Source organism: Metopolophium dirhodum, chromosome 2, assembly GCF_019925205.1.
Source record: "Metopolophium dirhodum isolate CAU chromosome 2, ASM1992520v1, whole genome shotgun sequence".
Classification (NCBI taxonomy): Eukaryota; Metazoa; Arthropoda; class Insecta; order Hemiptera; family Aphididae; genus Metopolophium; species Metopolophium dirhodum.
This window is the reverse complement of record NC_083561.1, coordinates 7,375,644-7,447,732: the sequence shown is the minus strand read 5'-3', so window position 1 is coordinate 7,447,732 and position 72,089 is coordinate 7,375,644. Positions and strand designations below refer to the sequence as shown.

General features: G+C 28.6%; 6 protein-coding genes across 7 annotated transcripts; 5 read left to right on the top strand and 1 right to left on the bottom strand.

The window, feature by feature from the left end:
• The first annotated feature begins 8,388 nt into the window (after positions 1–8,388).
• On the top strand, positions 8,389–11,011 carry LOC132939729 (uncharacterized). Of its 2 annotated transcripts, none has more exons than XM_061007060.1 (2): positions 8,389–10,477; positions 10,760–11,011. In XM_061007060.1, exon 1 carries the CDS (start codon positions 8,614–8,616, stop codon positions 9,595–9,597), a length of 984 nt encoding a protein of 327 aa, XP_060863043.1. In that variant the 5' UTR covers positions 8,389–8,613; the 3' UTR covers positions 9,598–10,477; positions 10,760–11,011. The 2 variants fall into 2 exon arrangements, with proteins under 2 accessions (XP_060863043.1, XP_060863042.1); XM_061007059.1 differs by having other exon boundaries at positions 10,741–11,011.
• Positions 11,012–15,643: 4,632 nt separating this feature from the next.
• On the top strand, positions 15,644–17,000 carry LOC132938592 (MYG1 exonuclease). The gene has a single exon (XM_061005508.1). The coding sequence runs from the start codon at positions 15,925–15,927 to the stop codon at positions 16,921–16,923; it is 999 nt and encodes a 332-aa protein (XP_060861491.1). The 5' UTR covers positions 15,644–15,924; the 3' UTR covers positions 16,924–17,000.
• A 1,291-nt stretch (positions 17,001–18,291) lies between these two features.
• LOC132938619 (general transcription factor IIF subunit 2) lies at positions 18,292–20,016 on the bottom strand. The gene is made up of 3 exons (XM_061005554.1): positions 19,495–20,016; positions 19,024–19,410; positions 18,292–18,958 (listed from the first exon to the last, which is right to left on the bottom strand). Exons 2-3 carry the CDS (start codon positions 19,408–19,410, stop codon positions 18,572–18,574), a joined length of 774 nt encoding a protein of 257 aa, XP_060861537.1. The 5' UTR covers positions 19,495–20,016; the 3' UTR covers positions 18,292–18,571.
• Positions 20,017–27,282: 7,266 nt separating this feature from the next.
• On the top strand, positions 27,283–32,827 carry LOC132938283 (probable cytochrome P450 6a14). The gene is made up of 4 exons (XM_061005029.1): positions 27,283–28,262; positions 28,356–28,580; positions 31,175–31,426; positions 32,547–32,827. The coding sequence occupies exons 1-4, from the start codon at positions 27,386–27,388 to the stop codon at positions 32,717–32,719; spliced, it is 1,527 nt and encodes a 508-aa protein (XP_060861012.1). The 5' UTR covers positions 27,283–27,385; the 3' UTR covers positions 32,720–32,827.
• Positions 32,828–40,927: 8,100 nt separating this feature from the next.
• On the top strand, positions 40,928–46,753 carry LOC132939538 (tRNA selenocysteine 1-associated protein 1-like). Its single transcript, XM_061006765.1, has 6 exons — positions 40,928–41,440; positions 41,506–41,694; positions 43,991–44,150; positions 44,271–44,436; positions 46,194–46,372; positions 46,539–46,753. The coding sequence occupies exons 1-6, from the start codon at positions 41,213–41,215 to the stop codon at positions 46,658–46,660; spliced, it is 1,044 nt and encodes a 347-aa protein (XP_060862748.1). The 5' UTR covers positions 40,928–41,212; the 3' UTR covers positions 46,661–46,753.
• A 2,642-nt stretch (positions 46,754–49,395) lies between these two features.
• Positions 49,396–56,911, top strand: LOC132939133 (S phase cyclin A-associated protein in the endoplasmic reticulum). The gene is made up of 16 exons (XM_061006160.1): positions 49,396–49,552; positions 49,754–49,964; positions 50,033–50,136; positions 50,224–50,370; positions 50,818–52,272; positions 52,361–53,005; positions 53,352–53,617; positions 53,686–53,872; positions 54,727–54,842; positions 54,985–55,108; positions 55,186–55,343; positions 55,404–55,544; positions 55,610–55,820; positions 55,928–56,080; positions 56,149–56,319; positions 56,433–56,911. Exons 2-16 carry the CDS (start codon positions 49,853–49,855, stop codon positions 56,496–56,498), a joined length of 4,056 nt encoding a protein of 1,351 aa, XP_060862143.1. The 5' UTR covers positions 49,396–49,552; positions 49,754–49,852; the 3' UTR covers positions 56,499–56,911.
• The last annotated feature ends 15,178 nt before the right edge of the window (positions 56,912–72,089 follow it).

The following is a 72,089-nucleotide window of genomic DNA, read 5'->3' as shown; positions in this document are numbered from 1 at the left end:
GGGCTAAATTTCCTTTTTTACTTTTTACTTTTTTTATCAAAGTTATACCAAGTAAAAACGACAAACTTGGTATGACTTTGATACCTTAGAGTTAATTTATACACTTACGTACAAACAGCACGGGGTCCGCGATCTACCGCAGGTAGATTGCCTACCTGATAATAACTGCTGCAAATTAGAATTTTTATCTCGGGCAGCAGAAAATTTAAGATAAATATAGAATATCAAACACCGAATATTTAATAACGCATTGAACAAAGTTTGAGTCATATAAAAGTTTGTACATTTAACGGGTAACGAAGTGCACGGTATCAGCTAGTTGTTTATAATTTTAGAAGCAATTTTACAGTATTTAAATTTTTTTTTAAATAACATCATCTAAACTATAGTTCAAATTATAGAAAAAATAGCTCTGCTTTGCAAAACTGCAAAATATATATTTAATGAATTATCATAAAGAGCATTAAAAATACTATTACTTAATATTATTATGCTTATGATGGTAAATTTTAAATTATGTGACACTGCTGTGTCTAAAAATTTAAGGTTTACCTAGGTATACAGTGATAAATCAATTTGTATTATTAACTGCTAGAATTTGGAAGTATTATCATGACAATGGCATTGCGTTCCACAATTTGATATATCCGTTTTTAATATTCAATATATTAAATGTTCTGTTTGAGAATGAATTATTTGTGAATTTTTTAGTACCTATATGTACACTTATTTATTTGCAGTTTGAAGGGTCAAAAAATTGTAGCCACACATAAGTCAGCACTTATTTTGAAACAGAGTAAAATGTTATGTAGGTACTATAAAAATAAAACGACAAAATTGAACTCCCAAATTCCAACTTAGCAACTTGCAAATGAACGTGCACATTGTTTAGGCATAATTTCATAAACAATAAAATTCTCAAACCCTAAATAGCATAACTTCTTGGTAGGACTGTGACCATGTCCACCGTGTTTTGTACATCAATTTTAATATATAATATATAAACACCATATTTGATTTCAGATACTAGTAGACAGGAGGAATAATATATTGGAATTATACAATCAGTTTGAACCAGAAAAAAAGAATTTCACTAACAAAGTGAGGGCAGTACTAAATGAGCTACCATTTGAAGTGAAGTGCATAGACTCTAAAATTGTAATTGAAATTTGCAAGAGGTTAGGACTAGTATGGAATGACGATAAATGGAAAGTACTAGCATTGAAAAATCATAATAAAGTAACTTTAACATTGCGTTATATTTTTAAACTGGACAGTAAAAAGGTAAAAACACCAATTGAAAAGGTAATGTTATATGAAAATATTGGACAGGTGTCTGTTGGTGAAGATTTTTTTGTCAAGTTCTAGGTTAATGGAGACAAGTATAACAATAAATGAGATACCTGAACATGGATCTTTATTGTTGAAACCAAATCTCGAGGAGTCGAATGTTGATGAATTTATCACTCCTACAAAACGAAATGAAGCTATTGGCATTGTGGAATGTGTTAATGATCAATTATTAACACATGATAGCAACAATGATATTAAGGGGAAAATATCACAGGTGGAAAATTTAATTACAGATGAAAATACTCCTAAGAAAAAGGTTATGTATGGTTCCAATGCCGAACAGTTATCTGTTGTTGATGAAACTTTATACAATTTTAGGTTGATACAGAGAAGTGAGGACATTTTAGAAGTTGCATCTATCTATTCGTCCAGTATAGAGAATATGTTGGACACTTCTAATGATACTGTATTGTTGGAACAAAGTCCTAAAGAGTCAAATTTTGTGTTTGTGACTCCTACTCAAAGAAATGTTACAGAAACTCCTAGAAGAAAATTATTTCATGATAATATAACTGGAAGTTCATTGTTCGAATGTAATAGTTCAATTGATTTACTCAGAAATACTGGTAAAACGAGAGACAAATTTATTAGTCCAATAAAGAGTCCGTTTAAATGATAGACATTTTAATATAAGCCCTGGGAAGCTTTTACCACCAGGTTCTAAGAATGTATCTCCTCTAAACATTAAAGGAGAATATTACGAATGTAACTTCAAAGAAGGAGAGTTTATAATTCCAAAAGATGAATGGAATCATATATTTGAAGATGGAAAACTAAATACAAAAAGGTATACAAATATTAAAATTAAAATTATTATTTAAATTTGCTTAATATGTTTATACTATTAATTTATAACTACTTACATTATATTTTATTTATTTTTTTGATTTATTATTCTATTAATTTGTCTTAAAAATAAATATATAAGTTTAATAATAGATTTTAATCGATGATGCATCTTAAATAGTTAATAATTAAAAATAATCTAAATACGATAAAGGTATACAATTAAATACCTGACGAAATATTATTCTTAAATACCTACTAAAAGAACAAAAATAATAATAAGAAAGGTGGGCAAGTGGGCGTCACTCTACTGTACTGTAGATTACAAGTGAGTCACTGTAATGGATTGTGTTCAATTTGAATCCAATGATATAATATAATATCATTGTATAAAAAAAACAATTCTGAGCGAAGATGGTCAGTCAGCCTACCTATGATATTACTAAGTATATTTGATGATATTATTGTGAATAAAGTAATTTATATATTATAACTGAAGAGCGAATCTTAAGGTTCTTAAAAGCTTAAAATATGATGCTAATATGTTCTAAAAAAATCCTAAAATATTCTCTAATTAATATTCCTTTAACTTGTAAATATGCCGATAATATGATTTATTTATAAATAACCGTTATGCACCATTCCTTTGGTAACATATAAATTATTTAAATATAAAAAATGTAAAACAATTCATATATTGGTATATAAATATAATATTTTTTATATTTAAATAATTTTAAAAATATAAATTTTAAAAATTTTTAACTGCAAAATACTTTTAAATTTTAAATTTGATAATTTTTTTAAAAATTTGAACTTTAAATGATTATAAAAAAAATTGTGTCTATGTATTTTTAATATTTTAAACTGCCATAGTGACAGTACATCAGGAGCCTTGGATTACATTTTAACGGTTTTTTACCCTACAAATAAAATTTTATTGACAATTATAAAAAATAATTATTTTGTAGTTAAAAATGTATAAAATGTTCAACTTTTATAGCTAAGGATTGAAAATTTAAAACAAGGTTCCACGTAAATGTGTTATAATATATAAATTACTTTACTCACAATAATATCATCAAATATACTTAGTAATATTACAGGTAGGCTGACTGACCGTCTTTGCTCAGAATCGTTTTTCTTATACAATGATAATACATCATAGGGTTCAAATTTAACACAATCCATTACAGTGACTCACTTGTAACCTACTGTATAGCAGAGATACCCACTTGCCAACCTTTTTTGAATTAAATTTTAAACTGTTAAACATAACTTTCTATCAATATTTGCAAATGTGTTCAATATTTCAGAAAAATGTATAAGTTTTTGAAAAATATAAAAGTTTAATAATAGATTTTAATCAATGATGCATTTTAAATAGTTAATAATTAAAAATAATCTAAATATGATACGGTACATAATTAAATACCTGACAAAATATTATTCTTAAATGCCTACTAAAAGAACAAAAATAATAATAAAAATAAGCAAATTGTGTACAACAACAAGTGGCGCAACTAGAGTTAAAATCTTGGGGGTACTACAATTATGAAACCCCCCAACACAAACATATTATAGTAATCAGTATTTATATTATACTTCAGCACCTCCTAGCACCCCTGTAGTTGTGCCACTGATAACAACAATAACATAATACTAAATAATAGATGTGTTAATAGTTAATACTATAAATTTCAGTGCTAGAATTAAGAGGTTGTTACACCGACATTTGTTGTCTCCATCTTACAAGTGCCTAACATAGCACATTTTACGCTCAGTAGATCATGTTTAGCTCTGTTAGTTTAAAAATTGGAGTGAATAGATCTCTTGTATAATTTAAAGGTAAGATTATTACTTAGGACATTTCATAGGCTTTTTGTTTTATTTTAATTTTAAAGCGAGTTTAATTATTTGAAGATGTACAAACAATTTACAATTTTAAAATACTCATAACTCGCTTTCAAATTAAAATATAACAAAAAGCCTATGGGATGTCCTATAGGTAATAATCTTACCTTTAAATTGTACAAGAGATCAATTCACTCCAATTTTTAAACTAACAGAGCTAACCTTGATCTGCTGTGCTATTTTAGGAACTTGTAAGATATAGACAACAAATGTCGGTGTAACGTCCACTTAGGTATTTACAGTATACCTTCATAAAATATTATTAAAAATCAATAATTTTTTAGTTTACTATTGATAAATTCTATTTACATATCTATTTAAATGATGTACAATTTTCATGTTTGTAATCTCTAATATTATAAATAATTCATGCATAGAATAAATTGATACTGTCAAAAGAATATGGTGTTTGATAAATTATTTTATTATTTTTATCAAACACCATATTCTTTTGACAGTATAAATTGAAATTTATTCTATGCATGAATTATTTATAATATTAGATAATACAAACATGACAATTGTACATCATTTAAGTAGATATGTAAATAGAATTTATCAATAGTAAACTAAAAAATAATTGATTTTTATTTTAGTGTAATGTAATGTAAAATTATTAGCCTTTACTCGGTAACTATACTATTGTTTTATTGTTATATTTCAGGTATCCTGGTGTCAGAGCCGCATTTAACGGGGGGCAAGGGGGGGCAATTGCCCCGGGGCGGCAATTTTAAGGTGATTTGAGGGGCGGCAGAGTTTTAGAAAATATATCATATTATAATATTATACGTTCTCCGTTACGAATTTCGTATTAAATTTTTAAAATAATTATTATTATATTAAAAATATTAATACCAATAATAATTTTATCTATCAACGATTCAATAATAACTAAATGCATCACAGTTGTGTGTCTGTGTTATTTATAGCTTTTAATTTTCGGCGAGTGACTCAATCACATCGAACAGCTGTCGCCTGTTTGCAGTTGCGGGCAATGCGGGCTGTATGATCTAATAATAATCGCAAAAATACGTATTTGACGATCATTTTAGTAATCTTATCATCGACTGTCGTCTGTCGACGACCACAGTCTCGACGCAATTTCGGTAGACAACAGGGTTGTGTTTGTTAAATTTATGTTATTGAATACTATACTATACTATGTCTGGTAAGCGAATTAAATTAAGTGGTGCAGCTTACCAAAAAGCAGCAAAAGAAAAAAAGGTGGATTAGTGGATGTCGCTCTGCTATACAGTAGGTTACAAGACACAAGTGGGTCACTGTAATGGATGGTGTTAAATTTGAATTCAATGATATAATATCATTGTATAAGAAAAACGATTCTGATCGAAAACGGTCAGTCAGCCTATGATATTACCAAGTATATTTGATGATATTATTGTGAATAAAGTAATTTATATATAACCTATTTACGTGGAGCCTTGTTTTAAATTTTCAATCCTTAGCCATAAAAGTTAAACATTTTGTACAAAATAGTTAATAAATTATAAATTTGATAAATGTTGTCAAAATTTGAACTTTAAATGCTTATAAAAAAATGTTGCCTATGTATTTTTAATATTTTTCAACTGCTATTAGAACGATATATCGGGAGCCTTATATTAAATTTTCACGCTTTTTTACCCAACAAATAAAATTTTATTGATATTTATGGAAAAAAAAACTAAAAAAATTGAAAACTGACAATGTCCGTAAACAGCTCAAAAAGAGTCAAAATATTTTCAAAATTTTATGGTGTATAGAAAATGCTAATATAAACATTCAGTGAAATTTTCAAGTATCTGCAATCATTCGTTTTTTAATTACAATAAAATAAGAAAATTGTTACATGAGAAATCGAGTGAATATCAAATGTTGTAAAAATATAAATTTCAGACGCTCATAAAAATTTAATTTAAGTTTCTTGTAGACATTTTTGTTTTGATAAAGGTAGACAAACTTATGAGTAATCTTATATTACATTTTCAAATCTTAGATTTAAAAAGAAAAATTTTTATGAATTCTCAACTCAACATAATTTGCTAATTTTCGCGATCTTTCCGTATTTTGTCAAAATTTGAACTTTAAATGCTTATAAATAAAAACTGTGACTATGGATTTTTAATTTTTTTCATCTGCCATTGAAACAATAACCTAGGAGCCTTCTATTAAATTTTCAAGCTTTTTTACTCGACAGATAAAATTTTATTGATATTTATAGAAACAAAAACTAAAAAAATTGAAAACTGACAATGTCCTTAAACAGCTCAAAAAGAGTCAAAATATTTTCAAAATTTTATGGTTTATAGAAAATGCTAATATAAACATTCAGTCAAAATTTCATGTCCCTACGGTCATTTGTTTTAGAGTTACACCAAAAACCAAAATCGATTTTTTCGAAAACAGATTTTGCGTAAAAATTCCCGTTTTTTCTTAATTTTTCTTTTGTTTTTCACGTAGTTTTTGAAAAATACTGGGAAATTTTTACTTTTGACTCCCCAGAGTACCAATTAGATTCACTTTCCTATCAGAAAAGTTACTGTTGAAGAAAATCCAAGCACTTTTACTGTCCTAAAAGGTGATGACAGACACAAAAAAAAAAAATTTAAAAAATAAATAAAAAAAATAAAAAAAACACACACATCATTGTAAAATCAAATCAATACATTCATCGCTTCGCTCAGAATCTAAAAGTTAACGAGTTCTTACCTATTTGGGAAAATAATTAAAAATTAAACCAACCTGCTTACGCCCTAATAAAACAATAGTTTCCGTTTCTTTCACTCGTTGTCAGAAGTAAACCATCGGTATCTACTATCTATCTATATCAGTATGACGGTATTTCTCTTTCTATCTCTAAACCCATCCCATTATCCCAATATTCACACTTTTTTACCCAACAAATAAAATGTTTTTGATATTTATAGAAAAAAAAACTAAAAAAATTGAAAACTGACAATGTCTGTAAACAGCTCAAAAAGAGTCAAAATTTTATCGTGCATAGAAAATGCTAATACAAACATTCAGTGAAATTTTCAAGTATCTGCAGTCATTCATTTTTAATTACAATAAAATAAGAAAATTGTTACATGAGAAATCGAGAAAATATCAAATGTTGTAAAAATATAAATTTCAGACGCTCATAAAAATTTAATTTAAGTTTCTTGTAGACATTTTTTTTTTGATAAAGGTAGACAAACTTATGAGTAATCTTATATTACATTTTCAAATCTTAGATTTAAAAAGAAAAATTTTTATGAATTCTCAACTCAAAATAATTTGCTAATTTTCTTGATTTTTCCGTATTTTGTCTAAATTTGAACTTTAAATGCTTATAAATAAAAACTGTGACTAAAGATTTTTAATTTTTTTCATCTGCCTTTGAAACAATAACCTAGGAGCCTTATATTAAATTTTCAAGCTTTTTTACTCAACAGATAAAATTGTATTGATATTTATAGAAAAAAAAACTAAAAATTATTTAAATATTTTTCACTTATAGTAGACTCGACTCCTTATGTAACAACACGAGATCAACTCACAGTGTTTATGATAGCGAAAAAAGAGATGTGAAAATCATATGATATTTTTTTTAAATATATAGAGGCGGCAAATTTTATATTGCCCCGGGGCGGCAATTTGGCTTAATGCGGCACTGCCTGGTGTTCTTAGGAAACATCTTCAAGAAGTGAATAACACTTGTATATTGTATATTAAAAAGCTAGAATACATTAAGACTGAAAAATCAATGAAGCTGAATATGTATTGTAAACATGGTGGCTGTAAGAAGTTCAAACTATACATTTTGCCAACTGATGAAGAAGTAGTTGTTGAAGTTTACAGTACAAGTAAAAACTTTAATCATAAACCAGATGCTCAATACACTACTCAAATTAGGGGAGCTGAGCGAAAAATTAAAGAGAAAAGTGCTTTTAAGTATAGACAGGAATGTGTATTATCAGTTTCACCTATTAAATTAATGGAATGTGGAAATTTGCAAACAATTAAATCTCCTTCGATGTTAAGGAAACCGAATAGTGAGCAACAGTTAAAAGGGGATTTCAACCGAAATGATCACTTTGATGTAGTTTTAATGGCTAAAGAACATCCCTGGTTGAATATGAAAGTTCCCGAAAGTATAGAAGAGCCATTCAATGTAACATGGGCAAGCCAACAGCAGTTGGCAACAGGGCCGGATTGGTATGTATCGGCCCATCGAGATTTACACTTCTAAGCGGCCCATTTACATATTCACTGGCTCAAAATTACGTCTAAAATTATTATTAGCTAATATAGGTGACCAATCGTATTTAAAACATGAATTTATTTTCGCTCAATCACTCATACGACCGGCCCAAACTTTAAGCGGCCCACCGAGATTTTCTCGGTAGCTCGCCTAACCAATCCGGCCCTGGTTGGCAATAGTTCAAAATTTATTTAAACAAGGTGTGTTAACAACGATTCATGTGGATTCAACAGGATCAGTTGTTAGGCCCCCACAGAACTCAACAAAACTAACTATTTATTATTATGCTTGTGTAGTGCGTATAAGTAACTGATATGGTCAGTGCAACGCATGATAGAGAAACTGTAACAGAATGGTTGAAATGTTTCAAAGATCTAATAATTGTAAAAGATCCAAGTATCTGGCCGCCTATCAAAAATCTTGTAACTGATTTCAATTGGGCTTTTATGCATGGTATTTCTAAAGCATGGAATGGTAAAGAAACAATATTTGAATACCTGGATATGTGTCATCGAATATTAACTGGAAAAGAAACATTGTCATATAGCACAGTAGTTATTACTTCTTGTACAAACCATTATGTTAAAAATATTCTGACCCATGTTGAACGGTATTATCCAGATGATGAAAAAACAGCGTTTTATATAGCCAGATGTGTTGGGTTAGTGTTTGAAATGAACAATTATGAAGAAATCAAACATTGGTTTAAGTTGCTGTCGACTATGATCTTGTCAGACAAGTCAACGGAAATGTGTAAAGCAGCAAGTATGGAAATGAAATTATACCTACAAACAAACAATGGATTAGTTGAGTATGAAATTGAAAAGTTTGATGACGATCAAAATTACTCTTGTGGTAAAACCACTGATACCTCGTATTATGCCGAAAGAAAGAAATCTGCATTTTATCATGATTTTAAACAAATATTTGACACTGTGAAAAAAATAGTAAATATTCCCTCACAAGATCATAATCACCTAGATGTTAATAGTATGTATTCAGAAGAGTACTTGTTACATTTCCTTATTGAAAATGTGCCATACATACCTCTGTGGACAAAAGTTATGACTACTCTTATTCATCTGGAAGAACGCCAGAGTAATGCATCAGTAGAAAGTTGGTTTAATTTAGTGAAAAATCATATTTTAGCAGGCAAAAGAAGAATGAAATGTGGTAGGTTTATTGAAAATATAACCCAATATGAAGCTCAATGCTTTAGACAGTTTGAATTACAAATACCTAAACGTATATGTGCCATAAAAAAAAAACTGATTGTGACGAGGACAACTTGCATATAAATACTCCAGAAACTTGGAGGAAGAAAGGAAAACGTCCAGCATTCTTGATAAACAATAATACAATTTTAGGCAAAAGTTATGGTGAAAACCAACCAAGTTGTCTGTCATTAAATATACAGAGCCAAGATACAACACTACAACAGGGTGTTGTATTACATTCAAAAGGAGATGAGTTTAATAATGATCATCTCACTGTTTGCAGTCAAACAGATCAACCAATTGTGCGCAGTTTGGATATAGGTGAGCAATTATTTGATAACCTCAGTGACGTCAGTGATCACGATTGTCTATTTACAAGAGAAAAAAGTACAAGTCCACGAGTCATTGAGAATATAAATAAAACTGTTGTTAATGCTTCACCTGTGGCTTCGACTGCCCAAATTCTATCAGACACTTGTGAGCACGCAGTTGTATGGGAATCGTCCACTGATAAGTCTCCAACAGGAAATTACAACTTATACCGTACGAACAAATTGGTGAAAGATCCAATGTATTACATGAAGTCTTATTGTGGAGTTGAAAAATATGTGGTATCGCAAATTTCTTTTGAAAACGAAGAGATAGAAATATCTTCTTTAGATTTTTTGAATTTAAACACTAAAGGCGATACTAGTATGCTTTGGTTACAGAATAAAGAAATATGTATGGTGTTTGTTACAGATATTTTTGGAGAGAAATTCAAGGTCTTGGATCACTAAAAAAAGACAGCAGTTAGGCTGTGTGAGCCCAGAGCAATCTTATTATATGTTCAATCTTGGTAGAAATGTTGAAGATTCTACAGCTAGCAGACCTGAATGGATTGATTCATCAAGGTTATTAATATCTTTACTGGAAAAAGACCACTGGACTTTGATCTATGTAGATTTTATAAAAAAAAAAGGTAAGTTATTTAAATTCTATGGAAAATATGCATAAAAATACTGAGAAGAGAAATTACTGGAAGGATAGAGTTCTTAATGTTATATGTGGTGTGCCTAAAACATGGAAACCAAAGCAAAATGTAGGTGATATCAAAAAATGGAAAGATATGTTTGTCCAAATACCATATCAAGATGATGGGTTTAACTGTGGTGTATTTATGTTGTACTTTGCAAATCAATTAATGAGTAATAAAAGAATAATTAGTGTTTTTAATCCAAACAGTTATCGCTCAAACTTACAGGATTTGGTTCTATGAAGTTCAAAGTGTATGAAGAACATTTGCTTAATTTGTGGAAAAGACGAAGGTAGTTTTAAACAAAATTATGATTGTGAAATGGATAGTACAATGGTTCAGTGTGGGTCTTGTACTAGATGGCTGCATATCTCATGTTTAGCAGAAATGGAGCAAAAAGAATTTGAAAACCCAGATTGGGTTTGTGGACTGTGCTCAAATCAATGTCCTACTATCTAAAATAAATTCTTATAAACATAATTAATGTCTGTGTTATAACATTCATATGTTTTTTACATTAATTTGGTGTATTTTAATTAATTATCACATTTAAAGTGATGACTCTTTAATTTTTAAATTCCACTCAATTAGTATCGAGGAAATATGAGCATCAAGATTTATTCAAAAAATTATGTTTTAGTGATTACTCATGATTTTAAATTCCACTTAATAAGTTTTGAGGAAATAACAGTGTTATTAATTGTTAAAACTATTTTTATTTTAAATAGAAAATGACTAAAGTTGGATAAAACTTTAAGTTTGAAAAACAATTTGTAAAATTATCTATATTATCTTATATCAATTTTACATTATTACAGTAATTATTTTTTTAATTAACTTATATTTAAAGTCAAACTATTTTTGTATCATTTTTGTTGATTAGACTAATTAAAAATTGATTTGTCCAACTTTGAGTCAGTTATATAAAAGAGTTCATTCAAGCGTTTACAATAATTCCACTCATTTAATTTTGAGGAAATGTAAGGCATTCATATTCAATTTTATTTTCAGAAGAATATGTCTACAATGTACTCTATAAGCAGTATAATAGCTAATAATAATTAGGTATTATGGTTTATTGATAAAATGAGTTTGTCATGGAAAACTATTGGAATATAGTAATTAATAATGAAATTGCAAATTGTATATAAAATGTTTACTATGCATATTATGTGTGTGTTATGTAGTTTAGCTGTGAAAAAAAGAATAGCGGGTTTTTAGGCCTACAGAGGATCTTTTTACCGCTTTGAAAAACTTAAAAGAAACGAATCTAAATGCAATACCTCGTGGGTGGATTTGGAAATTTGCATTAATAATATATTGTTGGCACAAATAAATATCTAATTTAAATTGTGAACCACAATATATCATATAGGTCAGGGGTGGTGAACCAGCGGCACACGTGCCAAAGGTGGCACGTTGGTCAAATTTCAATGGCACGTGAAAAATTAAAATTATAACATTTTGGTTATAATAGGGTATAGCAGGATAACAGCCATACACACGTTTAAACCGATGGACAACAGAAAAAAAAAGGAATAAATCTGTAACTTAATTTTTATCCTTAGAAAATATAATTTCCTTTGGGCACGTGAACAATTTTTAAAACCTTGATTTGAAAATGTTGGCACTTGACCCAAAAAAGGTTCGCCACCCCTGATAAAGGTAGTATTTGTATTATAATAAACAAGTATCAAAACTATAAAAGAGTAATCACAGTAGTGTTAAGGTATATTTTGAATTACCTTACATGATTATATCAAAAATATGTGCAAATAATGATAATGTACCTAAACAATTTTAAACAGTAATGTACATATGTTATGGTTGGGGGGAGAGGGTAAATATGTTAATAGGTATGTAGATACCACAAAAATAAGTTATGAAAGAGGCACTTATATTTATTATTAAACATTGTGTTGATTAAATGTTAAATGATAAATATTTTAAACCCATTGAACATTGAATCATAATGTTAATTAATATGAAGAATTAATAAAGACAAAGGTGGGTAAGTGGATGTCGCTCTGCTGTACAGTATGTTACAAGTTGGTCACTATAATGGATGGTGTTAAATTTAAATTCAATGATATAATATCATTGTATAAGAAAAACGATTCTGAGCGAAAACGGTCCGCCTATGATATTATCAAGTATATTTGATGATATTATTGTGAATAAAGTAATTTATATATAACCTATTTACGTGGAACCTTTTTTAAATTTGTAATCCTTAGATACAAAAGTTGAACATTTTATAAATTTTCAACTAGGTACAAAATAATTATTACATTTTAAATTTGATAAATGTTGTCAAAATTTGAACTTTATATGCTTATAAAAAAAATTGTGCCTATTTATTTTCAATATTTTTCAACTGCTATTGTAACAATATATCAGGAGCCTTGCATTAAATTTTCAAGCTTTTCTACCCAACAAATAAAATTTTAATGATATTAATAGAAAAAAAAACTAAAAAAATTTAAAACTGACAATGTCCGTAAACAGCTCAAAGAGTCAAATTATTTTCAAAATTTTATCGTGTATAGAAAATGCTAATATAAATATTCAGTGAAATTTTCAAGTATCTAGTTGAACACTTTTTAATTACAATGAAATAAGAAAATCGTTATACGAGAAATCGAGTGAATATCAAATGTTGTAAAAATATGAATTTCAAACGCTCATAAAAATTTAATTTGACTTTCTTGTAGACATTTTTTTTTTATAAAGGTAAACAAACTTATGGATAATCTCGTATTACATTTTCAAATCTTAGATTTAAAAAGAAAAATTTTTATGAATTCTCAACTCAAAATAATTTGCTAATTTTCGTGATTTTTCCGTATTTTGTCAATATTTGAACTTTAAATGCTTATAAATAAAAACTGTGTCTAAGGATTTTTAATTTTTTTCATCTGCCTTTGAAACAATATAGTAGGAGCCTTCTATTAAATTTTCAAGCCTTTTTACCAAACAGATAAAATTTTATTGATATTTATAGAAAAAAAACTAAAAAAAAATGGAAAATGAAAATGTCTCTAAACAGCTCAAAAAGAGTCAAAATATTTTCAAAATTTTATCGTGTATACAAAATGCTAATATAAACATTCAGTCAAAATTTGATGCACCTACGGTCATTTGTTTTAGAGTTACACCGAAAACAGATTTTGCGTAAAAAGACCCGTTTTTCCTTAAAGTCCAAGCACTTTTATTGTCCTAAAAGGTGATGACTGATGAGTGATGACAGACACACATCATAGTAAAATCAATACATTCATTGCTTCGCTCAGAATCTAATATAACGCATTCAATCAAAGCATTAAATACCATATTTTATAATCTAGGTATCTTAGTATTTTATATTATGGTGTTTATATTTATCATGCTATTCCACCAATACTAAAATCGTACATTATATTATTTTACTATAGCTGACTCCGAGCACTTCGTCATTCGTTAAAAATGCAAACTATATACTTTTAGTAATTAATTTTTAAGATATTGTATATTAATAATTATTGCTGTAACCAATACCAATAATTTATAAACAATAATATCAATCGTTTTTACGACTTAAGAATGCATACGCGTTAAAGGATTATGTATCGCTTCGCTCAGAATCTAAAGTGAATTATATCATAACATGCTTTTGTTTTTTTAAATAAACAAATTAATGTAAATATTTGTACATTTTATTTTTTTTACAATCATATTTTTATTATAAATGTATCTGCAAGTTACATAAGTGGTATAAAGATGATTTTAAAATTCTTTTGGTTAGGTAAGTATGTAATTTTTACAATAAATATAATACATCAATCAAATTATAAAACAACATAAAACTAAGCAAATAATTATTTTAAAACACACTATGTAGGTACCTATTACTTGAATAATTGGGAGCTTTTTGTTGTGATAATTTCATCTTCAGGTAATTTGTCTGTAAATATACACACATACAATTGTATTTAATTTATCATATATTTTATTGTTATTTCATGTTATAAAAAAAAATTAATTACAGATTAATTATAATAATAGATACATTATAAAAAAATTAGGCCTTCCAAACTAATGATTTAAATAAGTATAAGAAATAGTTTGTCTCTAGACATTATGGTTTGTAGAGAAAATTAAAGACTGATTTTGAAATATTAAGTAAGTATCATTTACATGGTAAGTATAAGTTAAAATATATAACTATAAATAATATTTTCAAATCATCAAAAACATCACGCAGTAATATTGACTACACATTCTAGTTAATTTATAATATAGGTGTTTTTGTTCTTTGGCGTCATTTATTTTGCAAATTCTACATCCATCACATGATTATAGGCCAGTGATGAATTAACTCAAACTCTTGTCTCTAGCAGATAGAATAGTTGAATATAATTTGTATTTTTGCACAAGCTGATTGATGGAAGTGTGGAGCTCCCTCTCTTCTTTCTTTAATTCATTTTAAAGTTCCTTCTTACTTAACTAGGTCTAATGGATATTAAAAGACATATTCACATATTCTTGTCTTTTGCTTATAATTAAAATTAAATTGAATTTTAGTTACCCCTAATACATTTAGTAAATGCAACTTAATATAACTGGTATTAACCATTCTCTTATCAGTGGTATAGGAGCTAACTAGGACGGAGCTATCTTCACAGACATGTATAGGCATATTGTCCTATCCATTCTTATATTATCTATGTATAAACGGGCACGCATAATCAGATTATCATTTTTGAAAATAACAGTGATAATGGTATGATAAGGCGAGCTGCGCACGCAGCAGCCAATTTGCCAAGCTGCAATCAATGAGACGCTCGTCCATGATATAATAAACTATAGGTATGATGACAACGAATCAATTTTTGTATTATGTTGCGCAAAGATAACGACGGTCTTTCGCCACTTTTCATTGGCTTAAACAATATTATCATAATAAGAAATTTAAAAACGGCGAAAGACCAGCGCCATTTTTTGTCAGAGTGTTGGTCGGCGGGTGAAGAGGATGCGTATCACCATAGAACAATGTGTGCATCATACCTATAGCTTATAATATTATCATGCGCTCGTCGACCAAATGGTGGCCATCCCGGCGTCCCCCGACACCCGCCAACCATGTCGTTTCCAGAGTCCAGTCCATGAGACATAGACTATAATCCATTAATATTTAATACCATTAATCATTATATCTTAGACCTTAGTCCGTGTCCGTGTTATTAAGCTTTCTAGTTTCTATCGCCAATTGTGGTGGGATGCGACGAGGCAGTGTAATTATTGTTTAACTTTTAAGTGTATAAGACTATTTACTATTCAGTATTTAGTTTTTCCATTATTACTTAATACGCTTAATAGTTAATTGTCATTTGTAATTATTAATTGCCTTAAAAATGAATTTAACCACTAAATTTTCGCCTAAAATATTGGGTACACACAGTGGCATATTCCACTGCGATGAAGCTTTCGGTTCATATATGCTACAATTATTATTTCCTGACTTAGAAATAATTCGTACGAGAGATGAAAAACTGTTAGCTGAGTGCGATATTGTAATCGATGTTGGTGCTGTGTATGATCACAGTAAACGTCGTTATGATCATCATCAAAGAAGTTTTGATCATTCAATGAGCACACTAATACCCAATGCCAAATGGACAACGAAATTGAGTAGTGCAGGTTTGGTATACTTACATTACGGCCATGATGTTTTGAAAAAAATTATAGCATCCGATGTACCAGAAGATAAATTGAATACTATTTATTCTAAAGTATATGAATGCTTTGTGCAAGAAGTAGATGCTATCGATAATGGTATTCCAATATGTGAAGGTGTGCCAAAATATAATATACACACACAATTGAGTAGTCGTGTCGGTAACTTGAACAAAAAATGGAACCATACTGGAAAATTTGACGATATGGAAGCATTTAAAAAGGCAATGCAATTGATTAAATGTGAATTTGAAGAAACTGTACTGTATGCATATCAAACATGGTTACCAGCCAGATCATTGGTAATCGATGCACTCGAAAAACGATACCAAACACACAAGTCTGGTCGTGTAATAGAGTTCAGTACACCATGTCCTTGGAAAGAACATTATTTTGTGTTAGAAGAAGAACTTGGTGAAGACCTTTTACCAAAAATTGATTATGTTATTTTTGAAGATAGCTCCAATGAAACGTGGAGAATACAATGTATACCTATAACTCCCCATTCGTTTACACTTCGAAGACCATTGCCAAAAAGTTGGTGGGGTATCAGAGATGATAAATTGAGTACGATTTCTGGAGTAGAAGATTGTATTTTTTGTCATGCCAATGGATTCATTGGTGGTAACAAGACTAGATTAGGAGTACTAGGTATGTGTGAAAAAGCCATCGATTGATTTTTTTTAAATATTAAACAGTAATTAATGACATGTATTTTTTTTTTAATAAAAAACAATAATTAATGACTAATGTATTTATTTGTATTGTTTTTTTTTCACTTTAAAGTATATCTAATTTCAGATGAGAAAATTATATTTTTGAACTATCATACCTAATCTAGGGAAACAAAGATTGTTTCAAACTGATTCTTATCTAAACAACTGCGGTACAAAGTTATATCATTAAATAATAACATTTACAATTTCATAGTTAAATAATATAATTAGTTACTATGATTGTTGAAAAGAGAATGTTTAAAACAACACAACACTTGCTAACCTGTGAAGCTGTTTCCTTTTATTTTTCAATTGTTTGAAAACTTCAACAGATCAGAAGATATTTAATTTTTTTGGAAGCCATCAATTTTATAATAAATATTGAAGCTAGTGAAATTTTAAAAACTCAGCAATTTAAATACTAGTGCATAACAGTACCTACAACCTGAGTTAAAGGAAGCAGATACTTATATGCATCAACTACAAGGTTTATAATTCATTAAAACAAAAATCAGCAAACAGCACACTTGATTTACTAGCAAGAATTGATGCAAATATTTGTTGCTCGTATTATCCATAATGACAATAGCTTATAGGTTTTCATTGTCATCAAAATTATAGTTCTTTATGAATCAGCCATATCGAGTAAAAACTTTTTATTTTATTTTGAGTTAAAGAGCATGTTGCACAAAATCTAAAATTCTGTGTAAATATATCAACATTGGTTAATTTATTAGATTTAAATGTAGGTATATAACATTGTAGTTGTATTTATAAAATATTAATAAAATAGTCCACACAGAAGAGTAGTGGAAAAATTCCCGATTTCCAATATTGTTATTGGCAATGACTGCTCTGAAACTTGATATTGACACTAATTTTACAAAAGCTCTAGTGTTAACACAATATATATCTTTACCAGGGCTGACCGTTATACAGGTATTTTAAAATTATTTCGGTTAACGGTATACTGTAAAAAGCCGAACTGTTTCAGTAGACCGAAATAATAAATAAAATCTAACTAGTATCGATATTTTTTACTTTTATTGTTTGACATTATATACTTTATTATATACTATAATATATTATAATATTGCCATTGATACTAGAAAACAGCACTTCATTCGGTTTTTTACAGTACACCGTTTACCAAAATAATTTTAAAATACCGTCAGTCCTAACCGTACCATATCGGTATTTAGGTATACCGAATCATTTCAGTTTTTCGGTATACCGTTTCAAACCGTTATTGAAATCAATACCGTAATACCGAAAATTATTTTCAATACTGTCAGCCTTATCTTTACGCCCTTTACCATCAAACAAATGTACAAGTTATACCACTGTATCTTTATTCAATATTTACACATTGATTTATCTAGTATTTTAGGATTTACCTAATAAATTATTATCAATTGACATTAGCATATTTGATATACATTTGTATTAATGTTTAAGTAAAAGCTAATTGATTTTACAACTGCGATATAATCAATAACAAATAGATAACAAAATAATTTTAAATCTATCATAATTCATAAAACTCACAAGATTCAAAATATGTAGGTATAATATTTATAGTTATGTTTAATATAAATTACAATTATTACTAATTTGTCTCATTATCTTCCTGTTCTTTGTAATGTCTATACTCAGGTTTTAACTCCCACATATTCTTATGAGGATGTTTCAGATTATAATTACAAACTTCTTTTAGGATTTCTTTTAAATATACTACAGGCTGTTTAGTTAGTGTAACCAAATCTTTGATGTTGTAGTATTGATGTTTCTCAAATGCCTTAAACAACATAGCCATGACAGCATCTTTATCATCGCGTGCCTTTTTGCCTTCAGACTTCTTCTTTTCATTATATTCAATATTATGTTTGTGATCTGATATCGGCTTGAAATTTTGCACAACTTTGTCTAACTTTTGAACTTGTCTGGTTGGAATATGTGCTTTCCGTATGGCTTCTTTTTTTAAATCCATATAAACCTGAATAAAATCATCAAGGTATCATAATCACAAAAACATGAAATAAAGATTATTATACCAATTACCTTATCTCCAATTGGCCGACATTCTAGTTTCTGACTTATTTTTCCTAGAATAGCTAACCTATCTGTTTCTTGAACAACTGCATCAGGATTATAAGACATTCTATGTTCAGATAATGCAACCATTGTTTGGCTAGTAAAGTGTGACACATCTAATTTGAATGATTTAGGTATTGGTTCGTTGTTTTTTTCACCATCCAAGCACAAAACAGCTTCGGACAGATGAAGCGAAATATCTGGTCTTTTTCCTGGTATAGTATTTGTTACCTTGATTTTACCTACATCTAAGCTACCCGGGGCATTGTCCCATTTATCTGCAACATATTTAGGTACTTTAACAAGCCACAAAGCATTTCCTGCTTTTGATACATCCAAAGATCCACCACTCATCTAAACAAAAATAATAAAACAAAAATTATAATGGTTATACATGGAACTATTTATCAGGTATTTCATTTGCATGCTGTATATTACCTTGAATTATAATACTGTTAAAATGTTTCAAGTTAAAATTACAAAAACTAATTAGTTTAATATAATATAATAAATTTAAAATTGTAATTTATTGAACTATAGTCTACAACTTGACAAACCGAAAACATATAAAAAGTTCAAATAGTAGAAAACGCTAAATGCCTAGTACAAATTCTAAAAGTACTAAAATACTGAAAATTGAATACTTATATATAGTAATGTCACAACTTGTAGAACAATATTATTATATTATAGTAATAAGCATGAAAACTTTTTGTCATGGTAATGAGTAATGTCAATATTCGTTATCAGGTATCTCTTGCAAGTTTCGTCATTCGACTGTTGCCTATTGCTTATCACCCATAGATAATATATAGATTATATTATCTATGATATCACCCACGATGTAGAGAAGCTGATCTACTCTACATAGTACATCGTGATATCACCATAGACTTAAAGAAATAGACGGAACATTATTTAGCATAGAACATTATTCTATGGTACATTGGTACTACACACAGACTTCTATACTAGTATAGAAGTCTGAGGTACTACAGTAGATCACGAAATAAGATATGATAAACTGGAAAGGACTTGGTGGTCGGGGGACGGCCACGAAAAGTTGTCACTTAGCTGATAAGAAAACTGTTTTTGAAGTTTTCAGCGCTACCGGTGGATTTATTTGACTTCACAATTTGTATCTTAGTACGTGGTTTTTACGGTAATCGGAATAAAAATCCCCAGGAAAAAAAATCACTGACCCACGTCTTACCATCACAAATATAGCATATAAAAATATTTTGAATGATCGATACGTCTAATAATACAGTTAAAAACATGGTATACAAAAATATTATACAAAATATAGCTAGGTAATAATAATAATAATTATCAAACAATAATTTATTGAATGTAGGCACGAGAAACTGTGGCGTATTTAGGGGGGCGCCGTCGCTAGAGAATATAACAAAAAAAAAATTATTTTATTTTTATTTTATTGGATTTGTTGAGAAATTATATTAGTGATAACTGACAGGCGATAACTTGTATCTTTCTTATAATATCTTTTATATTTCTATACATAATATATATATATAATGTATTTTATTATATTGTCATAAATAAAGGCTAAAATCTAAAACTTGAATTTGATTATAAAAGTTGACTTTTTTATTAGGATTAAATGGAGTGGTAATGGTAACATAAAAGTGTTCTCTAAATGAGTGGAAACATAAATGCAATAAGGGGAAAATATATATTTTGGGTTATCACTTTTATAGGACTTGAAACCGATTGAAAAAATTTCGGTTTTGGTTTTGTACACCAGTTTTTCGATTTTGGTTTAAATTTTTCAATACTAGTATTAGGACATTTTGGTTTTGGTTTCGATTTTGTATATAGGTTTCTACCGGTTTCCAAAATCGGTTTGAAGTCCTGACTATTTACGTTCATTCCTAGTTAATTAATTTTTTTGAATCGCTGGATCGAGCATTCGAATCGCCTGTTGTGTAAAGAAAACTTTCCAAAATGTCAAGATACAAAGATTTTCAAAAAAAATACCGTTTTTTAAATTATATTTTCAGTTTTGGTTTAAATTATGGATACCGATATGGCGATATCCAATTTTTTTCGGTTTCGGTTTTATAACGGTTTATACCGGTTTCAAGCCCTGCATTTTTAACGTAGAGAAAAAGTAAATTGTAAATTAGAGGGGTCTTAAAAGTGTTTTGTGACAATGAGTAATAGGAAACTGAGAAAAAAGGGGTGCCAAAATGTGTGTACCTAGGGTGCCATAATCGTAAATATGCCTCTGACGAGGCACCTACTTACAGTAAAAACAGCATATGAAAATATTTCGTGTGCTCGACTTATTTAATTGGTCAACAAAATGTTTTAATTTTTTTTATATGTTAATATACGAGTATACTCACCAGATAATAGATATATAATATTCTATTATTACTATACATATTTTTTTGAATGGTTTAATATAATATAATATAATTTACGAATTTGTAATTAAATTAATGTGGTAAATGGTAATTATAGATACTAATTAACGTTTAAAAAATATTTGGTTGTGAGTAATATTGTAGTCTGGAGCTTTTTTTTCCTAGAGTAGGGGATTTATTTTTTTTCCGGGGTTGTTCGTCGGGGGATTTTTTTCCTGTGGATATTTTTTACAGAGGGTGCTGTAAACTCTAGGAACACATTGCGACCCCCCGCACTTTGCCTCTTGTACATACATTCGTGGCCGTGATAAGCTGCTCGTTTCCAGTCCATTATAATATAATTTCAGAGTTCCAAGTTTCTATTCCAGATACTCTTTCCCTTTCCAAATTCCTTTTAGCCGCTCGCCACTGTAACTATCTAACAAATCGTACTATTGTCCGTATGATGAAACTGACCAATGAGGACCCACTATTCCTTATTAGTACTTAGAATTAAATTATTGTCTGTTCGTTCTTTATATCTTAATTTTTGTTATTTATGTAACTTTCTCTTAGTTATTATGTATACTATACAATGTAATTGGGTACGTCCTGTATTCAATAATAAATAAACATCTTAGTCCGTGGAGTAGGTATAACATATACATATCATATGATCTAAGATTTCAACCATGATTTAGCTCACGCCTCACGGACCATTAGCTTAGATTAATATACTATTCTTGTCTATGGCTTAGATGGAATATCATATAATATTAGATCGTGCAGTGAACTATGAACTATACAATAATTGTCTGAAGAAAAATTACTATTTAATACATTCTGTCACTTATGTTTCGCTTTAAGCTAGCCGTGAACGAATATAATCTTATCAATATTTACGCAGCAAACATGTATATTGACAATAATAGCATAATTATTAACAAATTTGCAAAAAAAAAATAGTACTATATTGTGTTACGATAATTTGAATAAATTATATTCTTTTTTTGTTATATTTATGTTTACTTACAGGCTGTTAAAATGTGTTGATTCAATTGAATAAAATATACGACGCAATGAGGTTTATGTTTCGATTTCAATCATATTATTTGAAAAAGGTTATTTTTTGAGTAATTTAGCCCCCCAGAAATTTGGGTTTCCGTTGGATTTTTTTCTATGGTAGGCACGTATCGCGGATGCGTGGTATGGGCAGATAGAGATTATAGGTGTATTGACCATCAATAATGTACATCATCGGACTCCCACGCACGACGGTACAATAATAATGGGCCTATACCTAGATAATTCGTGAAGATACCCCGACTGCCAGCTTTTGAATGTTATGTACTGGGCAGTGGACCGAATTTATGGTTGTGAAGGGCCCAGGGCCCATATAAGGTTGAAAAAATTACTGCAAAAGGTACTTATTTTGTGGGGCCTCTTATTAATTGAATCTTGCGGCAGCCCCGTGGGACCCTCCCCTAAATCCAGCCCTGGTTATGTTTATAACTATATATTATTATACCTATGTATATAAAAATTAAAGTTTGACTGTCTGTCTGTCTGTCTGTCTGTCCTTTATGCATTCCTAAACGGCTGGGCCGATTATGATAACATTTTTTGTGCATGTTCGTGTGTTTCCCTGGATGATTTAGATTCACAATAATTGGACCCAGTTGGTCCAACCCGGAGAGGTGCTCAAACAGGGATTTTGAGATGTACGATGGGAATTATTGTTTATAAATGGTTGCTATTGGTTTTAATAATAATAAATGGTTCTAATTTAGGGCCTAAAATACATCTGATTTCAGGGGACACACTTATTAATTTAACTGTTATACCTTTGGGCATTGACAGATTTCTAAAGTAAAAAAAACCTGTGAGAGTTGTAACCAAATACCTAATGGAATAAAATAATTTGTAAAAAAGCTTAACATTTCTTGTGGGGTGTAGAATATTTCCCTTTATTAATTTAATAATATAAAAATAATCGAATTTGGTTGATTCTGCAGGAAAGTATAATTTATTATTCATGAAGTGTATTTTTGAGGACAATTTTTTTGCACCGGATGTTAAAAATGAAGAAATTATATTAGTAAATAGTAATTATAATATTATGTTTTATATTTTAGTAACAGTAAAAAACTGTATGAGGGATACATTTTTAATTCAGAATTAAATTAAAAGTGTAAAATTAAATGTTATACCCAAAATACGTATTATAACTTATAAAATGTAACAACTAATAGTTATTAGGTTAAGTTGCGTTCGGTTGTATACGACTTAAACAATTATTATATTAATTTATAATTTTTTTTTTTATTAGTATTGCTAACCTGTGGTTATAATTTATAAGCGGTAGTTATGTTTTTAGATATTTTAAATTAAGATTTTTGTATTTGTATTTTAGAAACACTGGTATTTAATTTTTAAATAACCTAGGAATATTTAAAACATAATATTATTATATTATTCATATTATTATAATACAATATTTAAATATAATATATTATGAACCTACTGCCCTACTATTTCTAGACGTTTACATGGCAATAGTAAAATTCTATTAAACCTATTATGTACGTAAACAACATTTATTAATATGACAAATATTTAAAATTTCAAAAAAAGGGGGACCCTCGTGTTAATTAATACCCTTCACTTTGTTTTTTGAATAGCGCTGGGAGTTTTTGTGCAAAAACGTCGGGACCTGGTGCACATTTCTGCACAAACGATGCATAAACGTTTGGCACATTAACAATTTCAATTTTCCAAAAAGAGGGTGTCTCGTTTCAATGCCCCCCCCCCCACTTTGTTTTAGGGATAGAGCTTTCAGTTTTTGTGCACAAACGATTGGACTTGGTGCACATTTCTGCACAAACGTTTGGCGAGGTCAGAAGTTCAAATTTCGAAAGTGGGGAGGGGGCATTGAAATGGACCTCCTAAAAGGAGTTAATTAATCAACATTTTTTTCCGGGCAACGCCGGGTAATTTAGCTAGTAATTTATTAATATAGGTATTATTATAAAACGATAATAGTATACACGCGCCATTATGTTTCCTGCCAACGCCATGTGATGGTAATACTTACGAGTAGTAGATAATAATATACATACAACTTACATCATCGGCGAGGTGCCGAGGTCTTGTTATAAGCCTGCACATCTGCATGTACTTCGTCGACGTCACTGAGTGAACGCGCGAGATCACGACTCGACGTAATTTTCTAAATAAAATAATAATAATAACCGAGCGAATAAATTACATGGACACGAAAAATGAGAACGGCAAGGAAATATCATATAATATCATAATATTATAATATAGGTGTAACCGCACAGATATATAGAATACATTTATTTATTTATACATTTTTTTATTCTGTATATCTGTGGATGAAACAATAATATTGTAAACGCCATCACATGGTGAGAGAGTACGGTCTTAGAGAGTGAGAGAGTATGTTATATTATAGTATATTACCACGGATATATAAAACAATATATCGTTTTATACATCTGTGTATATTACAATCATACTATCGGCGATTGTAAACTGCGCCCAACGTACAGGTAAACACGAAAGCATACATGTAAACTGCGCCCGAGTTCTTATCGTGAGTAAAAAGGTGATATGTAAACCATGAACTAAGATAGTTATCTTAGTTCGTGATGTAAACTGCGCTCGAGTTTTATCAAATGTAAAAAGGTGACATATGTTACATAATATGTAAACTGCACCCGGCTAAACTTTTAAAAATTGAATAGCTATATTTTTGCCAAATTAAACAAAATTACAGAATAAATCATCTAAAATTAAACAAAATTACAGAATTACTTATCTAAAATTACAATCTTTAATATATTTGATTCGTTACAGTCATATTATAGCATAAATAATTAATAGAATAAAATTAAAAATTAAAAAAATATATTATCTTAAAAAGTACAATATTAGGACAAAAAAAAACATATTGTTGATACATATTCATCAATTGGAGTTTGACCACTGTTATATTTATTAATTAAATGTTGTAACGTTTTGCGTTTATTTTTTGTCTTAGAATTTTGGTATTTAAAGGGTACATTTATACTATTTAGTTTAATATATTATGTAACTCAGAGGCCGATTAGTTTTCCGAAATTTAAATTTTTCAATTATTTTCAAGCTTTTTTCGCGCTGCGAAACGAATTGTTCGGCCATCGTGACTTCACTCATTAAACTGAATACGACATGTACTAAGTAGCCCCTTGCCGGATGTAGTGAATGATAACTGATAAGCCATCAGTTGATGCCGTATTACTGCAATAACTATTCGATATAACGTGTTGGTATTTTTAGACAACAATATAATTTCTGTGATATAATTGCAAAAGTACACAATCATAGTGACTTTAATAATTCAAAAGTTTTATATATTTTACAAACGGCGCACAGCTTAAGTTGTAAGTACCTTTTAACATGGATAAAAATTTGGGCGCAGTTTACATTATACCTTTTTAATATGGATAAAAATTTGGGCGCAGTTTACATTATACCTTTTTAACATAGATAAAAATTCGGGCGCAGCTTACAAAAAAAAAGGTCATTTGGGCGCAGTTTACGTATGCCCCATACTATCCTTATCCTATAGTCCACGGTTATACCATAGTTCTGGCCTCTGGGCCATAGATTAGCCATACATACACACGGTTATAAAATACTAGCTGAACCCGTGCACTTCGTTGCCCGTCAAATGTACCAACTCTTTATGACTCAAACTTTGTTCAATTCGTTATTTAATATTCGGTGTATGGTGTTAAAAATTAATTTTAACTTTTCAGTTGCCCGGAATAAAAATTCTGATTCGCAGCAGTATATTATCAGTTTATCCAGATTTCCTACTTTTCCGGTAGATTTTCGAAAAATTTTTTTTTATGGAAACCTTCTCTGTGATATACTCTTTCGTTTAAAAAAAAAAAATAAAGAAGATCTGATAAGTAGTTCCAGAGTTTACCCTGTACAAATATTTTCATTTCACATTTATACAGTTAAAAAATATATTATATATGTATATATATTGACGAAAAATAATACAAATAAACAAACATGCAAGCAATCTACATTATACAATATACACTATTTTATTATTTTAATCTGAAACTAAATTTTTTATTATTTAGTTTATTTTTTCTGGACAGATGGCGCCAATGTTGTATTTGTTGACATCCAAATTTTCTACTTTTCCGGTGGATTTTTCTAAAATTGTTTTACATAAGAGAACCTCCTCCTGACAATCACAAACACAACAAAAAAAAAATTAGCGAAATCGGTCCAGCCGTTCACGCGTGATGCAATGACCAAGGGACGTTATATTTGGACGTGCATCATCGTATCCGATGATTTATTTTTACTGATGAACCATGGTTAAGTAAATATATCTAAACCTAAATTGAATACTCAAGCTTGTTGGTGATTAAAAATAAGTTTGATTGACGTAGGTATCTCGTAGTTATCTATTAACTAAAAAATATGTATACCAGTATACCTATCGTAAATTTTATCAAACAACTTATAACTGATACTTACATACAGTACAATATATTATAATATAGTATTCACTTCAGAACACTGCGTATAATATATATTTTTTTTTAATCTAGAGTTTATACAATCTATACATAAAAAAAGTACAATAAGCATAAATGATGTTTTTGATAAAATTATAATATACGTAGTAGCTTGAGTGTCTTGAGGAAAGAACCAACCAGCGAAGGCATTTCAATACGTATAATTTAATCATAAAATATGAGTTTCAAGTGTTTGTTTGGTACCTATAATCTATATGGCTATATAAAAGATGGAAACGCAAGACTTTATGATAGTCATTGCTTAAATTGTATTCAAGTATACGCTGTAGTTGATCTCTGTTTAGTATTTTCATTCATACCAGTAAAAAAATTAAAATCTGAACGATGTTAATTTTTGCCAACTTTTGGATGGACTTTATCATACTGGTCACAGTATTATTCTCAATTATCTATTACTATTGTACTTCGACATTCAATGTATGGAAAAAACTCAATGTACCTTACGTCCGTCCAATTCCTCTGTTTGGCAACTACTTGAAAGTAGCATTGGGCATAGAGAATCCAATGGAAACGTACAGGAACATTTATTACGAGCTTGCTGGATTCAAGTACGGAGGTATGTTTCAGATGCGGACACCGTACTTAATGATCCGCGATCCTGAAATGATCAACAACATACTGATTAAGGACTTTTCGTATTTTTCCGATCGTGGTATTTACGTGGATTTTAAAGCCGAACCCACGTCAGAAGTATTGTTTCTAATGAAAAACCCTCTATGGAAAAAACTTAGAACTAAATTGACTCCAGCGTTCACATCGGGAAAACTTAAACAGATGTATAGTCAAATCGAAAAGTGTGGCCAAGATATGATGGTTAATATTTTTTCTGAGCTAAAGAAAAATCCCAACGAAATTGATGTACGAGATGTTTTGGGAAAATATTCAACTGATGTTATCGGTAGTTGTGCTTTTGGACTGACGTTAAATGTAGCAAGCGATGATTCTTCTTTATTTCGTAAATATGGAAAAAACTCATTCGCACCATCTATATTTTATTTTATAAGAGAGATATGTGTGATGATTTCACCGGCTATTCTGAAAATTGTAAGACTTCCTTTTTTCCCAAAAGCCTCAACTGAGTTTTTCGGATCAGTATTTAAAGAAACAATGATGTACAGAGAAAAAAATAATGTAGTGAGGAATGATATTGTTCATGCTTTAATTCAAGCACATCAAGACAATAAAAATTCATCTCAAGATGGTAAATTTTTTTTTTAAATTTAAAATAACTACCTATAATATTTAATGGTACCATGGTACCATGGTACCTATCATAATATTTAATTTTTTTTAGAAATATTAACGGAATCTCAAATTTTATCAAATGCTTTTGGTTTTTTTGCTGCTGGGTTCGATACTACATCAACTTCTCTTGCTTATTGTTTGTATGAACTTGCATTGAAAAAAGACATTCAAGACCGAGTACGCAAAGAAATAAAATTGACAAAATCTAAACACAATGGAGTAATTGATAATGATTTTTTGAATAATCTCGTTTATTTAGATATGGTTATAGCAGGTAATAAATAATTGTTTACATATAATTAATGTATTTTTTATGATATAAGACTATGCAAAAACAACCATAAATTAATATATATTCTCAATTTATTTTGGTAGCTTAGGGCGCTTAGGCACTTTCGTTATTTTACAACAGATAAGGTAATATTAATGAAATTATTTTAGCTATATGTTAATTAATTTAAGGAAACCGTACGAGTTATAGAGATTGAGTATTGGGTGAACCATTCCACTGTGCCACCAAGATAATTTTATATAATGAGGCATAAATCTACCTATACATTTTTATACTAATATAAATTATAGTTATAGTAATTATAGTAAATAATATATAGTATAAATATTAAAATATAATATACTAGCTGTGTCCCGCGTGCTCTGCCCCCGTGGATAGTTGTTTGCAAATAGTGGGGCTGTTGCTCGTGCAGTCACCCATAAGATTTGTTATATTTCTGTTAAAATATAAATAAACCAGTCAGGTAGGCGATCCGACTACGTCGTATCGCGGACGACACACCAGTGGGTATTTACAAAATTAATTTGAAATTAAGCCTATAGCAGTATAGCCAGGTCCGAGATATACTCTTTCATTAAAAAAAAATCAAGAAAATCGGATGAGTAGTTTCAGAAACCAAAAAGATTCCATTTTCACATATATATATATATATATAACATACACTTAGCACGTAAATGAAACCTGTGACAAAGATTTCTATTTCGCTTTTATAGTATAGACTATAGATAATATTATGTTACCGTTACCGTTACGGTAAATGTACGAATACCTGTGAAATCTATATAGGATACACAAATTATATTTATTTTATGATATTATATTAATATTAAGTAAAGTAATTTATTTTACCATTAGTAATAGGTACAGTAGGTTGAATTACTTTTTACCAAAAACACTACATTTAAAAATGTCATTGTGTGTATGAAATTTAATAATACATATATAAAAGGTTTTAAATACCCACGAATAATATTTTTAAGCCACAACAAAATAACTAAAACCATTATTTTTCGTTACAATATCAGCTAATTCCTAAATGAAAAAGTCTAAAAAAAAAATCTCACTAATAACATAATGCTATTAATTAATAATAAGTATAGAATTTATTATTTAATTTTTAGTAATATTACGGTATAAACTATAGGATATAACATATACAACTAATTTAAATGTTTTGAAAATTTCATTGTAATTATATTAAACACCTACAGTAGGTACCTTCCTATATTAATTATTTGGAAAGTCAGTAGCTCTAATTTGAAAATTTGATATTCTAATGTAATTTTTAATGTACCTAATAGGCAATAGTACCACCCTTTTACCATAGTAATAAAAAAAATAAAAAAAAAATTAGTTGAGTATATATACTATAGTGTGTTCTTTATTATAGGTACTTATTGGATTAGCATTGGTTATTAAAGTGTGAACAAATGAAAAACATACAATTGTACAGCAATATATTAATAATATTATGCTGTTTTTTTAAAATATATAAGTTGCTTTCATTCATTCAAAATTCAATCGATTTCTAAATTGTTATTTCTCTCGTATTTTAAATAAACAACTCTACAAAATGTATTTTTTCGAATTTTGAAAAAATCAAAAACAGATTTTGAGAGTTTAGACCATCGTGAAATACAAAAGGCTATTTAGCATCTATTTTTTCATATTATATTACATTAAAAAAACTGTACTTACTAGAATATTTGGATTATATTCCTAATATTTTTATCGATATTTATAGAAAAAAAACTAGAAAAAAATCAAAAATGTCAATCTAACCTAAGCTTAATAAATTATAAATAGATCAAAAATTGTTTTGAAAGTTATACCATTTCTAAACAAATTATAAGTTAAACATTTGGCGTAAAATTAAAGTATTTATAGTTAACTGTTTTTGAGTTACATAAAAAAAAAAAAACTTTTTTTTTGTTTTTTCTAAATTATTTGTAAAGATACTGAGATTTTTGAAACAAAGTACCTACCACTTTCCCACTTACTGATTAGGTCCAACTTTCTATCAGAAATCACCCACAAAGATGAAAATCAGCATTTTTTCTAATAGGTATAATTATACCACGATAGGTGTATACTAAATAAAAATGCATATCATTATACAGTCAATACTATTTGGTTGCTCCAATCAGAGTTATTGATTTATAAAAATATATTTAAGTTTTACAAGTTTATTTAATATATCTGTGAATTGGTGCAAGAAGGGAGAACTTCACTTTTGGGACATTTAAGATTATTTGGCGTGCTAAATTAATTGTTTTAGTAGTTTCCATTAGTTTGAATAAGAGCCATTTTATGGCTGTATCTGAACTTGTGTGGCCAACAACAGATACAGGATTGGCAAATTGAATTTGAGTAATTGGTCATGGGTACTAGTAATTTATGTTATTTTTAAAAAGTATAAATACTTTTTGATATTGGTTCATTGTTTTTGCACCAAGCCACAGATCCACAATGTCCACTGATATTATTCAGTAAGGTATTTTTTAATTTTAAAGATTGTTTGAAGATATTGATATTAAATTACTATAAAAATACTAAAAATTACTAAATGCTTTCAGAAACACTCAGAAAACATCCTTTACTGTTTGCTCTGTTCAGAGTAGCTACAAAAACCTATCATGTACCAAACGATTCATTAATAATTGAGAAGGGGCAGAGAATTTTAATTCCCACTTTTTCACTACATTTTGATCCTAGATATTTTAGTGATCCCGAAGTATTCAATCCTGAAAGATTTTCCACCGAAGAAAAGGCAATGCGACCTAATGGCGTGTATCTTCCATTTGGCGATGGACCCAGGATTTGTATTGGTATGTATATACAGTGGTTTATTAGGGGGGGGCCGATAAACGGGTATATATGGTTTATAAGGGTATCTAATAAGGAAATATACGGCGCGCCTATATAGACTATAGGTACTCTCTTCAGTAGATTTTTTATAGAGTATAGGTACTCTATAAGTGTACGATATGATACCGTGTAAACAACCCTATTAGAATTATCTTTGAAAAAATTTAATATTCTATAATTATTTGTAATTTTAAATTCTCAGATGGTAGTTAGTATATATATCAGGTGATAATCAAAAAACTTTTTATCTACCTTATACCGTTTATGAGGAGGAATATAAAATTTTTTTCAGTGCAAGACACAAACACTATATAACGAGATCAGAAAAAAATTCACCAAATTGTACAAAAATGCCAAAATAACAGATACCTATATAATAGTATTTACATTATAATATAATATTATATTGTCAGTATAGTACCTATACATAGTAACTACTAACTAGTAAGCAATCCCGTATAAGCTATAGGTATACCGTAGTATAGGTACCTACAGTTAATTTTACAAAAATAATTAGTATACCCAATTCCTAATGGAGTTTATTATATATGTGGAGCCGATTTAGATTTTTACAATTATATAATATTATATATTATTATGGATTATTGTCGATTTTTAATATTTTGAAATATATAAAATATTAATATTGGTAGGTATATTTGTATAAATGATATTTTTATTTTTACATCTTTAATGCTTATATATATCCTACTAATTTTGGCGCGAATTACATGTATTTTTTTGTATCTTATTGATGTTTATGTTATGTAATAGAATGTAATGTCATTTTTCTGAATTTAAATTTCCAAAATTATAAAGTGTCATCAATGTGTGGCTCTTTTCCTTTCATATACTTAATTGGGTTTTCTTGATTTTTTTTTTGGAAAATTACTGCCAAAGTGCCAACATTTCTAAATATTTACTAAAGACTATCTTCAAAAGTTAAAGTACTTGTATCAGTTTATCAGCAGTTGTGTCTGATAGTCGTAATAATATCTTTATTGTTATTTGTCATGTAACTATAATTAGTAATTAATAATTATACATACATTTGTTGAAATTTAATTTTTTTTGATACAGGAAAACGTTTTGCTGAGATGGAAATGAAATTAGCTTTAGTTGAAATTTTATCCAAATTCGAAGTGGAACCGTGTGAGAAGACCGAGATCCCTATGCAGTTTAGTAAATTATCCGTGGTAGTGATTCCGAAAGATGAAAAAGTTTTGTTAAAACTAAATCCACTCTCTGAATAATTCAATTACTAGTTGACTTATATATATATATATTTATATTTATAAAACATAATCATGTTTTCGTACATTTATTTTATTCAAATACAAAATATAATATACTCATACAAATACAGAATACCTTATGCTATTACCATCCAAATAAGAGTCAGGGATTAAGTTTACCAAATGCTTTGTTAGATGTTGGCAACTCAACTTTCTCGTGTGGTCAAGCGTACGTGGCCCTCTCCAGGGTGACGAGCCTCCAGGGAGTTCACTTAATTAATTTTGATCCCTGCAGGTGAAAGCCAAGAATAGTGTCATTGTTGAATATAACCGTCTAAGAACTTTGTATAGGCCAGACTTAACAGACATTCCATCTAAAAAGTCTCGACGACGAAAAATAAAAGACCGTACTTGGGTTAGGTTCTTTGCCTGGTATTGACAACGCTCAAGAGTCCAATTTCTCAGCTCCTCAACAGAAACCCAAACGGTCTTACAAGAGAAAATCTACAACGTATAAAAAAATAAATAAAAAATAAAAAATAAATAATAACAACACTTCTCTTGTATTTGTATTGTTTAACACTTGGTCAGTTTCTGAATGAGGAATAAAACATCAATATAGAATGTGCTCACTTATGACTTACGAGGGTGATGGAGAGAGAAGATTCAGAAAAAAGTAAAAGGTTTAGATTTCTTCTCAAAAAAGACAGTGAATCATAGTAAGTAGTGGTATCTACATTGCGGCCAAGTCTAGTTTATTCTTCATTCAGAAGTGTTAAACAATACAAATAAAAGAGAAGTGTTGCTCTTTAATGTAGGAGAGCATTGAAGTTATGAATTAAAAAATAGCAGACTTGGCCTCAATGTAGATTTCACTACTTTGATAGGCCGACTTTTTTGGGAGGGAGTTTGGAACTTGGCCTTTTTTCACTGTTATGTTTTTGTTGGGGATCTTTTCTACATCTTACCATGAGCTAAGATAATATTAAATAATCGATTGATGTTGAAATAAATCGGTTAAAAAATAAAAAACCTCTCATTAACAATACACCAAAATCGAGATACGTTGTATTATTACAATTTACAGATTACTTATTTACTTCATACTTGTATTACCGTGTCATCAACGACTTGCAAAATGCCACAAATTCGTAAATGTTCAATTACGGATGTGAAAGTTGTGAAAGTCATACAAATGTTACGCTATTCAAATTGTATGATAATAATAAAGTAGCTTGGTACTCAGCAGTGCCTTTTACAAACAAACGGATTTTAAGGTTTATTTGCTCTAAACTTTTTTTACCCAAAGACCTTATAACTAAAAAGATGGATAAGTGGATGTTGCTGTGCTATACAGTAGGTTACAAGTGGGTCACTGTAATGGATGGTGTTAAATTTGAATTCAATGATATACTATCATTGTAAAAGAAAAACGATTCTGATTTCATAGGAGCCTATGAAATAAGTATATTTGATGATATTATTGTGAATAAAGTAATTTATATATAACCTATTTACGAGGAGCCTTGTTTTAAATTTTCAATTCTTAACCATAAAAGTTAAACATTTTATACATTTTTGAGTACAAAATAATTAATAAATTATAAATTTGATAAATGTTGTCAACATTTGAACTTTAAATGCTTATAAAAAAAAATTGTGCCTATGTATTTTTAATATTTTTTAACTGCAATTGTAACATTATATCAGGAGCCTTGCATTAAATTTTCACACTTTCTAACACATCAAATACAATTTTATTGATATTTATAGAAAAAAAAACTAAAAAAATTGAAAAACGACCAAGTCCGTAAACAGTTCAAAAAGAGTCAAATTATTTTCAAAATTTTATAGTGTATAGAAAATGCTAATATAAACATTCAGTGAAATTTTCAAGTATCTTCAGTCATTCGTTTTTTAATTACAACAAAATAAGAAAATCGTTACATGAAATATCGAGTGAATATCAAATGTTGTAAAAATATAAATTTCAGACGCTCATAACATTTTAATTTAAGTTTCTTGTAGACTTTTTTTTTGATAAAGGTAAAACAGTAAAAGTGCTTGGATTTTCTTCAATGGTAACTTTTCTGATAGGAAAGTGAATCTAGTTGGTACTTTGGGGGGGTCAAAAGTAAAAATTTCCCAGTAGTTTTCACAAGCGACGTGAAAAAGAAAAGAAAAATTAAGGAAAAACGGGAATTTTTACGCAAAATCGATTTTGGTTTTTGGTGTAACTTTAAAACAAATGACAGTAGGGACATGACATTATGACTGAATGTTTATATTAGCATTTTCTATACACCATAAAATTTTGAAAATAATTTGACTCTTTTTGAACTGTTTACGGACTTGGTCGTTTTTCAATTTTTTTAGTTTTTTTTTTTATAAATATCAATAAAATTGTATTTGATGTATTAGAAAGCGTGAAAATTTAATGCAAGGCTCCTGATATAATGTTACAATTGCAGTTAAAAAATATTAAAAATACATAGGCACAATTTTTTTTTATAAGCATTTAAAGTTCAAATTTATAATTTATTAATTATTTTTTAGTTAAAAATGTATAAAATGTTTAACTTTTATGGCTAAGGATTGAAAATGTAAAACAAGGCTCCACGTAAATAGGTTATATATAAATTACTTTATTCACAATAATATCATCAAATATACTCACTATATAATTATCTAGTATACTTAGGCTCCTATGAAATCAGAATCGTTTTTCTTTTATAATGATATTATATCATTGAATTCAAATTTAACACCATCCATTACAGTGACCCACTTGTAACCTACTGTAAAGCAGAGCGACATCCACTTATCCACCATTTTTGTTTATTAATGGTTGCCTTTGGTTGCCGGTTATATTTATGCAAATTATTTCACAGAGCTAGGTACAATTACGCCGGTTTGTCCCTAAAAATAAAATAAAATAATCCCCCAAAACATATTAATATTTAAATATTAAATACTCCTAAAAATCTGGGATGATCAACTATGACTTCAATACTATTTTAGGTACACTGCAGTATACACATTTTTTTTCAACTATATACAAAGCTGTACTAATATAGGCTATATTTTATTTCTCACCTCGCTGTGTCCGCAATCTACCGCAGGTATAATATATTGTATACCTGTACTAATTAATTACAAATAAAGTAGGTACATTGCGTTTATACAGTTACCGTAACCAACGCATTTTCAGTTTTCACGCGTACACTTAATGGTTAATTTTTTGCAGTGTTCGGAATAACGTTCACTAAAAAAATAAACTTGTTCACGTTCTTTTAAAAAACAAACGCGTTCATTGGGTTGTTCATTTAATTTTTTTTTTATGAATCGATAGCCTGCAGTCAATATAAAAATTAAAAACCCATAAAAATATACGACTCAACCAAAAAATTTAAATACAATTTATAAAGTATCTGAATTCATTTTTAATATCTGACTCGTTATTAGAGTTATATTTTGATAAGGATTTCCTAGTGATAAACTTAAGTGGATACTAGGGTACTTATTAGTTATTATGATAAACCTATTAGATTATTACAAATTCGTGGAAATCATAATATTATTGTTCTTGTATGTCTAGCCGGGGACACTGGAATTTCACGTATTTAATTTATATATTTTACAATCAAACAAATATTATAGGAATTATAATGGGAAAAATAAAAATATTATTATTATAATATTATAATTAATTAATATATTTTATTCACATAATATTTATTAAATGGTAATTTTATTGAAAGTCTTAAAAATCGATAAAATTCATTAAAAATATAAATGTCGTTCACGTTCACGTTCTATATGCAAAAAACGAGTGACGTTCACGTATCGTTCACTATATTATATGAACGTTAACGCGTGCGTTCATGAACGACGTTCTTTTCAAACACTGATTTTGTGTGTGATTGAATGGTTCCCGGGATGATTTAGATTCACAATTAGACCGGTAGATCCAACCCGGGGAGGTGCTCTTAGAGGGATTTTGAGATTTACGATGAAAATTGTTGTGTATAAATGGTTACTATCGGTTTCAATTTATTGGTGCGATACGCCTGTTGGCGCATAGCATAGACCAGGGATGGCAAATAAGTGGCACGCGTGAGATTTTCGATGGCACTCGAAAAACTTTCATTTGTCCATATATATTTATATTAATAATATATATTTCATAACGACGTATTGTTATCTTATCTTTTTTTTTATTTAATAGTATTTAGTACAGAACTATGACGGCTCAGATATCTTATTTTTATTTTTATAAAATATAATTTATATGTTGTAATATAGTGAGCGGAACACTAGATTACTAGTAGTGTGTGGACAAGTTAATATTATATAGGTATTCAGTTCTCGTTCGTGTATTGAGAGAATACACCGTGTGCGAATTTTACGTTATTATATTAATTTTTATTCAAAATGTCACATGCAAAAAAAACAAAAATTACAGGATGTTCAATATTTTTTTGTTTGGACGAAATTTGCCTATTTTTACATGGTAATAAGACTGAATTTAAAGAACTCTATAATACAGAGTGGCTAGCAAAATTGATGTTTTTCACAGATCTAACATTACATTAAATTTTGAACACTTTGAATAAAAAGTTACAAGGACGTGGGAAAACAATTGATGTTAGTTAATAAAAGGTTTTGAAATTAAAATAGATATGTTTATTAACGATGTCAAATCTGGAAAATTTCTATACTTCCTAAAAGTGAAAAAAATGTTAGGTGAAGTGGAAATTTTTGAACAAACCAATTGGGATTTTACCAATGAATTTTCAAATATCGTTGGTCTGATTAAAATACAGTTTTCACAAAGGTTTCATGATTTTAAAAAAATTAAAAAATTAATAAAAATTATTAATTATCCCGATTTATTCGATGTGCAAGATTTTGATGATTACGATCTTAATTGGATGGAATTAGACAATTTAGAAATGCAGTTAATCGATTTACAAACTAATCCAATTTGGACAAACAAATTTGTGAATATATGCGAGAGCGTATCGAAGAATTGGAACGTCATCGAATTCATAACGAATACATAACGAAGAAACAGATTGCGGTGTTGACAACATAATATTAGAAGTATGGAATAATATTCCAGAAAATTTTGCTTCTGTCAAAAAATTGGCAATTTCATTGTTAACAATTTTTACTTCAACATATGCTTGCGAAAGTCTCTTTTCGGTATTAAATCATATACACATTCAAAGGCTAGGAACAGATTAACGGAGGAAGATTCGGAAGCATGTATTGCCTTGCAACCAACATCATATCAACCAGATATAAAAAACCTTTCAACCAATATGAAGCAAAAGATTTCTAATAAACAATAATAATTTAATATTTTTTTACATTATTTCCATTTTTACATAATTTTCTACATCATTAATTTTTCATTTATATTTTGTATTTGTATTTTGCTGTGTTAATAAAAATAATTATGGCACGGCTAAAAATTTTTTTTTAATTATGTCATAAATTGGCACGTAGAAAAAATCCTATTTGCCATCCCTGGCATAGACGTACCTATAATATACGTCTATAATGACGTCTATAATGTACAGAATTATACACTATTACGTACTACGCGGGGTGGTAAATGTCCCACCTGATTATACTGCTTGCATATCATAACCTAACCTAAAAAGACATTACTTCCATAGTGATTCTCCACTCTCCTATATTCCTATCTATGCAAGAGCCAAAAATCAACCACAAAACTTTTTTTTCAAATACTAAAAGGTTATTCTGTTGTATCTTATGAAGCGTCCAATTTTCGAATCTATACATCACCATTCACCACTGCAGGCCGAATAAATGTTCTATACCCAAGGGCCAATCAATAACGGCGCTCTTGGCAAAATAAAAATTTGCGCTCCCTCCCCCCCAAAAAAAATTTAATTTAACTTATTTACTTATAAGCATAATCAATATTTACTTTAAAGCTTAAGAGTTAAGTTTATTATTTTAATAATTAAAATAACAACATTTAAAGAATATTTCAAATTCAAAATAAAGATAATAATAACGGAGTTAATTGATTTGTATTACCTACTTTGTAGGTTTACCTTGGCTTACCTTGGTCTCTCCGGAGCAGTGGCTGAGTTCACCCGATTGATGCAGCGAGTTCTTGGGCCGCTCCAGGGCAAAATAGTTCGGAACTACTTGGACGATATAATAATCGAAGGTCGCGGTAATTGGCCTGACTTGCTGAGAAAACTAAAACTAGTGTTAGATCGACTTAGAGACGCTAAATTGACATTGAAGCCGTCGAAGTACCAGTTTGGTACGGGTCAAGTGGAGTTTTTGGGCTTCGTGGTTGAGAACGGCGAGATTCGCCCGGGTCGCGAAAAGACTCGCGTGTTATATAGAAAATATTATCGTCGCCTCAGCACATATTGCTTCGCTGGCCTGACCTATGTCAATAATTTACAATTTGAAATATTCCCACCTATATAACATAATATATATTAAATAATATTATTTTGACGACTGTCTGCAATATACGACACTGGGGTATACATTGGCAGCCTATTTTTCGACGTATCATATTGGCCTGCCTTAATTTCATGCTGGCGCCGTACCCGATGTATCAGTTAAATTGAATTAATTGAAATAATTAATATAAGATGAAAATGTTTTATAAATATAGGGATATACATAGATATACTTGGGTATTAAAGATATAGAAAGACAATGTATATTAATATTATACTTTTATCAGTGTTATCACTTAAAATATTAATTATTTTTCATCCCTAATAGTAAGGTTAGAAATAACTACAACATGGCTACATTTCAATGTTCATTGTTATAACTAGGGCTGGGATTTGTATGTAAATACATATTTTTAGTGAAACACGATAAATTAATTATTGCAAATGATAAATTCGTTTCACGTGATTTGCAATAAAATAAGACATATTTTATTTTACATATTTTTACATATTTCGTCATAAATACATATTTTTACATACTTTGTAAAATTTTCGTTTTTATTTACATATTTCGTAAATGTTGACAATTTCAGTGGTTTAGTAATATTATAATAGTATTTCGATAACGGTATTCAGAAAATTGTAAGTGTATAATGCATATAGGAAATAAGTAGGTTAAAATAAATAATATTAATAACTTGATTTTAGTTTATCTTATCTGTTTCTGTTCGATAACCATACCTTAATGATGTTAGATTATACTTTATGTTATACAATTATTTGATAAAATATATTTACGAATTTACAACAGTACCTAACAGACTATCAGTTCTTGTGTTCGCGTGGTTGTGAAAACATCTTTGCATTTCGAGTTATAAATTATAATTTAAAACTAAAGACTTAATAATAAATTAGTAAATATAATGCCTAAAGTAGCTCGATCTATTTCAACTAAAATTTCAAATGTTATCCGTGATTTTCCTAACGAAACTTTTTCGAGTGATAATAATGTACTTTACTGCAATGCGTGTGATATAAGTGTTTCAACTACTCAAAAATTTCAGATAACTCAACATATCTCAACATCAAAACATTATTTACTTTTATTTTATACTACATATTTTTTATTTTATACTACATATTTTGGCAATTTTAATTACATATATATGTACATATTTTTGGTTTTTTATTACATATAAATCCCAGCCCTAGTTATAACTGTGGCCTGGTGGTAGAAAAATGTGGCCTAGTAAAAAATTTGGCAGCCCTAATTTAAAAATGAAATGGCGCTCCTGGTGTACTCTGTTCAATTTATATGCCCCCACTTCCAGATGAGTGTGTAGGACTATTATTCTATGGTAGGACGTAAGTATATCCTCCAGCAATCTCGCCCTCTGAGCTATCACGATGTACTTTGTTTTTTTCATGTTAAAAAAAAACATTTATAATTTTAGATTTTAGTCTTTTTTTCTAAACTGTACTAGTTGTGGTGGTCTAAGAAAAAGTAAACCGGTGCTTCTTATTTTAAATCGGTTTAGTTTAGCGAATTTCTTAAAACTAAACCACTTTACATTTTGAGGGGAAATTTAAAGCGGTTTAGTCTAGCGAATTTCTAGAATATGACAATATAATAAAATATAGTATATTATATATAGGTATATGTATATCACGAACATATAATAGTACGATGTAGAGAAGATCATCTTCCCGATGTCCGTGGTATATTATATAGAAATGTAAAAGATAATATAATAAGAAAACATACAGGTTATCACTTATCAGCACGAATTAAGATATCTTAATTCGTGCTTATCAGTTATCACTAATATAATTTAAAATTTCTCAACAAATCCATTAAAATGAAAAAATTAATTTAGCCATGGTCGATATTACATATTACCTACATTATGATAGTGAATATTGAATAATGTCACAAATATTAAAATATGGTGGTTGCCGGTTGGATACTTGGTATTTGGATTTGCAAACTAAATAATTTTTCATCTTATTAGTTTCTTACTGTTCTTTTATTTGTATAATTTTAATCAAAATGTATACAAATCACTACACTCCTCAGTATTCGCAATACAATCAACAATATCAGCAATATTCATCTAATTACTATCAAATGTATAATAATTATAACCAACAACCAGCTTATAACACTCCACCACCAACGCAGCAAACAGCTGCAACATTTATAAGCCCAAACGTGCCTGTCCAACAGCCACAAGCATCAACTCCTGGACAAAATGTTTCAAGTATATGGATGGGAAGTGTATGTTTTGTGAAATAATTAGTAATTTATAATCATTAACTATGAAGTACCTATTAATATTTTAGCTGGAACCTTATATGACTGAGAGTTTCATCACTGGTGCATTTCAAAAGATGGGAGAATATCCTAAAAATGTTAAGTTGATGCGCAATAAAAACACTGGTGAAACTGCTGGCTATGCATTTGTTGACTTCTATGATCCAGTATCTGTTATGCATAAACTGAATGGAAAATATATACCCGGTACTAATCCAGTAAGTTGTAATCTTGGTTTTTAGTTATCTTGTTTGTTAGTCGCTGAGCCAAGTCTAATGGTAATTTTTCATAGACCTTTAAAGAATTTTACTATAGATCTAGCTATGGTAATTTTACTATTGAAAAACTAGCAAAAACAATGGTTTTATTTTCACATTTATTGATATAGTCAGATAATAGTACATGCAGTGGCGTCCGCAAGGGGGGGGGGGGTGGCTAACAGGCTAAAGGGAGCTCCACATTGCCCGTATTGTTATTACTTTAAAAAAAAAAAAAACATTTATCAAGTTTCAACTGTCAACTATAGTAAGCAAGACGTAAATTTCATATGTCTTTTCATTTTTGAAAAAACAATGTATTTGCATACCAATTTTCATAAATTATCTGTAATTTTTCGGTAAAAGTATGAGCTACTTTTATGAAAGACCTTGTATTAAATTGTCTATAGCCTTAGCTATACACATTTAATATTTTAAAGTTTTGAACTACAAATTAACTGTGGTTTTGACGAAATTTGAATATCGTTAATATTTTAGCTATAATAAAAACTCACTTATTACATTTTTAAGCTTTTTGACCAAATAAATAATTTTTTATTGACATTTATAGAAAAAAAAAATTTAATTAATCAAATACAATCCAAGTGAGAGGACGGTATATCCAAGCTGGTTACCAAACAATTTTAATAAATTTTCATATTTTTTCTCCAATTATTTTAGAAAGCACTGAGCATTTTCAATTTCTACCTCCTAAAAGTACCAACTAGATCCAATTTGCTTCCAAAAACATACATCGGGCATCAAAGTTTATGATCAGAGCATTTTTTCTACCAGAAAAGTTGAGAAGTTACAAACATTTTAAAATACCTCAAATAAACATCTGAAATTATTAGACTGGACAAAATAAAAATAAAATTGTAACTAATTTTCAAGCCCTCCCTTCCCCATTGAAAAATCCTGTGTACGCCACTGTATATGCAATTAAAGTTATAAATATAACACAAACAATAACATAATATGTTAATATTACCAAATTGCAAACTCACAGGACCCGACACAAACTTGTTCAGTGGGGGTAATTTCTTGAAGAATAAATAAAAATATATTTTTATTTACATACTGATGTCATAAGACAACAGGACACTCAAAAATAATAATATTTCTACAGTAGAGGTAGCTAGCTTCTTTGGTAATGAGGCTTAATAGTTATCGTGACTAATGACTACCGATATAATTGTCCAGTAAACTCAATTCTATTATTGCAATTACCGTAAGTTAATTGCGTTATATCTAGAAAACAAAATAATATAAGTAGGTCTGCCTAACAAAACATAAATTATAAAGTATATAAAACAAATGCACGACCAATAAACTAATTTCTTGTTAAAAATTAATATGATTTTACCATAGCATATTGACTGTAGTATTGCATCAAAAAGACAAGTCTATGGGTTACAAATCCGAATTATACACCGACGACAGATATTTTGGAAACTTATGTAATATAATATGTATAATCTTTTAAAATAAGCATGGCTAAATATATGAAAATAAGTAAATAGTTGCTTATACGTGTTACAGCATCCAAGGAATTGGTTTGTTGTCTGTTGGCATTTGCTTTACTCTTTAAGTTTTGTTGGGGAGACCTACTTCTATTATTTTGTATTGTATACTACAAAATTTTCTTTTACCATTATGAGTCGTCTTCTATTTTTTTATATTATGTTATATTATGCTATTCAAATGGCATAATATTTTAATTCTTCTGACAGAAAAACAATTTGTTACAATTGCTGCTAATGTTATTTTATCTGCCCAACTTATAATAACATAATAATATTGCCTAATAAATGATCAATACTTGACATGCTATGTCTTAATTAATTAAGATTTTAATCAGACTAAATTACTCCAAATAATATTCTGCTTTGGAATATAAAATTAAATATGTATTTTGTCATTCAAAAGAAAAAATGATAAAAAATATTATTTTCAGAAATGTTGTTTTGAAATGACATAAAATTATGTAAAAAAAAATGTCTATAAGTTTAAACTTTGAAATAATGAGTGTAGATAACTTAAATGAATCACCTGGTATAATTATGTATTGTACTAAACATTTTTGTATCATGTATATTATTAAAGATGAATTAAATATGAGTAATTATTATTTGAATTTTAAATAGCATACATAACTTTTTTTTAAACAATTAATAAAATCCTTAGATGTTTTTTTGAAATAAAGCTTTTAGATTTTACAATTACATAAATAATCTTGGATAATTATTGTTTACAGCCTGTTAGATTTAAACTCAATCATGCTGGCAATCCTGGAAAAATTACTACAAGTGATAGAGATTTTTCTGTGTGGTTAGGTGAACTTAGCTCAGATGTAGATGACTATCAGTTATATAAAACATTTGCTTGTCGCTATCAATCTATATGTACAGCCAAAGGTAATAACAGAGTAATAATGCTAATTTGAAATAATATGATTACTATCATTAAACATTGTATTTATAAATCCTATTTTTACATAGGTAATGGTAGTTTAATATGTTGTTTTAACTTTTCAGTGGTCTTGGACAGTGCTGGTTACAGTAAAGGATATGGTTTTATTCGTTTTGGCAGTGAAGAAGAGCAAAAACACTGTCTTAATAATATGAATGGTTTTCCAGGCCTTGGTTCCAAACCCATAAAGGTTAGCAGTGTCATACCAAAATCAGAACGTCATATTGTTGTGTAAGATATAATTTTTTTGCTATTTTTTAATTAATTTTGCAATACATTTTAAATGTATAACAACACAGTATTCAATTCTAATACCACAAATAATAATTTTCAATTTTTTATTGTGAAACTATAAGCACTTTAAAGGCATGTCTAAATTAATTACTTGCACACTTTGTTATCAAGTTGTATGTATTTTACTAATCTATTAACTATTGAGATTAGCCCTTTTTGTATTCTAATAACATAAATTTGGTATTTTGACATGATATATATGATACTCTATGAAACATTATAAAGTGAACCCAATTTTATACCAACAGTAACCATACTCTAACCGGTGAGATTTCACTTCTTCGCGTATCCGAATGAATAGACTCCACAGTTACGTGCCTAAATTTCTCTCAATCTATTATCTACTCGCCGTTGTAATTCCTCCTCTCACGGCGGCTGTTGTTTGAGCTGGTAAAGTGGTGTGAATGCGCAAAAATGGATGAGTTTTGGTTGCAGCCCAGTAACATTCTCTCACTGGACCGTGTGTAAATTACATCAAAAACTCTCCAACCAAACAAAACATATGTCCAAGCCCTCAACTTACACAAAGGCAATCAAGGAAAGTTAATTAATGTTGAATGATTTACACATGTATCAATTTAATAATTTAATAGGTAACATACTATAATATTATAATAATCACTATATCACGGATATAGCTATAACTATATCTCAGATACGCAGATAGCTCAAATGTTAGACGGAAGTGTTTATCTTTAGCTTCAACTGCCACAGTTATAGCTTATAAGCTTTATTACAGTATACACTATACAATTATTGTGACTTTTTCTCCTTATTATTAATAGATATTCCCCTCCTCCCTTTTAAAAATAATTTTCCCCTTAGAAAAAATTAAAATAACTATTATATTAGGATTAAAGTTATTAAAAATACTATTATTATTATTTTTAGTTCTTTTAAATATTTTTTATTTTATTAAAAAATGAATTGGTAACTAGTTAGGTACATGTTATGCAATAGGAACATTAGGTACAATAAGTAATTTTGATATTAAATCCTTTGCTCCTAAAAAAATTTATATTCTACTGATACTAAAGTAATTGTGATTTAATTATATTTTTTAAAATGAAAAATAATTAGGTATCTATTATCAGTTGATTAACAAATAAAAAATAAACAATATTAAATTTAAAAAAAAATTTTAATTTTTTATTGAACTTGTTGTTTAATAATTTAATATTAATTATATTTTATTTTGTAGATTAGGTTAAGTTATTAAATAAATATATTTATTAGATGTAATTTTATTACAATTTTAATTTTAATTTTGTGATATCCCACCAAAATCCTCTTATTAAAAACCTCTCCTCTCTAACCCTCCCAGGGAATCCAAGGCGCAGGCTAAAAAGGAAATGGTGTCGTGACCTAATACAATTATAAATGTTAAATATACTATGTTCATTACATGTATATATTCATTTTAATCTCAACATATTGCAAAAAAAAATAAAAATAAAACAAAACATATAATATATAAATAATTTATGCTAAGTGTCGTCAGTGGGCGGCTTCTTACTCAATTTTTCATGCCATGTATTCTCTTAGCACATAAGCTTATTGTACTTACATGTATAGATTGTTTATATTCTAATAAATATTAAAATAAAAAAAAAAAAATTTTGTGATATTGGATAGTATAAAATACTACAGTAGTATAACCACAATTTAGTAAAATTGTTGATCTATTATTTTAGTGCTTCAAATGACTCTCAAGGATACAAGGCTAGTCAAGATTATGGACAATATTTTGAAACTAATTATTGGCAACGATACTCAATGTGGAATCAACCTCAAAGTCAGAAATATGTGCTTAAGCCAGAACCAACAATTCAAACTCCAGCTGTTAAAACTAATGGCAATTTAACTCTAGTTGGTAAGTAATAAAGTCTAAGAAAAATATACCTGAATAGATTTTAACTTTAAAAATAGTTTTGTTTAGAAACATAAGTACAATATTTATGTTTTCTAAAATATAAAATTTTAAATTTAAAATATAAAATAATTAAAATATTAAATATAAAATTTTTAAAATTGTCCAGATTACAAAAAGTCAATTGACATAGATGCATTAAACAAAGACCTGGTCTCACAAGATTACAATTTATGGGATGCACTTGAAAGTTCTAAATGGCTACCACTCGACACTATAGAAGTTATTTAAATATATTTTGTTGAGGTTTTCTTCGAATCCACATTTCTTGTATGTACATAACATAATAATTATATTAAAATAATCTTTTTTTATTCTTTTTATATAAGTAAGAGAAATTAACTTAAGAAATCAAAAAAATACTGTTGTAGTGTTGTATAAATATAATTGTCACTTATTCAATTACTTATAATGTATTAACAATTAAATTTATTATCTCGATACAAATTTGTTGTATTTTATGTAGTTTTTCCTTTAGTAAGAAATTGTGGCATGTACTGTTAATTCCTTAATTCTTATTTAGATTAATTAACTATAAATCATTTTTGTTTTATCTGTGTACCTTATTTTTAGTGCTAACCTTTTAAATAATTTTTATAAATCTATTTTCATTATATTTTTATTTAATTAACCCATAGACCCCATCAGTATGGCGTATTTTTGATTGTTAGTCGTGGTCCCGCGGCTCAACCCCCCCCCCTTATTTGTAATGGTTCTAGATTATTACAAGGAAGTTATAAACTTGTTTTATAAAATGGCGAAATTAGATAAAAAGTTTGAATTTGCATATCTTTGCATATTTTAGGAATTTTTTGCATATTTGTGCATATTTCAAATTTTGTTTTATAAAATGGCGAAATTAAATAAAAAGTTTGAATTTGCATATTTGTGCATATTTCGAATTTTTATTAACTTTTGTGTAAGTAAAATTGTCGGAAAAAATCATATTTGGATAACATTAAAAAATATTTCTTAAATTAAATTATGTTTGGGTAGGTAGCATTGGTGCAAATAGCGTTTGAGATTTGGGAAGGCTGAATCCTGAAGTCTAACTTTAATAACATTGAATAAGCTTAGAAAAAAATTAGAAAATATTTCAGAGGGCTGTTAAAATTGATGGTGGAGGCTTGGTCCCCAAATTCCCCCTGATTTGCGAGTATGGTAGTGTTATGGATTTTACGCACAACACAAAATAAAACGTACACACCAATCGAAAATTAAAATAATGAATGTATTTTTATTAAAATTGGTAGTAAAAATCTTAAGTATAGCTACAAAGAAAGTAGAACGGTACGTAAGATTCTATGAGCCTCTTTGTGATAAAACTGTGGTAAGACTAATTGACATAGATTCTAGATTATACTAAGAAATGAAAATCAGTAGATATTTGATATTAATTATTTGATTAAAATCATAGGCGTGTTTACGGGAGGGGCCGGGTGGGCACTGGCCCCCCCGGCAGACTGTGCCTCCAAAAAAAAAAATGCCAGGATAAAAAAAAAAGTCGTGCGGTGTGTATACCCTGCAGTACCTATAGATTTTGATTAATTGTAATTTTTTTAGTTACGCATTTATTAACTAGTGATTATAATGATTATATTATCATATTATAATATTATGTTCATCATATTATTGTTTTATCAGTTGATATTATCCAATTACCGGTTATAATTTCAAAAATGTTTTTAGATATTTTACGACTTGTTAAAATAATTTAAATTTTGTCAGATACTCAAAATTTATATTACCTACTGATTAGTTAATAGTTTTACAATTTGTATGTTGTTTACCTTGTATAATGGATGGGAAAAAAGTATTTTTATTGTTTTGACAATGGTTATACTTTTTGATCATAATTAAAAAATACTCCTATCATTGTGAATTTTGTAACATAAAAAATGAATGTTTTTTCATTTCTAAAAAAAAAATAGGTTTCACAATTTATATATTTGTTGTGCCCTCTCGGCCACTAAAGTCTGAACACGCCCATGATTAAAATATTATATGACAACAGTTCTTTTAGAATACCTATCGAATATCGATTACAAAAATGTAGGTAGGTATACAATTTTATGCATAAGTTTAAAATAGACGACAGAGTGGATACGTGTTGCGATATAATTGATCTATAAGTGCAATGTGCCATAAAAACAGAAAACAACAAAAATAGGAACTTGAACTGTTTCAGGAATTAATAGATATACCAATAATTATTTGTGTCTGACAAGAGACATTAGACGGAAGTCGGTAAGAAATATTTAATCAACGCTTGTTATACGTATAACGATGTAATTTAACAACGCATAACACTATATAACAGTTATATTATTAAATAATATTATTATTTATATATTATTAAATAATATGGTACATATTTGATATTTGTAGATATTTCGGGGACTATTATTCAATACCATTATTTATTATAGACCCTAATGTATTAATAATTTACTATCCATCTACACAATACCATTTATTATAAATACTAGTAGGTAATTAGTATTAGGTATAATCAATATTCAATGTTAATACACTAATATGTCACTATAGTCTATAGACTGTAGTTCTGGATCGACCAGATATATTAAAATATTCATATCGTATTTTTTAATTTATCCGTGGTACCCATCACCCACGATCACGGATTAATAGAATATAATATTATAGGTATATGATATATCATTATACATATTTCATATAATATTATCTATCTATATAATATTCTATATAAGATAATAGATAATAATAACAATCCATTAACCACAGACTAAGATATATCTTTGTCCGTGACATCACAGAATAGATAAATTGGTGACATTAACCATATATTTAGCCATGATTTTAAGTTTTAACCATGCCCACTACCGACTACCCACTAAGAGCCAGTGCGTGTGTGTTTGTAGTGTGTGACGTGTGCCCGACGGCGCAAACCACTTTATCCGCGCCTGATCGTTAACCTTATCAGTACGTACTGAAAAGCTGAATCGCGGACGATAAAAATCATTACACAAACACAACGAATAACAATCTGTAATAATCTGTAATATATATTACACAATTCAGGTACACTACTGTAGTGTTACAATAGCAGTTGGTGTATTGGTTTTGATTTTTTTTTTAACGGTACGTACTTACTATAATAATTAATATTACATTTACTATTTAGTATTTAGTAATAATAATACTAACTTACCTACGTGTAATGAATAGTTTTTAATTTCACTAAACTAAAGTCCACATACATTGTGACTGAGGTTTAAGTCCCTTCCTTTTGTTTTTGAAAATCTCCACTAATGTGCGCATAATATACATTTTAAATTTCAGACGCAGGTAAGACGATTTTGGTGTTTTTACCAGTTTAGTTCAAGTTAAACGTTTGGTTCCAGAGATATTATGGTTTGCGATTGAATAGTTACCTAAACAATGGATGTCAGCATGCACAGTACTATGGGAAACCGAATGAGGATGTGGCCAAATCGCCAAAGGATTGGTTTACGTATACGATCGGCTTCAGCAGGCAGAGATAAGCGTTCAGGTGGTTTACATTTTAATGTTACGTTTTATATTTTATTTTTATACCTGTTTACTTTTGGAAACTATTAGAATTGCGAAATCGGTCATGGGCATTTTTATTTGATAACTTACGTCGTAACATTGATGAAATATACCAAATATGCGAGTCAGACGAAAATGTTTATGAATGTAAAGTAAGTAATCTTTACAATTATATTTATTTTATATTATAATGGGTATTATCTCATATACATATTATATTCATTTTTACGTTTTTTTAGGAAGCAATTATGGTCTTGCAAAATTATATACATGATTTTCATAGCTTGGTTGAATGGTTTCGATTGAAGTGGGAATACGAGCATACAGATCCACCTCAAAGACCAAATTTTCTTGCTTGGGAAATCCGAGGCGCTTCTCCTAGGAAGGTCAATTCTCAATTCTTAAAGGACGCTACACCCGCATGTGTTATCTCTGTCTTACAAATGCACAACATGGCAAAAAACTGTTTTGCGCGAGACAACTATGCTCCCTCTGTATTTACAGTAGAATTACCGAAATTCCACAACATATAATTTTTAATAATTTAACGAAAAACAAAAATAAAATTTAATGTTCTCAAACTAATAACTTTAATTGTATTTATGTTATCCAATAATAAAAACGTTACGACACAAATAAAGTTCTTCCCTATGCGTTGTGGAATTTTGGTAATTTTACTATAAATACAGATGGAGCATAGTTGTCCCACGCAAAACAGTTTTTTGCCATGTTGTGCATTTTGTAAGACGGATACAATGCATGTGGGTGTAGCGTCCTCTTAACTACTGCGTTAAATTTAGTTTTATATTTTATTGACTGATTACATTTTTTAGATGATCCAAAAGGCTCCTATTACTTCAACTGGATTAACTCGAAGAAAATTGGAACTACTATCTGAATCAATATCTAGTGATAAAAGTGCAATTAATTCTACTCAATTAAAAAATGAAGAGATTATCATAGAAAATATATCAATTGAAAAGTTATATACTAATCAGTGTTGTCAAACTGACTTTGATTCTATCGTCAAAGATACAGACTTAGATACTTCTAAAGAAGTTTTTAAACCTATAACAAAACCAGTTGTTAAGTCTTTGATTTCAGATTCTAGTCAGAGGAAACAAATCCCAGTTCTTGTTCCTAAACCCTTAAAAGTGTTGAAATCAAAAGTAGATGAAAAAGATAAGAAAATAGATCTGTTAAAAATGTCATCTACGTCAACTCCTCGCTTAACAAAACCTACAAACACAAAGACTATTGAAAATGTTAAATTTAATTCAAAGACTGTAATCTCTAAGGAAAACAAGCAAAAATGTAATGAGAATAAAATTATGGTCAATATTAAAGATGAAAAAACAAATTTGCAAGCAATAAATACTACTAAAAATGATTTTGTTGATTATTCTAACAAAAGAGACAATACATTCGATCCAAAATCCAATTTGGTTAAATCTAAAAAGAAATCAATTGAATCTATAATTGCTGTCGATACAGTTGAGAAAACAGAAAAATTAACTCGTTCTAAAACTTCAATTGATATAAAAGTCCCAAAAATGTCAAAACGTGGTATTGTGAAAGGAAATGATGGATGGGAAACTGTTATTAGATCACGCCGTAGTAATCCATTAACGCAAAGTTCAAGTAGTATAAAACTCAAATCACCATTTGATATAAAAAAACGTTTTCAAGTACCATCTGCTGCTAGTTCCATGCCTACCTTAGCTTTAGATTTAGTATCTAGTCCAGATAAACCAGAAACTATAAGCATTTTACCTGATAAAAATGATCGTCCTATTATTTCTAATGCCGTGGTTTTCCCCAAAAAGAAACGTAAACTTGATAAGCCGCCTGTTCCTAAAAATAAAATAATTGATCAGATGAGAAAAGAAATGTTGAAGGATGAAATTGAAGAACGTCGAATGTGCGATGAAGAATTGATGCGCAATAGACAATTTTTTGATGAAGAGATGATGTTGGCCAGAGAAATACGGGAATTAGAAAACGCTGAGAGTAGCTGTAGTGATGATATGACACAATCTGATCGTTATTCAGACCTTTTAGACAACATGATATTAACAGAACGAATGTACACAATAAATGAAATTAAAGCTTTGATACAATATGGTAATGAGAGTGCTATTGATTCAATTGCAATGCCTTCATGGGATATAAGCAGATCCACAGAATCTATTAAACAAACTTATAGTGCGAGACAAGCTAAAGCACATCAAAAACGTCAACAACTATTGCAAGACAAATCAACTAAAGTCCGTGAACTGCTTAAAAAGGTAATATTTATAATTTATTATTTGTTAGATAACTGTATTTAAAAAAAAAATGCAGTGATTTACCTATAAAATATTTTTTTAATCGTAGGTTGGGGAGAGAAAAATGTTGCAGAGCCTTATTATTGATGAAAAAAGAGTTAATATTGATAAAAAGCTTAAACGTGCTGAAGAAAATCGTAAGTTACACTTGCAACAAATTCAAAAAAAAGCACATGATGAAGAAGAAAAACTACGTGAAATAGCTTTTATTAATGAGTTGGAAGCACAAAATCGAAGGCATGATATTCTTACACTCTGGCAAGAACAAGAAGATAGATTGCAAACAATATTAGAAGAACGTAAACGTAACCAAGTGCGAAAAGCTGCTAAAGAAGCAGCAGTTGAAGAACGCCTTAAAGCATTGGAAGCTGAACGCCAGGGACGTATTGAACAAATATTAGAAAGAAGGCGAATAAAAGAGGAACGCATTGGTCGAGAGCAACAAGAAAAAGAAAAGGAAAGACTTGAACTAGCTAGAGAAAAAGCTAAGGAAAGAGAAAATAAATTAACAGCTTTATATGCAGCACAATCAGCTAGTGCTGAAGAATTGCAAAAAAAAATTCAACAAAAACAAAAAGAATCAGCCAAGCGACATGAACAAAATATTGAACATATTAGGCAACGAGCTCTTGAGTTAGGTGTTCAGAAAAATGATATTGACATGGATAGATATTGCCCTTCTTGTGAAATCTTGGTATGTTAAGTATAAAATAATTATTCATAATATGCTATTGTTAATATTTTAATACTTAGGATTGGTTAATGGGTTTGTAGGTACATAAAATAAATCATAGATTAACAGTATTTTTATTATAAATTTAAATTGTATAAATATTTTATACAATAAACAATTTTATAATTAATTATCAATTGCTTAATCTCACTACAGTTTTAAGGAAGAACCAATTAATAAAACTATTATTTTTGTAATAAATCCTAATAATAACAAGTTTAAACTTAAACAAATTATATACTATAAAACAATTTAACCAAGTTTTTATAAAAGACAATGTTATTTATTCAATATTTAAAATTTGTAGTTTGAATCAGTGATTGCTTTACATCATCACCTACGGACAAAAACTCATAAAGAACGCATAAAGAAAATTAGAAAACAAACAAAAGTTGAACATTCTGTAATAGATAAATTTAGTCAAGATGTGAAGAAGAAGAAATTGAAAAGAGTAAAATCTTTTGATACCATTTCATTAGATACAAATGTAACTGATGAAAATAATGATAACAAATCAAAAATGAAGAACAACAGGAAACGATGTATGAAGTTACGACACAGAATTTTAACTAGGTAGTATTAATATTATTTTTTTTTTGATTTTATATGATTATTTACAAAGCTAATTTATAATACTATAGAAGTAAAAAAATTGAAGATAATTCACCAAAACGAGATTCATCAGTGGACAAAACAACAATAGAAATTTGTGTAAATTCTATTGTTAAACATCTGAATGAACTAAAAAATGAACAGTGGTCCAAAAATGCGTTAAAAAACTTGGAAACAAAGTTACTATTCTTAGAAAAACGATCAAACGAAATTCCAGTACGTATATAAATTTGTTAATATTAATTTGTTTTTACAAATTCAACAATTTATACTTTTAATATAATGATATCCTTATTATTATATAGATATTACTGAACACTAAAATACTTAACAGAATATGAATATATTTTTTGTCATTTTATTTATCATTGATAAATATAATTTTTTTCTTAATGTAAAGTTTTAATTTATATACAATTTACATGGATTATTTCATAAAATTTTTGAGCTGCTGTATTATATAAATTAAAATGTAAACAAGAAATTTAGACTTAATATAACAAATAAGGGTCCTGGTTTCTATGTATTTTCATGAGTGCAATTCGATGGGAGTAAGATATGTGGCGATTTATTTAAGAGGAAGCGCACTCGTATGGGTTGCTTGCACCTTACAAACATACAACATGGCAAATTTTATGTTAACAATAATCCATTTTACTCAGTTATTTTTAAAATTAGAGTGAATTGACCCATGATTAAATTTAAAGGCAAGATTATGTAGGGCATGTCAGAGGATTTTATTTATATTATTATTTGTAAGTAAGTTCTTATGATCATTTTAAAATGTACAGTTTAAAAATGGTCTTAACTTGCTTCTTAATACAAATATCAATAAAAGCCTCCAAGAAGCCCTGGATAATAATCTTACCATTTAATTTTTATAACAGGTAAATTCAGGACACATATTAAGACATGCAAGTTTATTAAAGGAGATGTTGAAGGATTTGAGTAAAGTAAAATTAAACTATAGTTGGGAGGCATGGAGATCTCCAACAAACTAATCTAATGATTAATAATGAAAATAAATATAAAACATCCAGACTAATTATTATACTATTTTGTTATTCTAGGCAAAAGATTTTCAATCATTAGTTTCTCGAAGTGATGGCTTGACAATTTTAAATAAAATACTATTGATGGGGTTAAATGAAGATAAGAGTACAAATCCTTCGGATTTTTTGATGAAGTATGTTGGAAACTAAACTATAGTTTTATTAGCTTATTATATTTTTATTAAAATGCCAAAATACATTATACAATTGTCTTGTTAATTTAATTAAAATAATAATTTGTTTGTGATAATTGAACATTTAAAATTCTGTTCACAGACATGTAACAAAGGCGAATAAACTATTTTTGAAAGTATGCAATCGTAGTGATGCCAACTCAAAGAATGTGATATTTTCAGAAAATATCTTTACTATTTTAGATTTACTTACAGCTGAATTAAATGTAATTATTATTATAATAATTTATACAATGAATTTACTTTATATACTTAGTTACATTAAATATTTTTATTTTTGTAGAAAATTTTACCTGATACTGGTGTTGAAAATAATTTTAAGATAAAAGCTCAAACTGATTGTGAAATTAGTGGACAGCTATTAGAATTATTAACGACTGTTTTTTTATCGTTTAAAATTATTGATGGAGAAGATAATGAACATGTTCATGACTTGATCAGGTAATGATCAAATAGAAATTATATTATTATTTGTATTCATAAATTATTTTGTATTTTCAGTTATATGTGTTATATTGGCATAATAGACAAGATTGTACAATTTTTCACTTTAGTAAGAGATAGTTACCCTGAAACCAATGGACATGTGACTGATTTTGTGGTTCATTGTTTATCCTTTATCGGCAGCCTTTCAGAAGTCAAGTAAAAAAATTATAATGGAAATATGTTCTTATTTATTTTATTTAAATTATATAATATTATTTTAGCATTGGCAAGCCAGTTAAAAAGTTCATAGAAATTCTTAAAAACACTGAGCTACTAGGTGTAATGCCAGTCTTATACAGTGTGCTGTTACGTGATGACTGCAGTGCTAATAGTCTAGGACCAACAGATTTATCTGCTGCCGCATTAAAAGTTACCAAAGCTGTGTTTAGCATGTTAACATCAATTGCTAAAATGGATCCAGAAACATTCCAAGTAAGATGAAACAACACGAATAAATAGTTAACATAACATATTGTTTTACAAGAATATAATAATTTATTTAGTGTCCACAATGTGTAACACTTAATTTTATATTTTAGGAAGTGCTTAGAGCTGAAAGTTTATCAGTTCAATTCCGACATATAGCTAGATATTTGTTATGGTTTTGTTCAGAAAAACCAGAAAACAAAGATATTTTAAATGAGGTTATTGTTGCTGTTGGATATTTCACTTTAAACAGTCCTCAGCATCAAGTAATTTATAAAATACTTAAAATACATCGGTAAATAAGTTATATCTTTATGTTTCTCCTATTTTTTAGTCAATGTTACAATCTGGACAATCTCCAACGGTGCTCCAATTACTTTGTACGTTACCATTTCAGTATTTCAGCAATCCCACATTGACTTCAATACTGTATCCTACACTTTTGGCATGTTGTTCAAATAATACACACAACAGAGTACTAGTGGAATCAGAAATATGCTTTGATGTATGTGTTAAAAATATTTATGGATATAACTTTAAAATATTACTGAATTATAATTAACTTGGTAAAATTTAATATTCAAACTACCTGATAATGATTTTGTATTTTTTTAACAGCTACTTGAAGAATTTCAAAAATCCACTCAAAATCAAAGCATTCAAATTATTAAATTGATTAAGTAATATGTCTATATCATAATAATTGTTTTTAAACTAATTAGTTATATTCATCTAATACTTATATAAACCATGCTAAGTTAAAGTAGGTACATTTAAGGGTCTACCAACAAGTGAAATTAACATACTAGTCTGTTAACCTTGTGATAAATAAATTATTATTTTGTTGGTATTTCTTCAGTATTTAATTGTGAAACTAAAAATAATACTAATATAAAATAATTATTATTGATTAAAGTATATCATTATTGTGTTTTTTTCCTAAATTAATTTACATTTTTTTTTTTTAGTTTTAGTGGTTTATTGCAATTTATCTAAATATATATTATGTTATCAATTTTTAGAAATATTAAATATGTTAAAATAAAGTGGTTACTTACTTACATGATTAAAACGGTTTAATTAATTATTTTAATAGTATACACTAAATATAACTTTGGTAAATGTAATTGAAGATAATTTACTATTATTACATTTCTGTAACATCTAGGTATTTTACAAAAAAAAAAATAAGAATGATGGAATAATTATATTGTTTAAAAGAAATTTGTGTTAACATTTTTTTGAATTTAATAGTATAGAAACAAAAATTGTACGAGTAAATGGAGTTATTTCTAACAATTCAATTATTTATTCTCATAGGTATTGTGTAATAAAATGGCCATGAAATAATATCATATTATGTGGTATACTGTCAATATATGGTTTTAAATATTTTGTTGATGAGGTATTATACTAGAACTTAGAACACCTAATATTTCTTGACATTTCTGTATGTACCAAAACTTTGTTAAAAATATTAATGCTGGTATTATTTAGTGAAATATCATTGATCACCAGTCTTAGCAATAAATATGAATATAACATTAACAGTTAGCTACACAATGAGGTAAAAATAAACATAACTCTGAACTAATTTTTGAATTGTGTAGATAGTTGTATTAAATTTATGATAAAATAATAACCAATGCCATTGCCATTGCATTTACAGTGGGTACATCAGTTCTAAACATAAACATGTTAAACAGTGGATGTTAGCTGGATTGTTGTGTTCAGCACGCAAGAAACAAGATCTCAATAAAAAGTAAAAATCACTCAAATAACAACATCTTATTGTCTTACTAAACTAAACAATAAATACAAAAATAATTTTACCAAAATGTTAACTAAAAAAAATTGTATACCTATAAGAAAATTGATTCAATAATTTAGCATCAAGTAATCCAAAATCAATCTAAAAATAGGTGGATAAGTGGATGTCACTCTGCTGTACAGTAGGTTACAAGTGGGTCACTGTAATGGATGGTGTTAAATTTGAATTCAATGATATAATTTTATTGTATAAGAAAAACGATTCTGAGCGAAAACGGTCAGTCAGCCTATGATTTTACCAAGTATATTTGATGATATTATTGTGAATAAAGTAATTTATATATAACCTATTTACGTGGAGCCTTGTTTTAAATTTTTAATCCTTAATTACAAAAGTTGAACATTTTATAATTTTTTAACCACAAAATAATTAATAAATTATAAATTTGATAAATGTTGTCAACATTTGAACTTTAAATGCTTATAAAAAAAAAATTGTGCAGATGTATTTTTAATATTTTTCAACTGCTATTAGAACGATATATCAGGAGCCTTATATTAAATTTTCACGCTTTTTTACCCAACAAATAAAAATGTATTGATATTTATAGGAAAAAAAACTAAAAAAATTGAAAACTAACAATGTCCGTAAACAGCTCAAAAAGAGTCAAAATATTTTCATCATTTTATGGTGTATAGAAAATGCTAATATAAACATTCAGTGAAATTTTCAAGTATCTACAGTCATTCGTTTTTTAATTACAACAAAATAAGAAAATCGTTACATGAGATATCGAGTGAATATCAAATGTTGTAAAAATATAAATTTCAGACGCTCATAAAATTTTAATTTAAGTTTCTTGTAGACATTTTTTTTTTGATAAAGGTAGACAAACTTATGAGTAATCTTATATTACATTTTAAAATCTTAGATTTAAAAAGAAAAATTTTTATAAATTCTCAACTCAAAATAATTTGCTAATTTTCGTGATTTTTCCGTATTTTGTCAAAATTTGAACTTTAAATGCTTACAAATAAAAACTGTGACTAAGGATTTTTAATTTTTTTCATCTGCCATTGAAACAATAACCTAGGAGCCTTCTATTAAATTTTCAAGCTTTTTTACTCAACAGATAAAATTTTATTGATATTTATAGAAAAAAAAACTAAAAAAATTGAAAATTGACAATGGCCGTAAACAGCTCAAAAAGAGTCAAAATATTTTGTAAATTTTATGGTGTATAGAAAATGCTAATATAAAAATTCAGTCAAAATTTCATGTCCCTACGGTCATTTGTTTTAGAGTTACACCAAAAACCAAAAACGATTTTCTCGAAAACAGATTTTGCGTAAAAATTCCCGTTTTTCCTTAATTTTTCTTTTGTTTTTCACGTCACTTGTGAAAACTACTGGGAAATTTTTACTTTTGACCCCCCAAAGTACCAACTAGATTCACTTTCCTATCAGAAAAGTTACTATTGAAGAAAATCCAAGCACTTTTACTGTCCTAAAAGGTGATGACAGACACAAAAATAAAAAAAAAAACACACATCATTGTAAAATCAATACATTCATCGCTTCGCTCAAAATCTAACAGTTAAAAAATAACAAATAGGTACTAACTTTAGAAGGTAGGTACCTACCAAAAAATATGTCCTATAAATCACATAGGTATACCTACACTATAAGTCAAATTCATTTTTGGTAGCCAATTAGTAAATGAAAAACAAATATATTGTTTAAATATCTAATGATAAACAGATTTGTTTGTACAAATCCTACTATGAAGTTTTCAAAAAAAAAAGTAATGATATTACTATTATTTATTACATTAAGATTTCATGTAAAATTGAGAGACCCAAATTTGAAGCTATTAATATGCTGTTTTGTTATTTCCATTTCAAAGATATGCCTAAGCTTTTAAAGTTGAAAAAATATTTCTATTCACCCGGTTTTACGGTACTCGTCACTCCACTCTTCAAGTGTTAGGTTAAGACTTTAGAGGACTCTGTCGCTATGTATAGTGCATTGTCTCCGTCTTACAAAATGTACAACCTAGGAAAAAGAATTTTTTTTAAAGAATTATTCTTTAACACGGGACAACTATAACTACTCCCTCTTTAGTTACAGTAGAATTACCATCATTTCACGATGCACAAGGAAGAACTTTATCTGTGTTGTAGCGTTTTTATTATTTGGATATAGCATAAATAGCCAATATGTACTATCAGTTTGAGAACATTAGGTTTTTAATTTTTTTCATTTAATTATTAAAAACTATTGGTTAGTGCAGATGTTCCCAACTTTTTTTGACTCGTGGCACCCTTGGACATTTTCTAAAAATCCGGAGGCACCCTATGCTCTATAGTCTATACTATATAGAGTACTTCGGTTCTATTTATTAGTGCATAATTATAATCAAAAGTAGTAAGGTGTAGGTGCATACTATATACATATTACATTTTATAAACAAATTATTACATTGTATTTATTTTTATTTTTAATTATTATTTATTTTTATTTATTATTTAATTTACAATATTAATTTAAAATTAGGGAACTTATTTATTTATTTATTATTGGAACTAATGTGACACTTGGGTTTGTTTTTTTTTACACAAATCTTTTATTTGTGGTCGAATAGTTGAAAGACATACTCTCATTTCTTCTTCAATGAACTCCATTTTCATTCGTTTATTTAATTTTATGTTAACAAGAGTAGAAAATCCTTGTTCACATAAATATGATGTCGAAAACTGCAGTAATATTTTTAGAGCTTTTTTGCCAATTTCAGCGTGAATTTTTTCAACCTGAATCCAAAATTAATTTAATGAAACATTTTTGTATTTTAATAAAAGAGTTCGATTGTTTCGTATTTCAGCGAGCTCTTCTTCTTCTTCAAGGCTAAATTCAGTTAAACATATATTTTTATCAAATGGGTCATTTATCCAATCGTACTCAGAAATATCTAAATTAGGAAAATACTTGTCTATACTTTCTTCTAAGGCAGTCAAATGCTCCATTATAAATGTCATAACTTCGGAACTTTCTTCTGTTACAGATAATGAAGGAAACATATCATTATATCAAATTGATTTTTTTGCACACGTTTTTTCCAGATTTTTAATTTATCTTTAAGAGTAAATAACTTACTAGTTACTACACGATGTTAATATATTTTCATTTGGTCCTTGCATACTTGAATTTATTTGAACATCGTAATATTTCTACAAAATATATGAAACACAATAGGTTTTTTATTATTATAGTCCGTTTTATTACTCACAATTCTATATTTTTATTGAAATTGTTTTTTCTAAAAATATATTTCAAATAATTTCGCGGCACCCTAAAAAAATTTCGGGGCACCCTGGTTGGGAATCTCTGGGTTAGTGCTATCAAAAAATAAATAAAAGCGATACGATACCTACAGATAAAGTTCTTCCCTATGCGTTGTGGAATTTTGGTAATTCCACTATAAATACATAAGGAGTATGGGTAGACAGTATAATAATTATACTTTTTATGACAATAATTGTTCCGCGCAAAACACTTTGCCATAATATGTCGTACATTTAAAAGACGGGGACACACAGCAGGTGTAGCGACTGTAGCGCCCTCTTGAGGTTGCGGGTAAAAATATTATGTGTTATAGAAAACCATTTTGATTTGAACGGTATGTGTATGTCCATAGTTTGTGTATGCACTTAGTTTATAGGCCTATGTGTATGTCCAAGGGCGTCCTCAGGAATTTGTCAAAATATTTTCCTTTTTACATTTTTTGTCTCACTATCCTATTAGTTATAAAGTATTTTTGTGACGTGTTTTCTTTCATATAGATAGGGAATGTGAAAATATTTATGAATTATACGTAGATAGTTAATTAAAACTTAATCTCACAGCATTAATTTTAATTAATTGTTATGTACCTAATTTTAAATTATCAAATACATTTTTTTTTAATAAATAAAATGTTACCTACCGTTGATTATATAATTTTAGGTAATTTATAAAATTAAATATTTTTTTGATACCACAAACTTGAAAAGTTGAAACTATTGTAGGTATGCCATCTGTGAACATTAAATTTTCTTATCAAAAAAAGTAAAAACTTTGTTGACACTGCAGTATTGCACTTGGTCCCACCACTACATCTCATAATCTATAAAAGCAACGTTCTTAGTTCATAATCGTTCATAATCGAGTGTAATAAAAATGACTATGTAGAAAAAATCTTTCTATTTTTAATTTAAAAAAGTTTATTTTGAGATATTTTATATTACGACGGTAATGATTGAGATTGGGTTTACGATGCACTTTGCATTGTTTTCCAAATCTAGCTACGTGATACTCGTTTTATAACATACCTACATTGCATTTTTCGACGATTTTAAATTTTAAGGTCATTTTTTGCATTTAAAGATTTTTGGAGCATTTTGAAGTTTGTTCTAAATTTAAATTAAAAATTTTATTTTACATTTTTCACATGTTTTTACATGATTTTCATAATAAATATTAAATATATGATCAAAAGTCTAAACCTTTAGGTAAAGAAAAAAAAATTAGTTAATTTTCAGATTAAATAAGTAGTTCAAATGATAAGTTCTATCTGTAAAACTTTTATATAATCATTTAAAAGTTTAAAATGTATATTATAATTTATGTAGAATTATAATAATAATATCTTTAATATCAAAAATAAGAATAATTTAGTGCACTATTTACAATTTTTAGGGCATTTTTAAGTTTTTTTAGAACAATAAAATTATCAATAATAATATTATGATAATTAACCCAGAAACATCCAAGGGGAGAGCAATTGCCCCTACTTGCCCCCCCCCCCCCGCGGACGCCCTCAGGTGTGTCGTGTGTGGGTAAAATGGCTTAAGTTTAATATTTTTCGATTGTTAAATATGCTATTATCGAGTCACCGAAACACTGTACCTAGCATATAATAAATCCACATTATTATTATTTTTTTTACTAGTTTAATTTATTATAACTGAATGGAAAAAAAATGAAAAGAAAATTAACGACACGGCAAGATAAAAGTTTTATTCTGAACAACAAAGTCATTGTTTCACAAACTACCTACTCGGCTATTTTTTTCGGTAGGTGAAATTCAATTGTGTTAAGTGGACCCAGGTGTTGTAACTTGTAATCGCTTATCTCACATAAATAATTAAATACGAACGTAATTTTAGCAAAACTACACTCTCCCCAGTTCTCTTGTCCGTAAAAACTCCGCACGTGATCATAATTGAAAAATATGGTCTATTTAAGGGGTGACTTTGTATCTAACTTTACTGAAGAGTTTTAAGATTGAAATATTGAATTCTAGTTCTTTGAACATAAAACTGTAATCGTGTACTTGCCTACATACTACATAGATTAATTATTTAGACTTTATCAAAATGTAAAATTAATTAATAAATTAAGTTAATCTATACCTATATGTAGGTAAATATCGTACATAAAATATTTTAATATAGTTTTAAAGTATCTATAGTTGGTACTTAGTAGGTATACCTACTGGAATATTGCTCTAAACTGTTTTTGAAGTAAGTAATAAATAACAGTACGGTTATGTATTTAGGGGGGGGGGGGAGCCATATTTTCAGGCGCCACTTCTTTTGTACAGCCAGTGTTTATGCTGTGTAGGTACCAAAAATATGTAAGTTGTAAAATGCAATGTGGATTTTGGACTCGATTTTGGTTATCTTTGTGGATTTATTAATTTATTATTTATTTTGTAATACCATACCTATACCGGCTATACCGGACACACATTTATCACAGATCAGTAAATTACATTTACCTATATATTTTGTAACAAGTCGAACTCGAACAACTTACCTACTCAAAAGTAGAATCTGTGATCACTCATATAAGTTTATTTCACGCGTAGCATATATATAACCTAACCATATATATATATATAGGTACCTTTCTAGCGAAATTAGTTTCTGTACTTCCAAGAGGTAGTGGGAGTTCTGGGTTAACATAAGACAATATTTTATATAACAGATTCAACAGTAAATTTTGTCCGCCGTCCAATTAAACAAAATGCTAATTAATAGTTAAATTATTAGTTATGATTTAAAGCTTTTATATTTTAAAGTACTGAGGCGACCAGCAAGTCCTAATTTGACCATTGTATTTTATTGGTTATCCATACCTACAAATATTATACTACAAGAGAAAAAATACTATATGAGAAAAAATGGTGCAATCAAAAATTGACCGGAGTGTTAATTGTTGAGGTATAAAATCATTGCATGCTAAAAACGATTCTGGACGAAGGTGGTCTGTCTTACATATTATATAGGTACCATCTAGTTATAACTATTATAAAATATTTCTAAATGATTAGTTTTATGTTTAAAAATAATTAAAACGTCTTTTTTTCAATTAATACCTATTTTTTTTTTAAAAGAATTGTTGGACTTGACAAGACATAAAGCTATCTAGTAATAGGTAATGTAAAAGTATTTACATCATTTGAGTATTTGAGTATTGACGTGCCTCTCAAAATATAACCGTTAAGCTTGAATTAAGTAGGTAAATACATATGAAATTCAAGAACATTTTCAATTAAGTGTTTGTATATTGTACGTCGATTGTAGGTATATTATATAATACCTGGGTACCTATATTATGGCTATACCTATCGTATACCGTTACCGGTGTACTCGTAACACGTATCCGTCATGATAATAAAATTAAAACACTATATGGGGCTATTTGAAATCAGGCGAAACATTGAAATTACAAATTCGGACTACGTAAAGGTAAAACGGATACGATATAATATTATGTACGGATAGGTGCAGGAGTATAATAAAGTGCATACTCTAGTACAGAAAATGTAAATTGCCGGCGGCCAAGTTCCCACAGGGTAGCAGCGGTAACGGCACAGGTGTCTCCTCTAGATGGCCCCGTGTATTTATACGTAATACGTTTCACACATCATTAGCGTCCGCATATTGACAATCATATAACATTATTATTATTATTATTATTATAGCCTCGGGGCTGTTAGATACTATACATAACATGTATATATAATATGTTCAACGGTCGTAGTGCATATAGTTATTAATCGAGTAACATGCACAATTTGTACCGAAACATTTCCTCTTTTCGAACTTATACGTGCTGCGTACCTATATAATAATATACATTGGTACAGTTTATATTATACACATGTATTGTATACATATTATACACACCTAATTCGGTTGTATTATATTATACGTCTGGGGTCGCATCCGGTATGACAGTTTTTGAGCGTGTGATTTTTAAATGTTACAGGTGCAGGTCAAGAGTTATTTTAATTTGTTATTTTAGCGAGGTCAGTAGTTAGTGTTTTAATTTATAGTGTTATTGAGAAATTATTATAGTTATTAGAATAAATTATTATACAAGTTTTAAAATAATTAGCGTGTGTTATTTGATTGTTCAGATAAAGAACAACCGTACGTATTAACTATAGGTATATATGCAATTTGTTTTTTATAAAAATAATATAATTAGGTAGGTACCTATGTAAAATGTTATTGCTATTTTGAAATTAATTGATTTAAAAATAGTAAGCGACTAATAGTCGTGTTAATCATACGTCATAGGTAGTATTAATTTATATAATTTCACTATTTTTATACTTTACGTTTGCCACCCCGCTGGTATTCTCTACTGGAAATGTGGGAATTACCTCTTACCTATATGTACACTAAAGAACATAAAAATAAAAATTGACTAGCACATTACCCATACATATTTTTTTTATAAACGTATAGAGAATATAGAGCTAATAAAAACATCGTATATATTATTTCCTCTTTGTACAATTTGTGAGCTACTATTACCTATGAATTATGATATTATGTTGTTGAAATAATTTATTAATAAAAATAATAATAAAATAAAATTGTGGTCGTTTATTGTTATAATATATAGAAACTCGTACAATCCATATCATTTGTTGGTTGTAAAAACTTTCATTAAATATTTTTTAGCATAAGTATTTATAGGCACTGTTTTAATTATAATAATTGATAAAATAGCGATAATCACTGTTAAAAAAAATAATTATAATATCTTACAGGAACTATTGGCTATTGCCTGCAACTGGTACTCGCCAAACCTATACATTTCAAATAAGTTTTACTAAAAGATATTTCACTATTGCAGTTTGTTAACTGTTAACACTGACTATATATTAATTATATTGTGAGGTTGCAGAATAATATTTAATACGCGGTAGGTCGTAGGTATTATTATTACTGTATATGTGCACTGCAGGTGCTTTGGTCAAGGGGAATTTTAAAACGTAAAAAAAAAATACAATTCGTATATATAGGTATTAGGCGTAGTGTTAAAACGAACGGGGATTCTATACACATACGGGTTCCGGTTTCATATCCGTGTGTTTCCATTGTAAACCGTGGAAAATAAACAATATTTGATTCGATTCAGGGATTATCGCCGAATAACACAATACGATGTTTTGCGGCATTAATCGAATCCGACACATTATATGCAGTACGCATGTATACAGCATATTATATAGTGTATGTATAATGTTTATTTCATTATCGTTTTTCTCTCTATTTTTTTTTTTTTGCCCTAGGGGGTGTAAGTTTTGTTTTGGGGTTCGTGTGACGTTCGAATAAAGCGCTTTAAAAACACCCTATGTGCGTCAGGTTTCGCCCGAGGCCTGTTATTATAAATAAATCTGCCTTTTACTACGCAATAACTGGCATTAGCATTACTTCCGGACTTTGTGATTAATACACAAACAAAGCTTATATTATATATTTATGTTTTATCTCTTTTATGTCTGCTATGTGTCGTAAATAGAAATGGACTGCAAATTTATTGTGATGGGCTGTCATCAGTGCAGTGTCCTAGCGGTGGTTGGGAAGGGGAATAGGGGCAATTTACACGGAATTTCAAATTTTTGTGATTGCATTATATATTAATATAGGTACATAATATAAGCAATAAATATGACTGTTTATAGCCAATTGCCATTTATGGTCAAAATAGTGTCAAAATAATGTCTATACGACCGACGAGGAGAATTACTTAAAATATGACAATTATGCTTATAATTTGACTTCTACAGAAGACTTTCTCATTTGGAGTGTTGGCAAAGAAAAAATTTAATTGATGGCATTATATTAACATTGTTATATTAACATTAACTATTGTTTATAAATTATAAGTAAAGTTACCTATTTTGAAAATATAATAATAATTAAGAAATAATACAGTTTTTTCAAAAGAAAGTTATTGTATATCGAAGTAGGACAATCCTTAAATTGCATAAAGCAGGTACTTAAAAAATAATTAATTATATAGGTATATGTGTAGGTAGTAGGTATATTCACTTAGTCTTAGTCTGGATAAGCGTGTTGTCTTTATTTTAATATCCGATCATCTATGTATTCCGTTCTACTATTTTTAGTTGCTGGCGTTTTATTGGTTTTCATCGTTTTTAACACGTTATAGAAGCAGTTTAAAAATAATAAAAATGTTCTCCTTTGTTATTTATATGTATATTACACCCCATGTAGTATAATGTCGTGCGCAGTTTTGTTAAATACTCTCTACTAAATTATTACATGGCGCACTGCCGTAGTATTGCTCTTTTAATTTGAAGTTCCTCACTTCCTCAGTTGAAAAAAAAAAAAACGACTAAAAATGAGTGAAAGAGAAAATAATATTTTTGTCGCGGGGACATAATATATATATTTTTTTTTGTCCATACCAATCACACTGATGGGGGAACGATTGTCGAGCAAATTAAAGGGAATTGCGTCCGTCGCACAATAACATAAACGTTCTTCATTTTCTTTAATCAACATCCCGGAGAGAATGCAGAGACGACGGGCGCGGCCGCGCGAGTGTGACAATAGGCCAAAGTGTGCGTACTAAAGCACGGGGACTGCGGCGGGGATCTTTTGTCCCCAGTATATTTTTGCACTTTTTTATCCCCCTCTTTGCCGCACCTCTCTTGTTTGCCCTCGTCCCTGCTCTATTTTTCAGTGCCTTTTGTAATTTTTTATGTTTCTATATACTTATAGCGGCTCTCTGGGAGATTGACTCGCGCTTCACGTTTCACAGTTTCCGTTAATACCATTTAGAACGTTCTTTCCACTCATATAATTGAATTGGTGTATTGTAAATAATTGTATTTGTAGGTAAACGATACCAACATATTTAAAAAAAATTATTTTCAATATAGGTATTTATGATACAATTATTTGTCTATAATCAATTTATTTTCATGTTATTTTTAGTTTTTGTATTTTGAAAATTATATTCATATAAATTAATAATATCACTAAACGGACTATAAATATTAATGTTTCAGTAATATTGTACTATAGTGTTTGTAATCAAAAAATTATTGAATATTATTATAATAGTCAGTATTACGTCAGTCTTACGTGATCTATAGATTCAAAATAATTGGAATTTTTCACCTTATCGAAAAAACTAACGAGAATAGAATTCATACTTAACAGACACTTGTATTGATTCAAACAAATAAAGTAAAGATATTACAGATGATATTATAATTTATATATATATTGTATTTTCTTCCAATATTCATTTTGGTTTTAAGGAATAACATATTTATCTACCAATTATAAAAATTGTATAGCCAAGGTTAAAAAAAAATGTTCCCTTTTCATTCCAAACACGTCATGTTTTGCACGGTATTAGAATTATTATATTGTTCATTGCTACGACGTACCTATATACATTTATTTGAGGAGTTAAATTTGTTTTGTTTTAAACACCTAATATTTCAAAATTATTTTCATAATTATATGTATATAATAAATAGGAATTGAATAGTTTTGTTTAAATTAACTAATATGGTTGTTTAGAATCACTGAAGTTATTTTTTACTAGAAATAATACTATACAGTATAGGTATAACAATACTACCTACACATAACTCCTTCGTTTGGTAAATTATGCCTTATATTCTCAATCCTTGAGGCCTTAACACTTTATTGATTCTTATTTCTTATCATGAAAGAAAATGCAAGTAATAATTATAATTGTACCTTCGTTGTATTTTACATGAACATATTATATTATATCATAAATTTATATGTTCGTAGTTAAGCATAATGTAACCGTTTGTGCAATACTAATATAACAGGGACGTCGGTGAGGACTGAGAACCAGTACAATATACTATATAGTATATATAGTAATTGTAGTGTGCGCTTTTATTAATTTGTCTTCATACATATACTATCTGTAAAAGGGCGTAAACGATAGCGTGCAAATAATAATCAGCATCAAGTGACACGCGGGGGATTACTGTTTTGTATTTTTTTTTTTTTTTTATTGCAGTATATATAGTATTGAAATCGGCTCGTGTTGGAAAGGCGAATAACACTGTCGTATAAACCCCTTAAATGTCGATATGTTTAAATTTTTTTTTCTTGGTTTGAATGATCAAAATAAATGTATAAATCCAATCATCAAATTGTTGTTAAAAGGAAATTCAAACAACAATAAAACATTTGATGTACCATAGTTAAATTTTTTTCTCATCAAATTTTTGATGGAAGATTATGTGACATTGGCTAGGTGTGTGCAAAGGGGGGTAAGTTAATGGAAATAATTAACTCAAGATGAGTTGAGTTAAGAGGATACAAGATCGATAGGATAAAAGTTAATGTGGATAACAATATTAACTTAACTCAGTTTAAAAAAAGTTAATCTATTTTTTTTAGTTAGTATGCGGATCACATAAAGAGTGACTGCGTTCTTTCTAATTTCCTTAACTATAATAAAGAATTGTATTGACCTTTCAACGTAATGTATACAGTGCATGTATAATAGGTACATATTTTATACTTAACATGATTATTAAATATTTAAACTATACCAATTACCAACACATCCCAATTCACAATTAATAATTTAAAAAATATTAATTTTTTTATATCAAATAGCATCATATAATCCATTTAAGGTAATATAATATTATGCCTATCGAATCTACTAAAATATATTCTCTTTAAAAAAAAATATTTTCTCAAGAAAAATAACAGAAATGTTTGTAATAGGTAATTTTTTTTTTATTGAACTTAATAAACATCAACATCAAAGGTTATTAGTTTTTGCGTTTAATACATAATGAGTGGTTTCTAGAACTAAAATTATAAAATTAATATAGTGTCAATTTTTTTCAATTCAGCAATTGCTATTTGCTACTAACATTAATATTATAGTTATCATTAACAGAAGGTTTAAATTGTATTGAATAGGTCAGTCTTTTTTAGGAAGGCTAACATAGTAACATATTTGTGATGTTTTCGGAACCTGGTCTTAATGCTTCATTCATGTTGGGTGGAATGTTGAATTTTCTGAGTTCGTCGGAGTATTGATAGCACTCTGTTATTATATGCTTTACTGTTAGAGTAACCCCACAGACTGTGTATTGAATGGGCTACTCTTTGGCCATAATGTTTATATTATTATAGTATTGGATTATTTCTATTTGTATTTTAGTATTAATATTTATGTTTAAGACTATAAAAACAAAAAATTTGAACTTAATGGGTTATTTTTAAATAAACTGAGGAAAGTTAAGTTATTTTATCTGCCAATTAAACTAGCCAAGTTCATAAGTTGATTAGAAAATTAACTAACTAAGTAGTTAAGTTAAAAATTTAAAACTAATATAACTTTTTAACTAATTAATGGCACCTTTGTGTGTGTGTGCCTGTGTGTAAGTGGGGATGATGAAAAATTTAAAAATATGTATAGCTATTTATATATAAACTATATTATAGTTAAATATACATCAAATAAATAAATAGAAAAATATGAAGTAAAAAAATAATTTAATTAGATGGTTATAAAATGTTTGATGCGAAAATATTGCAATATTTTAAAATCTGTTCAGTGGGGCCCATTATGTTTTGGAAGAAATAAATAACAATGAACAATATTAAATGCTAAATTCCCAAATATACCTAATACATATGTTGCAAATAAATAGGTACACATTATACTGTGCGATATAGCGATGTGGATTGTAGATGCACTCCTGGAGCTAAACGATTTATTTAAACTATGCATTGTAAACAATAAATATTACGAGCAAGTCGTGTTGATCCAAAATTGTTATTACGTTTGCAAAATATGATTTATGAATCGCGGTCACTTGGTATAATTTACGGTGTACTCGATGCGCACAGACATACCCGAAGTAGAATAAAATATGTAAGTATTATGGATCCGCGAATAAACTTGAAACATACAAGGTTACCTATAAGGAAGTGTGGGAAATAGGAGCGAACAAACTATTACTTCTATCCGTTGTAATAGCGCACGGTCACTTGGAGGCAATGTGGCGCGACGTTTTGCAGTCATCATGTACGGTTTTCAATCATGATTAAAAACGCGCGAGCACGCATAACCTTCTCGGAGGGATTTTTTCAAGAATATCCTATATTACGGCATTACATTATATAAATAACATTACATATGCAATGCAAACTCTGGTGGGGTGGATTTCGCGGGTAAATATTCATTAGCATTGTAGGGGTAGGAGGAGGGTTTGTCCGCAGTTATTGCACAAATAAACCGATGCAATCGTCGAAATAATCATCGGAAACCGCCTTGTCATCCCTTATGTTCGTGTCCCGTTCTTTCGATTATTATTAATATATATATATTTTTTTCATTTTTATTATTGTTGTATATATACCAACCACTAGGATATTATTTCATTCGGCGGACATTTAGGGGAATCCCAATTCCCAGTACCGAGTATTGTTTTTCAACCGACAGGCAACAGGAGTTTTGTGGGTTCGACAAACTATATGACGTGTAAGTTTGCATTGTATTATAATTTAGTTAGTGGATTTGGTATTTACAGTATACCTATATAGGTACCTACGGTATTATAGATGTTAATTAATATAATAATTTATATATGGAACCTGGTTGTATCTACCTGCTATTAATAATATCTGCTGTGTTTAAAATTTAAATAGGACTTGTTAACGTTCTATATTATTCATTCTCATTTTAGATCGATGCACAAATAATTATGTATTAGTTTGAACCTATTTCCGTTCTATACATGGTGTCATGGTACACATAATTATATATACGAGTATGTTTTTTTATTTATTTGTTTATTTTTTTTTATTGGTCTAGAGCCCGGCAACTATTGCCATTAGATATTGTAAGGGTTACGGTTGTAACGGTTGGTAGGGTTGGTACGGTCACTTATAGGAAAACGTGTATGTGTGACAAATTTTTGCGCACTACGAACCCGGCGGGTCACCCATCCGAGAACTAGTGGCAGCGGCTATTTCTTGCTCTGAATAACGTTGCGTGATTGATTTCAGCCACTGCGCCGGGCCGAGCCACAAGTATTATTAGTTTATAATATTTATTTTATTTTATATTTTTAATTTTTAACCTAAAAACGAATACATTATCTAATAAATA

Coding starts and splice junctions, on each gene's coding strand:
- LOC132938619 (XM_061005554.1), bottom strand. CDS start 19,410: ATGAGTGGTGGATCTTTGGATGTATCAAAAGCAGGAAATGCTTTGTGG. Junction 18,959..19,023: donor GTCGGCCAATTGGAGATAAG/GTAATTGGTATA, acceptor GATTTTATTCAG/GTTTATATGGATTTAAAAAA.
- LOC132939729 (XM_061007060.1), top strand. CDS start 8,614: ATGGTCAGTGCAACGCATGATAGAGAAACTGTAACAGAATGGTTGAAA.
- LOC132939133 (XM_061006160.1), top strand. CDS start 49,853: ATGGATGTCAGCATGCACAGTACTATGGGAAACCGAATGAGGATGTGG. Junction 55,344..55,403: donor CATGTTCATGACTTGATCAG/GTAATGATCAAA, acceptor TTGTATTTTCAG/TTATATGTGTTATATTGGCA. Junction 55,821..55,927: donor TGGATCCAGAAACATTCCAA/GTAAGATGAAAC, acceptor TTTATATTTTAG/GAAGTGCTTAGAGCTGAAAG.
- LOC132939538 (XM_061006765.1), top strand. CDS start 41,213: ATGTATACAAATCACTACACTCCTCAGTATTCGCAATACAATCAACAA. Junction 41,441..41,505: donor CAAGTATATGGATGGGAAGT/GTATGTTTTGTG, acceptor TTAATATTTTAG/CTGGAACCTTATATGACTGA. Junction 44,151..44,270: donor ATCTATATGTACAGCCAAAG/GTAATAACAGAG, acceptor TTAACTTTTCAG/TGGTCTTGGACAGTGCTGGT.
- LOC132938592 (XM_061005508.1), top strand. CDS start 15,925: ATGAATTTAACCACTAAATTTTCGCCTAAAATATTGGGTACACACAGT.
- LOC132938283 (XM_061005029.1), top strand. CDS start 27,386: ATGTTAATTTTTGCCAACTTTTGGATGGACTTTATCATACTGGTCACA. Junction 28,263..28,355: donor TAAAAATTCATCTCAAGATG/GTAAATTTTTTT, acceptor AATTTTTTTTAG/AAATATTAACGGAATCTCAA. Junction 28,581..31,174: donor TTTAGATATGGTTATAGCAG/GTAATAAATAAT, acceptor AAATGCTTTCAG/AAACACTCAGAAAACATCCT.